The sequence below is a fragment of the Micromys minutus genome (assembly GCF_963924665.1).
Source record: "Micromys minutus genome assembly, chromosome: 32".
Taxonomy (NCBI): Eukaryota; Metazoa; Chordata; class Mammalia; order Rodentia; family Muridae; genus Micromys; species Micromys minutus.
Window position 1 is genome coordinate 26,006,259 of NC_137967.1, and position 72,089 is coordinate 26,078,347.

Genomic DNA, 72,089 nt, shown 5'->3' on the forward strand with positions numbered 1-72,089 from the left:
GAAATGTGTAAAAAAAAAAAAAAAATGTCGTGAAAAGCTTGAAAATACAATGTTTAATAGTTAGTAATACTGTGCCAAATCCAGACATTCTGTGAAACTACAGTGGCCTTTATTCGGTGTGAACATGGAAAACCTTAAAACAACAAAATGGACTTAGATATTCTTAACCACCAGAAACCACAATAATGAGTGGATTTATACTCAAGGTTCAAACAGGAAACCCTCAGGAGTGCACAAGAGGCAAGACTAAACTTATTGAAGTACCTCAGTGTTTCTCTGCAAGTCTGACTTTTCTCCGACTTGTGCCTTGTACCAATACCACTGGAAGTAAGAAGACTTCAGAGCCTCTGGATCTTGGGACTGAAACTTCTTCCTTGGAAATCACCTTCTCTTGATGCAAGTGGTCACTGCATTATCCAACACTGGTTTCCCCTTTCTTCTTATCTGAGACTTCACATAATCCAGTGTTTGCTTTCAAAACTACCACCTTGTCAATAGATCTTTCCCTTACATGATTAAAAGAGGTGTCAACATTACCACCATGTATTAATTATCTTCTAATGTGGTGACTCCTAGATTAAAGCTACTGGACATATAAATTTGCTAGAGTATCTCAAATACAAATATAACATGTAAAATTATTAACATTCCTACAGACATGAGAGCATTGAAGGATAATGTCTTAGTCAGGGTTTCTATTCCTGCACAAACATCATGACCAAGAAGCAATTTGGGGTGGAAAAGGATTTTTTCAACTTACACTTCCACATCGCTGTTCATCATCATAGGAAGTTAGGAATGGAATTCAAGGAGGTCTGAAAGCAGTAGCTGTTGTAGAGGCCATGGAGGGGTGTTACTTACTGGCTTGCTCAGCCTGCTTTCTTATAGAACCCAGGTCTACCAGCCCAGGAATGGCACCATCCACAATGGGCTGGGCCCTCCTCCTTGATCACTAGTTGAGAAAATGTCTTACAGCTGAATCTCATTGAGGCATTTCCTCAACTGAGGCTCCTTTCTCTGTGATAACTCCAGCTTGTGTCAAGTTGACAAGCAAAACCAAGCAGTACAGATATATTTAGATGGCAAGAGAAAATAACTGTGAACCATAGTGTATTCAAAACACTGGCTGTTAAAATTCACAGAGAAGGAGATTTGAGTGTTTTGGTGTGGTGTGCTCTGAGCCCTGCTTTTGGGTGCTGCGAGGTGCACTCAGGCAAGCTCTGAAGTTGCGATATGGATGTAGCGACCTATGATGATGTGCATGTAAACTTCACTTGTGAAGAATGGGCTTTGCTGGATCCTTCACAGAAGATTCTCTATAAAGATGTGATGCTGGAGATCTACAGGAACCTCAGTGCTACAGGCACAAAAGAAGTGCTACTGGATAGAAACCCTCTGACTATACTCAAAGTGGTAAAGCCTTTGTATGTCACAGTTATCCTCAAAAGCATGGAAGAATTTATTCTGAAGAGAAAATCTATGAAGGTATTCAATATGGTGAAGCCATTGCATATCACAGTAGTCACCAAATACTTAAAAGAACACATACTAGAGAGAAACCCTACAAATGCAATCTATGTGATAAAGCTTTGACACATCATGGTCAACTTCAAAGGCATGAAAGAATTCATACCAGGGAGAAACCTTACCAACGTAATCAATGTGGTAAAGCATTTGCATATCTTAGTAGTTCCCGAATACATAAAAGAACACATACTGGAGAGAAACCTTGCAAATGTAATCAGTGTGGTAAAGCTTTTGCACATTACAGTACTCTCCGAAAACATAAAATAACACACACTGGAGAGAAACCATATAAATGCAATCAATGTGGTAAAACCTTTGCACGGCAAAGTCATCTCCAAGGGCATGAAAGAATACATACTGGAGAGAAACCCTATGAATGCAATCAATGTGGTAAAGCATTTGCACAACAAAGTCATCTCCAAGCACACAAATGAACACATACTGGAGAGAAACCCTATAAATGTAATCAATGTGGTAAAGCCTTTACAGTACAAAGTCATCTCCAAGTGCATAAAAGAACACATACTGGAGAGAAACCTTACAAATGTAATCAATGTGGTAAAGCCTTTGCATGACAAAGTTACCTCCAAGGGCATGAAAGAACACATACTGGAGAGAAACCCTATGAGTGTATTGAATATAAAAAAGCCTTTCCAAATTTCTATAGTTCTCATTATAACAAAAGTATTTACCCTTCACAGGTATCACTGAATACAGAAAACACATACTGAAGAATGTGCTCTGTATACTAAAGTTGTTTTGTATTGAAATGTCCATGATCGTCCTGAGATGCCATCCTCGGTTTGAGTTAGAATGATAGAGGTTAGGTGTCAGGAGCCATAACAGGACAAGCTAATAACGAGCGGGTGATCGTCCTGAGATGCCATCCTCAGATTGTTATATAATCTGAAACAGGTGCACTCTTATTGGGCAAGGCCGTAAGGGAATTCATTTTAAGAAAGATTTCTGCAGTTTATGTGCTTCTCCTGTTATTATAACAGTCACTAATGGCACAGCCCTTTGAAGCAGATCTCTGCAGATTCATAAGATATACTCTTGTAGTAATGCTATATAGAAAAATAGATGAATTCTTAAGTCTTAATGATGATCCTATAAGAATTCCTAAAATTATATCAGTGATTATTAAGCACTTTTATAGTAGGACTGCTATTGGGTCTTTTTCTGATAGTCAAAACTGCAGTGAGAACTGTCACTCTCCCAAGTGTCACCAATTAATTGCTTTTAGATGCTAACCAGACTTTCTACTACTCAGAGCACATTCCAAAAGTTTGTAAAACAACCATAAAAAGAAAACAAACAATTTATTATAGGTGCTAGGATGGAAGATAAAATACTGACTGGGTTTATCATATCTTAATTATGGTTTTTAACATTCAAAGAACCTGTGACAGGTAACAGATGTTCAGCCAAATAATTACTCCTAGTGAATATGAACATAAACATTCTCTGTTGTAAATTTTTGTTTCAATTTATGGTTTTATTTTTTATGTGAACTTATGATGAACTTTTAAACATACGATGATGTGTTCTAAAAACAATGAGAAGAGAGGACTTTTCTCCTTAGGAGAATATTTTCTCTTTCCCCACTTAGACTACAATTTTTTCCATTTCCCCACTAAATAATTTTTTCTCTTTTCCCTACCCCCGCTTAAGATGTTTTCACTTTTTCCCATTATATGGTATTAGGAAATTACTTACAACTAAATAATAAACTCTATTATGACAGAAAAAAAATTCATAGAGAAGGAAGTTAACTTAAAGAAAGTTATAAAATAATACAAGATGTGGAATAAAGCAGCCCTTCAGGTCATAATTAGAGGGAAAGTGTACAAAGACAAACTAGAGAGAAGTTACCCAAAAGAACACAGAAAATAAAACAGTTGGCGGAGGAGAGCACATCCATAACGCAGAACCAGCAATGCACTACTTGTAACAAGAGGCAAGAGAAATACTACTGGTAACTTTACCCACCAAAATATTAAAAACAAAAATGTCACAAATGAAAGCTCTATGAAATAAAAATCTCAGTAGAAATGGAAATGTTATGAGACAAACTTCAACAAGATCCTGTGATAAACTCCTATAGGAACTAGGAAGAAGTGGAACATGGCTCAACTCATTAAAGGGCACATGTAGCACACCTAAGCCAACAGTACAGTGCAGAGAAAAAAGGAATAATATTAACAGTAACACTATAAAAAGAAATTAATATTCCCAAAATTATTTAAGCCAGAGCTATAACAGTGAGTATACTGGCTGGTTTTGTGTCAACTTGACACAAGCTGAAGTTATCACAGAGAAAGGAGCCTCAGTAGAGGAAATGCCTCCATGAGATCCAGCTGTAAGGCATTTTCTCAACTAGTGATCAAATGGGAAGGGCCCAGCCCACTGTGGGTTGTGCCATCCCTAAGCTGGTAGACCTGTGTTCTTTAAGAAGCAGGCTGAGCAAGCCAGTAAGCTACATCCCTCCATGGCCTCTGCATTAGCTCCTGCTCCATGACCTGCTTGAGTTCCAGTCCTGACTTCCTTTGGTGATAAACAGCATGTAGAAGTGTAAGCTGAATAAATCCTTTCCTCCCCAACTTGCTTCTTGGTCATGATGTTTGTGCAGGAATAGAAACCCTGACTAAGACAGTAAGCTAGAGAAATTTGAATCAAATAAAGGATAAAATGGTGGTATATAAGAGAGGCATTAAACTCTTTTTTAATGATGATGTGAACACATACACAATTTTCCACACATCATGGGAAAATCTTAAACTTAAGCACTTTAAGTATTATTGAAATATACAACACACATAACTCCTATTTCCGTGTATATCAATAATAACAATTTGAGAAGAACATTAGAAATTGAACCCTTTTGTGTTGCTTCAGAGTTCACTTCTTGGAAGAATAATTTAAGGCACAGGGAAAACAATGAAAAATAGAAGAACACAAGAAAATGAACTACCACACACTTTGACAACAATGACATGGTGAAAATGGTTACTAACCACAATGGACAGGATCAATGCAATTCACATCAACAAAATACTGATATGAAACAGTCATGAGGACCCAGGAAAGTCAAACGTATCAACATCAACGCTAAGAAAGAGAATTTCTGGGGACTTGACCGTATACCATATATAATACAGAAGTACAAAGAGAAGGCAGCATGGTCCCGCACAAGAAGAAACATGCAGAAAATGGGACTCAGAAATAAACACACAGCAGAGCAGCAGTAAAAGCCAAATATATCAAACACAAACTCAAAAAGAGAGAATTGTTGAACCTTCTGTGCTGGAAAAGTGACTGTCCACATGCAGAAGAGTGATATCAGATCCATATCTCTTACTCCCCACAGAAATCAACACAAACCAGATTAAGGAACTTCCTAGAAAGCTTGAAATGTTAAAAGTACTAGAGGAAAACCTGATTAATAACGCTTAGTAATTCAGAAACAGACGAACACTTTCTGAAAGAGACTTCAGGAGCACAGACATTAACCAGGAAAGAAAGATGTAAAGAAATCATGAAGTACAAGCTGCAAAGACCTGAGGGTGAGAAATACGAGAGGAATGAATGGCAGCTAGGAGAGTGAAATAAATACTTAGCAGGTTTCTCTGCTCAAGCGGTTAATATGCACAACACACAAAGAGCTGCTCAATGTAAACATGTGCAGTCCAAACTAATATAAAACTAACATAATTCAAAGATGAGCCAGAGTTCACAAACAACAAGCATGAAAGAAGATAAAACTCTTAATTCTTAGGACAATTATTTCTTTTGTACACATATTGGGCCTGCAAGCATGATGGATGTGCACCATATAAGTGTCCAGAAAACGGGATAAAGAAGAGAGCATCTGATTCCCTGGACCAAGATCATGTGGGAGCTGAGAAGCAAAGCATGTCCTCCTCAAGAGCAACAAGATCTCTTAACTGCTGAACCCATTCTACAGCCAGACAAAAACATACCTTTTAAAGTAATCATCATTCTTACTCATGAAATTACAAATTCAAAACCAACTTCTCTCCCTGATCAGAATGGCTAAAATTAAGAAAACCGATGGACGAGTAAGGTATAGTGGGAAAACTTTCAATACCACTTCAGCAGAGGTGAGGACAGAGGCAGGTAAGTCTGTGACTCCATTCTAGCCTGGTCTACATAATGAGTTGTAGGCCAGCTTTAACTGCACAGTGAGGCCCAGTCTCATATAACAAGGGGAAAGCAAATGGGTTGCAACAAATACAGGTGAGGGATGGAAAAGCAGTTTCCTTATTTGTGAGGGGGTGTCAACGGGGCAAATTCATTCTGAGGTCTTATAAACCAAAATCTTAAACTACAATGTTACCCAACACAGGAAGAGTGAGTCCTTAACCTCGGGTCCTAAATTACCCCATGGCCAGCTAGCACAAAGAGTGTATCACTATTCACAAGACTGAATATGGTCATGGAAAGATTCATGGGTAAAGGAAATGGAGTACATTCCTGTGTAATTCTATTTGTCACAAAGAAATGACAATCATGAACCTTGCATTCAAATCAATAGTCATGAAAAAATCATATGGCTTATGAGAAAGAAGTATGTTTGATGTTTTTTTTTTTTCCATACAGACCTCATATTTTCAATTTTGTCAGTATGTTTATAGTTATAGTCCATGGCTTTATAGCAAGAACCATGAGACAGTATGGTGGCTTGAATATGCTTGGCCAAGGAGTTGCATTATTAGGTGGTGTGGCCTTGTTGGAGTAGCTGTAGCCTAGTTGGAGGAAGTGTGTCACTGACAGGGTGAGCAATGAAACCCTCCTCTTAATCACATGGGAGCTACTCTTCTCCCAGTGGCCTTCAGATAAAAACATAGAACTCTCAGCTCATCCTGCATCTTGCCTGCCTGGACACTGCTGTGCTCCTGCCTTGATAATGGACTGAGCCTCTTAACCTGTAAGCCAGCCCTGATTAAATGTTGTCCTTATAAGAGTTGCCTTGGTCATTATGTCTGTTGACAGCAGTAAAACCTCTAACTAAAACAGACAGAAACAGAGTTTTCAACAGAGTTAGAACTACTGAAAATGATGGGTAATGGAAGACTGGCAGTGGTTGTATCATAGGTGCCCCTTGGGAACGGGGTATAAAGGAGGCAATGGAGACCAGAATATGGTCTTGAACCAGGAGAGCACCACCAATGAACTGTGTTCTTCACATGGCACCTGTAAGGCAAGAATGCAGAATTTAATGACAACATCACAACTTTCCAGCTCAGAAAAAGAACTGCTTCCATACTGGCACAATGGTGTGTTCTCAGGACACATATAGAAAACCACCTCAATATGAACATCATCACAATACCAGATCAGTCTCTTCTTAGGAAAAGGCTTGAGGGCCCTAAAATTTTCCATCATTGCACATTGTTGTCAGCATATCTAGGTGGTAGCTGGTCACATTTCACTTCATTCTTCCCAGAAGATACAGTACATGTATTTACCATCTGTGTCATGCTATATTGGAGAGCAGACACATTATACTGTTTGGCAAATATAGGTTTTTTTTTCTCAACAGGGTAAACTTACTGGATCTACATACAGCCATTCTCATCATTGTCTACAGAGGCTTTCCAATGTTCACTGAGAAGAGTGTACCTGTCCAAATTAGGCCTCTTCTCAAGGTGAACTTCTTTTCTAAGTTGTATGTACACCTTTATGTGAGAACAGTGATCAGTTACAACCCACTTGGAAGCATAGAGAATAGTGCAACTCAGCACACAAATGCTTATGGAATGTCAGTATGCTAAACATTCTAGGCAAGGTCCCGGCAGAGACATAAAGGAGGAAGCACCGTAGATACCACCTAATGGCTGCCAGAGGAAGAAGAGCGTTCAGGAGGGTACAGGGAAGAGCTGAATTGTTGCCCTTGGAATTAATCACATTTTAAGTCAGAAACATCAAACTCTTATCACCTGTGGGAACATCCTCCAGGACATGCATACAGTAGTGCCATGGAATTCTTCCCTGTATTGTCAGGTTCACAATTAGTATTAAATATGACTAAGGTGAGATCTCTCTCAGGTGACAAACATTACAGTTACACATCAAAATAAGAGTGTGTGAAAAGGAATATGGGACAAGTCTCCTGGCATGCATATATAATGTATAATATATATGTTATACAATCTATAATAATAATTCTATATAATGCATACTATGCATAATCATATAAAGTATATATATAATTCTATAATAATTATAATAAATGAATATACAATATATTTATATGTAAATTATGTTACATAAAACTAATTTGTTATACTTACATATAAATTATTATATATATCTATGAAAGTTAAATATATTATATATAATACATATTTTATATAAATATAGCAAATGAAATATATAAGGTATAGAGACTATGCATAGTATAGTATATATAACATATACTATATTATATATTATAATGTGCAATATCTATTATAAATTATATAAAATCTATATTGCTATAATTATATATATTGTAAACTGTATGATATATAAATATAATATATAATTTTATTATTACAATATATAGATTATAATATATTATAAGAAGTATAAAATGTATTATAAAATATATAATGTATAATCTCTATATTATATATGATATTATATATATATCATATATAATTTCTTTTGTTTCTCTTATTTAATTAGGTACTCTGTATTTACATTTGAGATGTTACCTCTTTACCATGCCTCTCCCCCATTCCCCTCTCCCTCCAGTAGCCTTCACAAAGGTGCACTCCCTTCTGATCCCCCTTTCCACCCCATTGCTTGTCATTTCCCTACATTGGAAAAATGTGCCCTCTCTAGAACAAAAGCCTCTTCTCACATTGATGCCAGACACTGCTATCTTCAACTACATACACAACTGGATCAGTCGGTCTCTCAAAGTGCGCACAAAGGTTGGTGTTTTAGTCCATGGGAGTTTCGGAGGGTTTGGTTGGTTGATGTTATCTTCCCATGAGGTTGCAACCCGTTTCAGATCCTTAGGTCCTTTCTTTAGCAACCTCATTGGGATCCTCGATTTCAGATCAGTGGTTAACTGCAAGCATGCTCGGCTGTATCTATATGACTCTAGCATAGTCCCTGAGGGGGCATCTCTGTCTGGTTCCTGTCAATAAGTACTTTTGGGACGAGCTATAGTGCTTGGGTTTAATGGTGGGTATCTGGTGGATCCACGGGTGAGGCAGCTTCTGAGTAATCTTTTCTTCAATTCCTGTTCCTCTATTTGACCTTGTATTTTCTCCCATGAGAGTTTTGTATTTTCTAAGAAGAACTGAGGCATCCACATTTTGGCCTTCCTTCTTTTTGAGCTTCATAGCGTCTGTGAATTATTTATTGAGTATTGGGTATTCAGAGCTTTCTGGGGCAACTATCTGCTTATCAGTGAATGCATACCATGTGTGTTTTTGTATGGCTGGGTTACCTTACTCAGAGGTATGATAGTCTCTAGTTCCATCCATTTGCCTACAAATTTCATGAACTCATTGTTTCTAATAGCTGAGTAGTACTCCATTGTGTAAATTTACAGCACACTTTCTGTATCCATTTGTCTGTTGATAGACATCTGAGTTCTTCCCAGATTCTAGATATTATAAATAAGGGTGCTATAAACATGGTGGAGCATGTGTCCTTGTTACGTGTTGGAGCATCTTTGGGGTATATGTCCAGCAGTGGAATAGCTATGTTTTCATTTTCAATTTTCTGATAAACTGCCAAGTTTATTTCCGGAGGGTTGTACCAGCTTACAACCACACCAACAGTCTTCACATCCTTGCCAGCATCTGCTGTCACCTGAGTTTTTTATCTTAGCCATTCTAACTAGTGTAAGGTGGAATCTCAGTGTTGTTTTGATTTGCATTTCCCTCATGACTAGGGATGTTGAGTATTTCTTTAGGTACTTCTCAGTCATTCGATGTTCCTCAGCTGAGAATTTTTGTTTAGATCTGTACCCCAATTTGTAATAGGATTATTTAATACTCTATAGTCTAGCTTCTGAGTTCTATGTATATATTGAATACTAGCCCTCTATCAGATGTAGAATTGGTAAAGATCCTTTCCCAACCTGTAGGCTGCCATTTTGTCTTCTTAACAGTGTCCTTAGCCTTACAGATGCTTTGCAATTTCATGAGGTCCCATTTGTCGATTCTTGATCTTAGAGCACAAGTCATTGGTGTTCTGTTCAGGAAAATTTCCCCTGTGCCTATGTGTTCTAAGCTTTTTCCCAATTTCTCTTCTAATAGTTTCAGTGTACCTGGTTTTATGTGGAGATCTTTGATCCACTTGGAATTGAGCTGTGTACAAGGGGATAAAAAGAAGGATAGAATTTCATTCTTCTACATGCTGGCTGCCAGTTGAGCCAACACCGTTTGAAGACGTTGTCCTTTTTCCATTGAATGTTTTCAGCTCCTTTGTCAAAGATCATGTGACCATATATGTGAGGGTTTATTCTGGGTCTTAAATTCTGTTCTGTTGGTCTTCCTGCCTGTATCTGTACCAGTATCAGACAGTTTTTTTTTTTTTTTTTTATCACAATTGCTTAATAATATAGCTTGATATCAGCGATGGCGATTCCCCCAGAAGTGTTTTTATTCTTCAGAATAGATTTTGCTATTCTAGGTTCTTTGTTATTCCAGATGAATTTACAAGTTGCTTTTTCCAACCCTATGAAGAATTGAGTTGGTATTTGATGGGGATTTCACTGAATCTGTAGATTACTTTTGGCAAGATGGCCATTTTTACAATGTTGATCCTTCCAATCCATGAGCATTGGAGATCTTTTTATCTTCTGAGATCTTCTTCAATTTCCTTCTTCAGAGTCTTGAAGTTCTTGTCATACAGATCGTTAACTTGCTTGGTTAGGGTCACCCTACTATATTTTATAGTCTTTGTGACTATTATGAAAGGTGTTGATTCCTTAATTTCTTTTTCAGCCTGTTTATCCATTGTATAGAAGAAGGCAGTTGATTTGTTTGAGTTAATTTTATATCCAGCCACTTTGCTGAAGTTGTTTATTAGTTGTAAAAGTTTGGGGTCACTTTGAAAGAGTTAAGATTTTAAGTTAGCCCCACTAACCCTGCCTTGAGGACAAGCATGTCTCAAGGCTCAGAACAAAAACTGCAGACCACCTGGTCTCAATAAGGTCTGGCTCTGCAGTCCTGAGAAAAACTAGTATGAAGGTCAGTGTGCCCCAAAACAGGGTGACCTGGAGTTGAATCATATCCAAAAGCAGACAGAGTGTGCCAATTTGAATAAACCAATGAAATTGCTATGTGCCTGTTGCTAACTGCTAATGTAATTTTCCCTATAAATATGTCCCCCTAATTGAGTTTGGAGTCGATTCCTCTATCTCCTGCGTGAGATATGTGTTGCCCCCAGAGCTATGGCCTACCCGCCCCCAAAATAAACCCCTTGCCAGATTGCAGCAAGATTGGCTCTCTGTGAGTTCTTGAGTTTGTGTTCTCCTGGTACTAGAGTGAGGGGCTTCCCCAATTCGGGGGTCTTTCAACTTAAGTATACTATCATATCATCTGAAAATAGTGATATTTTTACTTCTTTCTTTCCAATTTGTATCCCTTTGCTATCTGATTTTTTGACTACTTCCTTTCTGTTGTGAATCCCTTTGATTTCTTTTTGTTGTCTAATTGCTCTGGCCAGGACTTCCAGTACTATATTGAATAGGTAGGGAGACAGTGGATAGCCTTGTCTAGTCCCTGATTTTAATGGGATTGCTTCAAGTTGCTCTCCATTTAGTTTGACGTTAGCTACAGGTTAGCTGTATACTGCTGTTACTATGTTAAGATATGGGCCTTGGATTCCTGATCTTTCCAAGACTTTTATTGTGAAGGGGTGTTGAATTTTGTCAAATGTTTTCTCAGCATATAGTGAGAGGATGATGTAATTTTTTTTTCTTTGAGTTTGTTTATAAGGTGGATTTCCATATGTTGAACCATCCCTGCATTCCTGGGATAAAGGCTACTTACTTGGTCATGGTGAATGGCTGTTTTGATGTGTTCTTGGATTTGGTTTGCAAGAATTTTATTCAGTATTTTTGCATCAATGTTCGTGACAGAAATTATTCTGAAGTTCTTTCTTTGTAGTGCCTTTTTGTGGTTTAGGTATCAGTATAATTATGGCTTCAAAGAACAAATTGGGTAGTGTTCCTTCTGTTTCTATTTTGTGGAATAATTTTGAGAGTATAGGTATTAGGTTTTCTATAAATGTCTGATAGAATCCTCTACTAAACCCATATGGTCCTGGGCTTTTTTGGGGAGGAAGGCTTTTGATGACTGCTTCCATTTCTTTAGGTGTTATGGGACTGTTAGATGATTTATCTGATCATCATTTAACTTTGGTATCTGGTATCTGTCTAGAAAATTTTCCATTTCCTCCAGATATTCCAGTTTTGTTGAGTATAGGCTTTTGTAGTAGGATTTGATGATTTCTTGAATTTCCTCAGTTTCTGACTCCCCTTTCATTTCTGATTTTGTTAATTTGGATACTCTCTCTTTGCCCTCTAGTTAGTCTGGCTAAGGGCTTATCAATCTTTTTGATTTTCTCAAAAATACAGCTCTTGGATTTGTTGATACAGTTCTTTTTGTCTCTGTTTGGTTGATTTCTGCTCTGAGTTTGATTATTTCCTGCTGTCTAGTTCTCTTGGGTGTATCTGCTTCATTTAGTTCTAGGGTTTTCAGCTGTGCTGTCAAGTTGCTAGTGTGTGTCCTCTCCAATTTTATTTTGGAGGCACTCAGAGCTATGAGTTTTCCTCTTAGTACTGCTTTCATTGTATCCCATAAGTTGGGGTATGTTGTAGTGTCATTTTCATGAAATTCTAAAACATCTGTGAATTCTTTCTTTATTTCTTCCTTGACCATGTTATCATTGAGCATAAGATTGTTAAGCTTCTATGTGTATGTGGGCTTTTTATTGTTTTTGTTGTTATTAAAGACAGGCCTTAGTCTATGGTAATCTGATAGGATGCATGGGAGGATTTCGATCTTCTTTTATCTGTTGAGGCCTGTTTTGTGACCAACTATATGTTCAATTTTGGAGACGTGCTGAATGAAGAAAAGTGTATTCTTTTGTTTTTGGATGAAATGTCCTGTAGATGTCTGTTAATTCCAGTTGGTTCATAACCTCTGCTAGATTCACTGCGCCTCTGTTCAGTTTATGTCTCCATGATCTGTCCATTGACGAGAGTGGGGTGTGGAAATATCCCACTATTATTGTGTGTGGTGTAAAATATGCTTTGAACTTTAGTAGGATTTCTTATATAAATGGGAGTGCCCTTGTACTTGGAACATGGATGTTCAAGATTGAGAGTTCATCTTGATAGATTTTTCTGTGATGAGTAAAAAGTGTCCTTCCTTATCTTTTTTGATAACTTTTGGTTGAAAATTTATTTTATTTGATATTAGAATGGCTACTTCAGTTTTGTTTCCAGGGCCCATTTGCTTGGAATGTTTTTTCCCAGCTTTTTACTCTGAGGTAGTGTCTGTCTTTGTCTCTGAGATGAGTTTCCTGTATGTAGCAAAATGTTGGATCCTATTTACATATCCAGTCTGATAGTCTATGATTTTTATTGGGGAACTGAGTCCACTGATGTTAAGAGAAATTATGGAATAGTGATTTTTGTTTCCTGTTATTTTTGTTGTTAGAGATAGACTTATGTTTGTGTGCTTTTCTTCTTTTGGTTTTCTTGTGTGATTATGATTTTTTTTTTATTTTCCTTGGGTGTAGTTTCCTTCCTTGTGTTGTAATTTTTCTATTTATCATTCTTTGTAGGGCTGGATTTGTGGACAGATATTGTATAAATTTGGTTTTATCCTGGAATATCTTGGTTTCTCCATCTATGGTGATTGAGAGTTTTGCTGGATATAGTAACTTGGGCTGGCATTTGTGTTCTCTTAGTGTCTGTATGATTTCTGTACAGGATCTTTTAGCTTTCATAGTCTCTGTTGAGAAGTCTGGTGTAGTTATGATTGGTTTGCCTTTATATGTTACGTCTCCTTTTTCCCTTACTGCTTTTAGGATTCTTTCTTTGTTTTGAATATTCGGTGTTTTGACTATTATGTGTCAGGAAGAATTTCTTTTCTGGTCCAATTCATTTGGAGTTCTGTAAGCTTCCTATATGTTCATGGCCATCTTGTTCTTAAGAGCAGGGAAGTTTTCTTCTATGATTTTGCTGAAAATATTCACTGTGCCTTTTAGTTGATATTCTTCACCCTCTTCTACACCTATTATCCTTAGGTTTGGTCTTCTCATTGTGTCCTGGATCTTCTGGACATTTTGGCTTAGGAGGTTTTTTTTTTGTTTTTTATTGTTTCGAGTTCTGTTTTCAATTCCTTTATGTGTTTGCTTGTGTTTTCCTGTCATTCTTGAGTGATTTTACCTGGTTCTCCTGTAATTGTTTAAGGGAGTATTCATGTGCTTCACCAAGATCTTCGTCATCATCATGAAGTATGATTTCAAGTCTAAGTCTTGTTTTTCTGGTGTGTTTGGCATTCCACTACTTGCTGTGGTGGGAGAGCTGGGTTCTAATGTTGCCAGGTTGTCTTGGTTACCATTGTTTAGGTTCGTTTGCTTTCCTCTTGCGATCTTGTTATCTGTGATTATAGGTGATCTTGTTGTCTCTGAGTGGAGTCTGTCTCTTCTGTGGATCTGAGGGCCCACTGGCTCGGGAAGAAAATTGCTTCTGGGTGTTTTGCTCTTTGTAGGCTTGTAGTGAGTTCTGATTTTAGTGACTCTCTTCTGTCTCTGTGGGCTCAGGTGGGAGAGCTCTTGTGAGGCTAATCTGGGAGCTCAGCCATGTGCAGGCGGGTCTTGAGTCTTGATGGAGGTCACTCTGCCTTCTTGCTGGGCTGCAAAGAACTCAATCCAGGAGTGTGACATGCTAGTTGGCCTCTAGGGGATCCATTCTATCCGTTCTGAGACAGCCTGAAGGGTGTGGGGCAAGCTCTCTGTGGGCTCAGTAGGAAGAGCACTTGCAAGGCTATTCCAGGGGTCTCAATAGTCTGTGGGCAGGTACCAAGTCTTGATGGCAGTCACTGGGCTTTCTCTCGTGTGGGCTCAGGTGAGAGAGCGCTTCCAAGCCTTCTCTGCAGGCTCAGCCTTATACAGTTGGGTATAGGTATTCAGTCTTCCTTAAGCTTAGGATGGAAAGTGTTCCTGCTGTTCTTCTGAGCTCCCAGGGCCGCCCATCCTGGTGCAACTTGGGCCCGAAGTGTGCACCCCGGTTCAGTGAGTTCTGTGCAGCCTTTCCTGGGGTAGAACATGGCCAAAAGTAGTTTGCTCACCCTTCCCCTTAGGATGGAAAGCATTCCTGGTGCACTTCTGAGCTCCCAAGGACCTGTTCATATATAATTTCTCTTCTATATAATCTGTATATATATATAACATATAATCTCTATATTATACAATCCATATATAACATACAATATATAAAATATATAATATATATTACATAATCCATATATGTTATATTTTATATATATAATATTTAATCTCTATATTATATATATTATATATATGAAAAATCTTATGCACAAATAGTTTTATACACTCATATATATGTCTTATGTCTTATGTCTTATGTCTGTCCATGTGTCAAAAGATAGCGAGTCATTCTGAATATCTGGATACCACTTCTAAACAATGTTATTATAGCCATGTCACCATTATATATGTCAATAGGCATCTATATCACATTGAACATATAACATCTCAAATAGTTCTCTTGATTAGTAATGGACATTTTGATGCTTTTTTACCTAGCAAATGCTCAAGTCTTTTGGAGAAACTATGGAAGAGGAAATGAAAATTAAAACTAACAGACCAAAACTACATTTATTTCTCATGATTTGGGGTATCTCCTCTACTCTTATTGAAATAGCAGACAGTGGCAAATTTCTTCGAAGAAGAAAAAGAAGATGAAGAAGAAGAACAACAACAAGTTTGTCTGTAGCCTTGGTTGTCCTGGAACTCACTCTGAACACCAGGTTGGCCTTGAACAGTCTTGGAGGAGTCCAACCTACTGCATTCTCAAGTCAGTGTGCAACTTCTTCAACAACTACACAAGCAACAATTCATGTGAGATTCAACACACGTGGATCTATATGAAATGAATAATTATAGAACATTCTATGCACATGAACAGAAACACTAGGTGGAAAATAGAAGAATCCATAGCTGTCATGCGAACACTGACACACCATTAGCATGTTCCCACTGAAACACAGGAACACAATTGCCAACGAAGTTTCTCTTCTGTAAGAATTTAAAGGAATTCATTTCAACAAGAATGGGGGATATTTAAGCAAAATAGGTAAAGGTAATGATATCATGGTATGAAATTAAGAAAGCACAGACTTTAAGCTGCTTCAGAAAATGAAACCAAGATTTCAAATTCTACTAAAATGATAGCAGTTAAAAATCATTGAATATCAGTGTGAAGACAAAAGACAATACAGACACTGTTTAAAACTATGCAGAGACACTAAGTAATGCTTATCTTGACAGCATCATTTTAGGAAATAGGAAATTTCACTATGAAAGAAACAGAATCTAAAGAACTTTCAAAAACATCAAAGTTAAAAGATCAGGAAACAAACCTAAAGCACGATTTTTCCTATTTTTACAGGATGCTAAATTTACAGTAAGGAAAATCATCTAATACTGAAATGAAGATACAAAAGAGAGAAAAATCGAATGGGGCCTTCATTATCGCTGACCTGCAGTCATATAAATTATGTTTTCTCCAAGTACTCATTCTTACATATAAAGTCAGTGACATGTGAAATGGGATAATAACAGTTTCACAGTAGATTATTTCAGAATCATTTCTAGATAAACAGATGGTAGCAAAACCCATCTCATGTCTCACTTGCATTTTTTTAAGAATTTTTTCCCTCAGAGTTTGTATTTTAGCTGTTGGGTATCGGTATCCTGTAGAATATATGTACCTGCTCTGTGTCTGTGCCTGGTGCTCGCTAAGGTCAGAAAAAGACATCCTGTTTCCTGACCTGAAGTTATACATGGCATGCTGGGAACTGAACCCATGTCCTCTTCAGAGCAGCAAGGACTATTAACTGCTGACTCATTAAACAGTGTTCACTCTCCCCATCCTCCGAATTCCATGTTCAATATCACTTGAACTTCTCACCGCAGCTAACTCAGTCCCTCCAAAATACCTGGTACATTTGCTTCTGTCTCCTCCCTTTCCAGTTTTTAGGGTTCTTTGTTCTGTTTCACAGGTGAGCAGGTCTGGGTGACCAGTGAGCCCTGCACATGAGAAAAAGTTCAGTCAGAAAGACCCTCTATTTCTAAGACAGTACTGTGCTCAGGAGATAGAGACAAACTAACTGAAGACTATAGTGACCCTGCACATGAGAAAGAGTTCAGTCAGAGAGACCCTCTATTTCTAAGACAGTACTGTGCTCAGGAGATAGAGACAAACTAACTGAAGACTATAGTGACCCTGCACATGAGAAAGAGTTCAGTCAGAAAGACCCTCTATTTCTAAGACAGTACTGTGCTCAGTCAATAGAGACAAACTAACTGACGACTATAGTGACCCTGCACATGAGAAAGAAATTCTTCCCAAAGCACCACAGTTCTCTGTGCAGTAGAGAAAGAGAATACATAATAAGAGGATTCTCTAAATGATTCCCCAAATGACATGCGGTTTCCAAATATTAAACTTAGAGACCATTTTCAGTTAGTCTAACTTGAGTCCCACCACTGCTAATCAAAGTTCAAACAAAATACAAGGGTAGACATAATTTGGATGACAGCTCCACTGTGTTTTAGAATTTACCATGGAATAAAAATGGAAGACTAACACCTCCACAAGGACACACATAAAGAACATAGTATCATGTGATGCATTTTCCATTCCTCCCCCTTTGAGGATTTCACTTTCCTCTGTGAGATGACACTTATACGATTGCAGAGTTTTCCCATGAACCCTGACAAGGAGCAAGGGAAACTGCAAGAAAACTATTCTCATCTATAGAATTCAGACTGCTGCACTTCTGCAATATCCAATCTCTATACAAAGCCAGCTGAGCAGGGTCCAACCATTGTCCCACCTTCTGAGAGCATCCAGAGTCACAGCTCTGACTCCTAACAAATCCTGAAATTAAAAATCAAGAGGAGTTTAGCCATCTGTGTTCCTGCACTGCTTTACTGAGCCCTCGGAAGGCAGAGGCAGGCAGATCCTGTGAGGCCAGCTTGGTCTGCCTGGTGAAATCTGAGACAGACTGGGACAGAGTGAAACTCTCACTCTATAAAACAAAGGCAAGGCTAAACCATGCCAAGGCAGTTTAGTCATGTATCCATGGGTAGAGTGCTTTCGTTGGACTAAAGAGACAAAAGACAAAGACAACTTTCTCATATACTTTAGTAATCAAAATTACTTAAAAGATGCTTTCCAATTTCATCCTAATCTATAGTGAGTTTTCTAACTATAAAGATTGTTTGACTTGATATTCTGCACAGAGGTGTGTGAGGAATATACTCTGTCTTTCTGGACTTTAATTGTAGTATTATGAAGTCAGCACACAGACACATTTCTAGATGTTATTTTTAATCACAGAGTTTGTATAGCTCAGATGGAAAACTAATGGAAGCAAAACTTTTTAAATAAATGTTAATGTTTGCAATCAAATCTTCCCTAGTCCTGTAAGAGATTAATACCTTAAAAGCTCCCTGGGGATGCCTAGTCTCCAGATGCAAAGACCACTCTTTGAATGGGAAAGTGGTAGAGCAGGGGAGGTAGAAAACATGGATAAATTTAAATTTCAAGAGCTTTGTCATTGCCACCACAATAGCAAAGAGCATAGTGTTGGCTAAGAAGAGACTCTGACAAGCTGGATCATGGCTTTGGCAGGCCTTGGACTTCCCTCTGCCTTGCTTAAAACCATGAGACCACATTTCTAAAGGTAGCTGCCAAGGTCTGTTATTTATTTGTCCATTTCCTCCTCCTGAGGCTGACTGCTAAGGTCAAGCTATCAATGTATTATAATCCAGAGATCAAAAGCACCCCCCTTGGATCGCCTAATTAACATGCCCAATCAAAATATCCCTGCCTCTTTATCCTAGCCCTTTCTTACAACCTGCAAGGTTATTTGTGGATGTTTTTCTGCTTCAGTCAGAAAGCAACCACTTTACCTTTTCTTCTCTGCTTATTAAAGGATCTCTCATGAACACTGGTGTTTGGCGGTAGTTTTTGCCTAATCTGGGGTCTGAGGGAAATCCCTGCTCTGCAGTCTCTCCTAACAAGGGCTCTACCCGATTATTCTGTGAATATCCAGGCAACCATAAACTGAGGGGGGGGGGGGATTAGACTAAGTCCCAGTTCATATGATCGGATATACACTAACCCATTTACGATCCGCAGCAAAATTTTGAGATCTGGCGTCCTTATTCGCAGCAGAAGAGCCTGATCAAGTCCTGCTCCCAGCTCTGCAGCTTCCCTGACTTGGGAGGTTCCAGAGCCACCAAGCTGCGGTTCCCACCGCTGCGCTGCTGACTCTCCAGGCCTGAAGCCAGGAAACTGCGTCTGTGGAGAGTTTTAGGAGTTCAGGAGAGAACAAAGCTCTAGTGTTCCACAATCTATCTGGAGTCCTAAGAATCCCAGAGCTCCCTCTGGAATGGTGGGTTTTCCCCTTTCTCTCCTTAAGGTCCTAAGTGAGTCCTCTGGCCCCACCTCCTACACAGTGTCTGTTCCAGATGTTCATGGCTCCTCCTACCTCCTTCAGCTGTCCGTTAGTTTGACCACCCCGTTATTTGGCTCCTCATTATCTTGTGTCTACCACTCTTCCGACTCTCCTATGAAACTCATTCTCTCCCCCTTGCCACTCTGGATTAGAAATGGCTTGTAGGCAAAGATTTCTCTTGGGAGGGGACTGTTCAGCAAGCTTAACAAAGTCAATAAAAAATATATCCCTCTCACTTGTGATGCAGAAGACAAGAAAGCAACAGAGGATATGATAAGCTGTTTAACTCCACTAGATTCAGGCTCAGCTTTGGAGTCAACTGATTGATGTGCAGTGAGGGGGGAGTCCTTCGACTGCACCGCTGTGCTCCTCAGAGTGAGCAAGGCCTGTCTGACTCTGAATTCAAGTCCAAGTTTGCTCTTTATAAGATCCTGGATACAGTTCACAAATCCTGTCTGGGAAGTGTCCTTGTAGGGAAGAATGGGGGCAAAGATGCTATTAATATAGAAGCAGGAGCTACATAAACATCCTGTATTCTTTCATGAGTTCCTTGAATGTGCCCTGATTTTGCTATCAGACTTAATAAAACTAATATTCTGAAGCCACTGAGTGCTTCATTAGACTTTCTTTGGACCTGTGCTGGCATTGTTCTGCCGACAAGCACAGTCACATGAGTAAAACAAGTAACTTACTTAGATGATCAAGTGTAGCTTTTGCAGTGTGTGTTTCACTAAAGGGAGAACCCTTCTTCAGAGTGGCTGTGACATTCAAACAGCAGCGAAGCCAAAGAGATGTGGGAGTGGGAGAGGGAGAGGATTTAAAATTTGGCTATTACAACATAAAAGGGTGAACACATCCCCCATGCTTTTGAGCCCTTTTTCTGTTGTTTTGGTTTTGCATTCAGGAGAGACAGGTTTTCTCTGTACAGCCCTGGCTGTCCTGGAACTGACACTGTATACCAGGTTGTCCTCGAACTTAGAGACCTGCCTCCCTCTGCTGCCTGAGTGCAAGGAATAAAGGCACGCACCACCACTGTCTAGCATGGATGTCTATCTTAAAAGGTTTTATTCAGGGTGACAAAGCACCTTCGAGACAGAAGGAAGAGGATATCTGCAAATTCAAAGCCAGATTTGTCTACATAGGATGTTCTAGGATGTCAGACATAAATGGTGAGACTCTGTCTCAAAATTTAAAAATAAATAAATAAAACCCCTAAACAAATGTTGTTTTCCAAAATGTTTTCTATAGGATAATTTCTATATCAAATTTCAATGCTAAGTACCATTGAATAACATAAAACTGTTGCTTAAAATCCTTGAGATGGATCTGAGAGTTGGCTCAGTGGCTCTTGTGCAGAATGAGAGTTCGATTCCCACCACTCACATTTGGACAGTAAAAGTTTGTAGCTCCAGTTTCAGAGATCAAAGCTGTCTTCTGACCTTTGCAGATAAAGGTAAACACATGGGATACATAGCCAAATGCAGGCATGACACATCTACATATAAACTAATAAAATAGATCAATCTAAAACTTATTGTCACCTACAAATGATTTGTGTTGGCTTCTCATAACTATATGGAGTTTCTGAGTGCAAGGCCAATCTGGTCTATATAGGGAGTTTCAGGATAGCCAGGGATAGATCCTGTCTCAAAAAAAAAAAAAAAAAAAAAAAGAAAAAAAAATTAATAATGCTGGCAGGAATCTACAATACTGAAAGTTGCATGCACAGGAGATTTATGCTCCATATGCATTTATAATATTTGAAGTTGTACGCATAGAAGATGTATGCTTGTTATTACGACATTTAAGAAAAACTATCATAGATATGCCAGAACTTTTAAGAGAAAAATCAGGATATTTTCATATAGTACACCTGTGACTACATTCAGAAAATATGTTACCTTTATTGTCACCACTGAGTAGGAACATAAAATTTTCCCATCCAAATGAAAAATGCTATATTCTAATCTACTTAAAAGTCTCAAAGGAGACCTGGCATTAGGCAGTCCCTGCAGAGGAAAAACTGCAGACTAACAGGGGCACTTGTGTATCTTGTGGCCCCTTCACTGCTTTAAACTTGCTGATTTCCCCACTAAATTGTCTCCTACAGATATTATAGCACAAGAGCATTTAGCTTTAGACTGTACCCATTTACACCATACAGGCCATAAAATCTTTACTCCTATTGCTCAATGAGTAAAGGAGGGGAGAATCAAATGTCAACAAACACTTGTAATTGATCCTTGCTCTATCATATTCTCCTTAACTAGCAATCAGTTTTTAAGAGTGCATTTTCTCTGCATTTTCAACTTTCACTTGCAGATTACTGTGGAAGGGTAAGGAATCATTAAGCAGCTGGCAAACTACAGGAATTTTTTTTCATATGAGCTGAATTTGTGATTACAAAAATGGTTCAACCTTCTCCCATTTCACAGGCAGAAACTTATTTTATTGGTAGCTTATCTATTGGTGCAGGGGAAGAATTCATGGTCCAGATATTCATCAACCTACTAATGCCTCTTTTTCTCACTCCAACAAGTGGAATTAGATGTTTTGATTCATCTATTACAATTAGTTCATAAGCCCCTAAATATTGTTTCAGATTCTGCTAATGTTGTAGGATTATTTCCAGCAATTTACCTTGATTTTGCCTTCAGATCATACTGTGCTCACATTACTACAGTGTCCTGTTTGTGTTATGCCTATACATTTCTTTGGGCTGTACCTCAATCTTCAGATAATGCTTCTGCTGCATGCCCTTCTCATAGAAACTTTTGTTCTTATGGGACCACATACTTTTATAAAAACTAGCAACAGCAGTAAAAATTACTACAGTCGTAATATAGTACTAGAAACTTTAAAAACTCCTGTAAAGAATACAATATTAATTCCTTGTATTTTTCAAGATCGGAGCACATATATTTAAAAAATAAATAAAAGGGGGGAGTACCAGGGATATTTTTATGTTTCTTATTTACTCTTAATCTTTAAATTTTGCCTCAAAGTGATCTATACTCAAGAGCTTAAAAGCATTTCTCTACAGAACATTATAAACTGCTTCTAGAGTGTAGATTCTAGACAGACCCATGTGGTTTAGACAGTTGGAGACTTGGAAGCCCAGTTATCTGAGGGGGACTGGGCAGGGATATATATCCATATATATATGGGTCACTGCAGACGGAGCCACTGAAGCATTATAGGCTTTTTCTTATGCTTCTCTGGCTCCAGGTCATCAAGGATGATAGCAGAGGTTAAGAGAGACAGGAAAAGTCACCAGAAAGATAACAACCCTCTAGCTGAAGGTTACAAGGTTTGGCCATATCATCAGAAGTCAAGTCTGCCTACCTGGACCCACATTAAGGCACAAAAGGTAAGATATTCTATAATGCACACCCTATGTCACCATACAATCTTTTTCTAGTGATGTTATATGCTTTGACCTGTGAATCTGTAGTGCATGCCTCTAAATGTATCTATACAGCTGCTGTTACCTTTACTAATGACTCTGTGTTTATGACTGGACCATGTCACCATAACAGATGCATTCACATATCTGAAAAAAAAAAAAGACTGTGTTAATTTTTCCTTAGGATCTGAATCACTTCCTGTTTTTATAGGACATAACATTTGTATTCCTCTTTGAAGGCAAATATGGTCTGATATATTACCAGGCACCCGAACTCCTGATCATATATGTTTTCAAGCTATGTGCTGAACTTTTCTGGCCAATGTAATAAATAATGTAACCAGCAGTACTGGACATAGATTAAATCCTGTTTATATTACTTTTTATAAAAATTATAAATGTCCCTGTTCTTTCATCCAGATGCTGAAGTAGAAAGAAAGAAAGAAAGAAAGAAAGGAAGGAAGGAAGGAAGGAAGGAAGGAAGGAAGGAAGGAAGACCATACATCATGGTGATCCTGTTAACTGACTGGGGCCCTCATGAGATTTGTTTCTAACTGTTGGATAACAGTCAATGGTGTAATTAAAATCTGTTGGTCCTATGCCATGTTCATAATTACACTTTTTAAAAATTCTGAACCCACAAGGCTAATAGCTTGGTATGATGGAGATTGAGCTCCCCCTAGGCCTAGGATTTGGTTTAATAATTAACTGGAACTCAACGATAGCATGCTTGAAAAACCTTGGCAGCATTAGCTTCAAATCAGGTCCAGAAATTTTAGACACACCTGTTCCAGTAATTACTCTACTATTGTAACCCCTTTCATATAATTTCTTGTGAAAAGGTGCTCTATGTTTTTGCTATAGGTAACCTTAACATTAATCCTAATCTGAATAGTGGTTATTTTTATTGTAAATTATAGTATTATGACTACCTGTAACTGACCAGGGCATAGAAAGAAGGGCCTGTTGTAGCTACTATGATAAAAGTCCTTGATAGATTTCTAAAAAGAACAAACTGTTTTATTAAATGGCTTATTGTTACCATCATTGGAATAATCACCATTGCAACAGTTTGACTCTCATAGTTTATGAGTAAGACAATCATTGATGAACAAATAGAATCAGATCTAGAAGAGTTAGAACAGATGGTTAATTTGTAGGAGAATCAGATCATAAATATGAAAAAAAACCAAATGTCTATGAAATGTGATTGGAATTCCACTTACTTTTGTATCACCCCCAAAGAATCAAACCAACAAAATTACATGTGGAACACATCAAATACCACTTACAAGATTTCCAAGGGAATTTAAGTTTTGATGTTTTTAACATTTTCAGATAGCTTGTCAACTATTTATTACAAGGATATGGCTGGTAGAATAGTTAAATCATTAGGAATCCCATTCCTAGTAACAGATTATAACAAATAATGCTTTCACTGGCTTAATACTATTGTGTTGATAAATTTGCTTATTTATAGAATACTCATGCCTGAAATGACTAGATTTATCTACATCTTAAATGAAAATCACATACTGAGTTCAATAGTAAAAAGGGGAAGATGTCATAATATGGTCCATGAGTGAACTTATGAAAGGAGAGTTCTGAGTGCTTATGGGAAAACTCCAAGACACAGTTTTTCCATAATATGGTGTTGTTTCCAGAATGTACTTACATGCCTCTTCCACATGTAGTCAACAAAAGTGGATTTGCTTCCAACCAGTATTACAAATAAAAAAAGTGGGGTGTTTCCAAGGATTCTGCTCAAGTAGAATGGGTGTGTGTGTTCTGTTTATCTTAGAGACAGGATACCTCTGTGTAGCCTTGGCGGTCCTGGAACTCATTCTGTAGACAAGGCTAGCCTCAAATTCATCAAGATCCTCCCTCGTTTACCCTCCCCCACACAAGTGCTTGGATTAAAATTCTATCCCACTACTTCCTGGCTAAGAATTGTTTGTAAGCAATAAGGAATAAAGAAAACGACTGAAAGATCACCAAAGGGGCTTTGATCTGTACAGAATCCATGTGCAAAGGAGCTTTGACCTATGGAGTGCCTAAAATTGGCATTACATCTATGCAGACAATTGAGGTACCCTAATGGTTATGGTCAGTCCCTACTAAATTTGTGACTACTATCTGGAGCAGATCAGCTCTGAAGCAACAGCAATTGATACCAACTGTCATATGACCATTTGTTAATGTAGTACACTGGCTTGTCTAATGCCTATAAACCTTTGTGTTTTCGTGTCTGTGTATGAAACTTCTATTACTATGCTTTGTGGTTTTACTAATACTTCGCCAACTTTGAGTACTGAAAAATATTTTTCCTGCACATTCTTGGGGATTTTCTCGCTGTGCATGAGCATACATGTTGTCATAACCACAAATCACTGTAAAGTTCTCACCATCTCGCTATTGATAGGTTTTCACTCCAGAACAAATATTTTGAAGGTGAAAAGGGGGGGTGGTGGTTATCTTTATTAAAGCACTTTCTTGGGTTTTCTTTTAGAAAGAATTTCCAGATGTCTGGTGGAGAAAGGTTTTGACAAATCCAATATTATTTCTTCGGAGTCTCCAGAAAGAAATTTTTATTGTGTAGTGAGGCATGAATATAGCACATTGGCAAACATATTTCTCTTAAATATACATTTTCTGCTGTTTGTCATTTCATAGAATAACTAAAGGCTTGGTGACACTCTTCAGATTAACACATATTATTTCTATTATGAAATTCTTAGGTTGAATGAGTAAAATATTTTAATGAAAGGCTTTTAACAGTGTTAGCATTTCAGTTTTTTTTCTAACTATAAACTTTTGAAGTTGTCCAAGATTTAAATATGCCATAAAGGCCTTACCAGGGTTTTCAGGTTCACAATGTTCCTCTGCAGTGGAACCTACAGTGGTCTCTAAGGACAGGTCTCTAAAAGCATACACCACATTATTTACTATAGAAAGTTTTCTCCTTAGTATGAATTTTGTGATGTCTTCTAAGATTTGCCAATGTGGTAAAAGATTTGTCACATTCACTGCATTTGTAAGGTTTCTCTCCTGTATGAATCCTGTAATGGATGTTAAGGTGTGATAAGTGATAGAAGGCCTTGCCACATTCTTTACAAGCATGCGGTTTTTCTCCTGCATGAATTTTCTGATGTGTTCTGAGAGATGAACATTTTGTAAACGATTTCTCACATTCATCACATTTGTAAGGTTTCTCTCCAGTATGGATTCTGTAATGAACTTTCAGATGTGATAGTTGATAGAAGGCCTTACCACATTCTTTACACACATGAGTTTTCTCTCCCGAATGGATTTTCTGATGTGTTCTGAGAGATGAATGTTTGGCAAAGGATTTGTCACATTCTTCACATTTGTAGAGCTTTGTAGCATGAGTGCTCTGATGTCTCCTACAAGTTGAGCAGTGTGTAAAAGATTTTTCACATTTACTGCATTTGTAAGGTTTCTCTCCAGTATGGATTCTTTCATGGCTTTTAAGACAGGACAACTGGGAAAAGCCCTTACCACATTCTTTACATTGGTAAGGCTTCTCTCCAGTATGGATTCTGTAATGGACTTTAAGGTATGACAACTTATAAAAGCACTTACCACATTTTTTACATTTGTAAGGTTTCTCTCCAGCATGAATTTTCTGATGTGTCCTAAGGGTTGAACACTGGGTAAAGGATTTCTCACACTCCTTACATTTGTATGGTTTCTCTCCAGTATGAGTTCTGGCATGTTTTTTAAGTTGTGACAACATATAAAAGGACTTTCCACATTCCTTACATTTGAAAGGTTTCTCTCCTGTATGAATCTTCTCATGTGCTCTAAGAGATGAGCACCGGGTAAAAGATTTGTCACATTCCTGACATTTATATAGTTTTCCAGCATGCATGTTCTGATGTTCTCTAAGAGATGAGGAATAGGTAAAAGATTTATCACATTCCTTACATTTATATGGTTTCTCTCCAGTATGTATTCTGGCATGTTTTCTAAGTTGGGACACCATATAAAAGGACTTAATACATTCCTTACATTTGAAAGGTTTCTCTCCTGTATGAATCTTCTCATGTGCTCTAAGAGATGAGCACCGGGTAAAGAATTTGTCACATTTCCAACATTTGTACAAATTTCCCTCATGGATGTTCTGATGTTCTCTAAGAGAGAAGCAGTAGGTAATAGATCTGTCACATTCCTCACATTTGAAAGGCTTTTCTCCGGGATGGATTCTGTAATGGCTTTTAAGATCTGGTAACCACCTAAAAGCCTTATCACATTGTGTGCATATCCATGGCTTCTCTCCAGTATAAATCCTCTGATGTGTACTGAGGCTCGAGTCGATCCCAAATCCTGTTCTATATTTCTGACACATCCATGGCTTCTCTCCAGTGTAGATCCTCTGATGTGCACTGAGGCTCGAGTCGATCCTAAATCCTGTTCTATATTTCTGACACTTCCATGGGTTCTCTCCACTATGGTTTCTTAGCTGGACAAGTTTTGGGGTAGCGCCAAAAGTTTTATTAGATACTTTATATTCTTTCCCTCCTTTGTAGATTCCATGACAATGATTTATGTTTGAAAATAAACTTAAATATTTGCCATAGTCATTATATTTGAAAGGTTCTTCTCCAGTGTGCATACTTTCATGTCTACTGAGGTTTGCTGATTCAATACAAGAATCCCTGTGGTTACCAAATCTGTATTTGTTGCAGATTTCTGGAATATTATTTGTTTTGCAAAGTATCCATCCAGAAAATTCCTGAAGCATTTTGCTAAGTTCATTATATTCACTGGACTTCCACTGCATATCCACATGCTCATAGATGATACTCTTTGAGTCTTGATCCAAGACCTCACATTCACTGCACATTCGATGATTCTCTGCAGAATGAGTATAATGAGGAAAAAGAGGATTTGAGGAATGATTAAATAGATTCAATATCTGAGTTCTCTGAGATAAGTAAATACAATTCTTTAGAATAGCACTTTCTGCAGAGGCTTTTCTACCATTCCTTATTACTGTGTGGAAACCAGTGTATGAATGCTTAATACCTGTAATCTGATCTCCATCACTGATAAGTCTTTCCATTCTTATCTAAACTGCATACTTTACAAAAAGTAGAACAAATAGTTGAAGATACAAGAGTGAAATTGGGAACAGAGCTCTGACGGATTGTTTTTGAAATATATTACTCTGTCTAATTGTTTTTCCCAGAAATATTGAAGAAACATTTAACATTAAATTCAAACGATCTCCGCTTAATAAGTGTACTGCTATGCAATCCATGCTTAGAATATTCAAATTTCTTTTAACTTTAAAAACTTTTATATAAACTTGATTGAGCTAGGTATGATACGGCACAATGTTAATCCCAGCATTTATCAGATACTAACAGATCTTTGTGAATTCCAGGTCAGCCTGGACTACATAGTAAATCAAGGACAGCCAGAACTTCATAGAGAGATCCTGTCTCAAAAGCATACAAATAAGCAAAAACACACTGATAGAAATTTTTTTAATGATTCATTAAAATTCACCAAAAACAGTAGATTTGAAGAAGATATTTTTACTAAGTATCCAAGGCTATAGCTGAAGCAGGGCAAGGATGTCACGGGTAGTTGTTATGTATACTGCCTGATAGCTACAAACTCAGCCCTGTGTTTCCTGTCTTTCCTTAAATAGAAATTGCCAAGTTTGCTCCCTTTATTGATTTCTAAGATTATATTCTGGAAGAATCTTTGTGTGTTCTCCCATGAAGACATAAAGATACAGCTGTAAGAGAGTAAATTATAGAGTTGTTCTACCTCATGGACTCATATTAGATGTACAGTGTACAACATTACTCAAGCCTGAGGATATCAGTAAGGTGGTGGTATAGAACATTTCATATCCTCATGCTACCACGTAGTGCATAACAAAAACATTCACTAACGGCATTGTCCAGTGAGCTCTCGAAACAGTCCGGAGCTGGCCACTAGACAGTAGAGCAGGATACTAAATGTATAAGAAACAAGAATGACTACTTCTTAGATATACATGTAACTTTTTTTTTCCAATTAGAATACTAAAACTAGAGAGACCAAGACAGAAAGCCCAGCTATTGAAAAGTAACGAATTCTGTGTGAGATGGATAAGCAAAGAGAACTGGAACAGAGCAGATGTTCAAGTCAACAGCAAAAACAGGGCTCAGAAAACTGAACATGGGACTATGAGAGATTCACCAGAGAAAATAACTTCTTTGCCATTGTCTTGGTCCTACACAGGACTTAATTGAAAGTATAGTGTATTAAGAGTGAAATTCTAATTCTCTGTTGTTGGTGGTTTTTTGTTTTTACTGGGGTTTTTTTGTTGTTGTTGTTGTTCTGTTTTGTTTTGTTTTTCCTGAGACAGAGTTTTTTTTATACTCTTCACTGTTCTGGAACTTGCTCTATAGACCAGGCTGATCTTGAACTCACAGAGATCTGCCTCTCTCTGTCATTAAAGTGCGCACCACCACTGCAAAATTCCAATTTTTCTTGATCAGAATATCAGTACCAAAGACACTAGAGACCAGAAAGTGTTTAGGATTTGAATGTGTTTCTATATGAAATCACTTTAAAACCAGTTGAAATATTTTCAGGTGCTGGCTTTAGCGAGCCCTGTGGTATGCAAATGTAGAAGAATAATAGAACATCATGACTGAAATTTATAACAGAATGCAAACAATAAACTGAATACAAAGAATAAAGAAGTTACTAAGATAGAGGGAGTTATGAAGAATACAGAACACTTCGTAAAAACTGTTAGTATGTTCTTTATTTATAATGATTTTCTTTAAATATTCCCAAAGTAAAAAGATGCAAAAATGTTTCAAGAATGAAACAGAGCACATGGTGCCAATATAGTCCTTAAGTCCCAGCAGTTGGAAGAGGCAGCAGATCTCTATGAGTTCAAGGATGGCCTGGTCTACAAAGTGATTCCAGGACAGCCAAGGCTACACAGAAAAACCTTGTCTCAAAATGCAAACACATAAACAAAACACTTGAGGCAGAGTGGCTGCAGAGATGGTTCAGTGGATAAGAGCACTGGATCATATGTCTTATATCCAGGCTGAATATGCAACATTCACATGACAGCTCACAACCCTGTGAAACTCTAGTTCCAGGGCATCCAAAGGCATCAGGTGCACTAGTGGTGCACAGACATACATTTAGACAAAGCCTCTATACACAGAAAATTGAAATTAAAATAAAAACAAATTGAAACAAAACAAGTTTAATATATGTATATTATATGAAACTTATAATACATGTATATTACAATACACACATACACACATATTAGCTATGAGTCCATTTCAAACCTAAGGATACAAAATACTGAATAGAGAAATTGGCAATGCCCAGTGTAGGCTCATATATTTGCATGCTTAGTCCTCAACAGAAAAGTGTGACTCTGCCTGCTGTCTGGATGAAAATATAAGGAGTTCTGCTATTTGGCACCATGCTGTCCTTTCTGCCTGCCACCCATGCTCCCCCATGATCATAATGGACAGAACCTTTGAAACCATTTGAAAACCTCCAATTAAATACTTTCTTTCATTCCCTTGGTCATGATGTCTTTCCAGAACAATAGTGGCCTGTCTCATAAAAACAAAAGACAAAAATCAAATAAATAGACAAACAAAAGCAGAAAAGAACAAAGCAAAACAACACACACACACACACACACACACACACACACACACTCCCGATGAAAGTTTACATAGTCTTCTTCTGACCATATGGGAAGACAGGTGTAACAGCAGAGAGAAAACAGCTCCGCATGTGAAGACAATATGGAAGGATGATCACATTCCATAAGACCCTAAGCAATTCCTACCTAGTACCAAACACTATACAATTTGTGTAAGAAACACAGCAAATATTTCTAGAAATATACAGAATCTCAGGGAATTAAATGAAGTTGAGATGTCCTCATAGCAGAAAGAGTAACCATATAGAGAAGTTCAGAGAAACACACACACACACACACACACACACACACACACACACACACACACATTTTCTTTTTTTTTTTAAGACAGGGGTATACTATACCCAGCCAGCAAGAATTCACTCTGTAGACGGGTCTACCTGTTAACTCATGAATATCTGCCACCTACAGGCCAGTCTTTCACTGAGATTCACCCAGGGCTAGAATAAAAGGTATGCACAACCACACCCAGTTAAAGACACCATGATTAATAAGATAATGAAGTTATAGCAATGAAAACTACTTACTATTGGCCTAAAGACATGAATGGTTACTGAAAATCACTCTCCATTATCAAATAAAATTGCATTTGCATATTAGTAGTACTTCCAATAAGAACAAGAATGTCTTCTAACATTTACAGTAGAATGCATCTTGAGGACATTGTACTAAGTAAATTTATCAAGATTCATCATACCAGGCAGTGGTGGCCCACATCTTTAAACCCAGCACTGGGCAAAGGCAGAGGGCAGAGGCAGGTGGATACCTGTGAGTTCGAGGTCAGCCTGGTCTACAGAGCCAGTTCCAGGATAGACACATAGAGAAACCCTGTCTGGAAAAAAACAACACAAACAAACAAGTCTCTCAGTAGACAGAACACGGTAGACTGTTTTATGTGTCCCTCTCTCTTTACCTTCCAGGGCATAGAGATTTGCTGCAGACATGTGACCAGGTCTGCCTTGCACACGGTAACACATGCACATTAGAAAGTGGCACAACACAAACAGTTAGCACATTATTCTGTTGGGTCCTACAGGACTTACCAGATGTCTGAGAGATGACATAACAGAAGGCTCTAGATGTTATTTGCTATTCGTTATTTCACGTAAGATGTTTTCACATATTTATGGAAGTCTTAAATAGATACCCCTGGAGCACTGCCAGGCCCTGACCCCAGCATGTACTGATGATTGCTATTGTCCTGAAACTGATCTGCTATCTCTTCTGTTTTATTTTCAATCTCTCTTTCTTGGAAATATACTTCCCCCATTACTCAGAGCTAATAAATGAAACAGATGCAGTTCTCAGGAATGAGGAATGGAGGTGGTCATGAGGCTGTGGGTAACAAGGAATGGGCTTTCCATTTGGCCTTTAGGGCCATGGGATGGGATCTAGACAATATAGTCAGAGAGGCCATAAAAACCTACAAAGTTCTTTGTAGAAATAGCTCATTGTAGACTTGGTCAAACTTGGAGTTAGGAGACATATATGCCTTCTGGTTCACTAGGTGCTGCATTAAGTAGCCAGGAAAAACTTGGGGACATCAAGGATAGAGATATGGCCTCAAGAAGAAAAGGCATGAATAGAAAAAGAACAAGAAATCTATATTTAAAAAAACCCAAGCAAATGATAGCTGGGTCTATGTTATAGGAGGAAGACTTGTATGTGATTTAAAACAGTATTAGAAGGAGAGTAAAGAGGATTGGGGATGACAATATCTAGAGAGATATTACAGAGCATAGCTGCTTCACCTGCAGAAATTTTAATACTTTCTAAGAAATTATTTTAACCTTAGAAGTCTGTCACCTTTCTGTTCTTAAATGAAAAGTTATGAAAGACTGCTGACTGCTGTATTAGGAAACTGCAAGAGTTGTGCCCAGCTACCGGTGAAGAACAGGCTGTGTAAACTTACGTAAATTTAGGATTTCTTAAAAACTTATTAACAATGGTCAAAGCCTTGATGATATTACTTTAGTAAAGAAAATACTAAGTATAGGCTCTCTGGTTGGAAGAAGGAAAATGAGTGAGAAGATTAAGGAAGGAAAAGGCATGAGAAAAACAAAGAAGGTAAGAAAAAAGGAAAGAGAAAGCACTTGAACTGACAGTCTGCATCCAGTACTAACTTCAAGTCATGATTGAATCAGGGCAGCTCCCATTTCTCCCTTTCCCTCCTCATGCTGAGACCAGACCTCCAAAAGGGAAAACATCAGATAACAGAAAGAAGTATCATTAACATAATTTACCTAGTTTCCTATAGTTTCTATAACAGCTACTCAGAGTCTACACACCTATAAAGTAGGTATATATCAAGGATGAGTTAGGAATTCTGCACGAATAATGTTCTCACCGACAGAGACCAGGTTGCTGTAAGTCTCCAACATCACATCAATGTACAAAGCCCTCTGAGAAGAGTCCAGGTGTTCCCACTCCTCCTGGGAGAAATCCACAGCCACATCACGGAATGTCAACAGATCCTGTAATGAAAATGTTTACCATGTGCAGAGACCTTGCCTGGATACAGGGGCATAAGGAAAGCAGGGATTTTTTTTTTTCTCTGTAAATGAAAAAGCACAGTTATTCAGTAAAATGCTTTCTGGAATCAAAAACACATTTTCCAACTCTGGAAAACCAGGATGACACCATATTTTCAGAAACAATATTCTTTTAGGGTATATAAGACATAAATTTAAGGTCTGGACAGAGAAATATACTTTCTATAAAGGCAGTGTTAATTTTAAACATAAAATTTGTGATGAGTAAAATTGTGCCTCTAAGTATCAAAATAGTAGATGTCACTAAAACAGTGACATTGGGTCAGTGTTCTCTGCAGCTGGGCTTTATTGGATTATACTCAGTTATAGGATTGAGCTCAGTTTGGGATGCTAATGCTTTAGGATCCATGCTTCAGTGCCACAATTTTTTTAATAGCAAAGAGGCAGAACTTGGGAAGCAGAATCTATGGATGAATTTAAAGTCAAAGGGTTTTAAATGCCGGGTATGGCAGAACATACCTTAAATCCCAGCACTCAGTAGTTAGAGGTAGGCAGATAGATCTCTTTGCATTCCAGGCTTATATAGTGAGTTGCAAACCAAGGCTGCAAAGTAAGACTCTGTCTCAAAATAATAAATAAATAATGTAAATAAGTCTGTCAGAGAGTCTTGGTTTTCTCATAGTAAGAAGGGAATAACAATATAAATCATCGATTCCCCAAACATTCATAAATGAGATTATTTTATGAGGCCAGGTACATGCCTTTGATCTCAGCACTCGGGAGGCAGAGACAGGCAGACCTCGAGGTCTACATCAAGTCCAGGACAGCCAGGGCTGTTACACAGAAAACTTCTGCCTTGAAAAACAAACAAAAAATTATTTTATGAAATTTTGGCAACTATGAATTACATATAAAAATCAGCAATAGTCACGATGAGATAATATAATTATTTTTTTCTAAAAATATACATAACCTAAGAAAGATAGATAACAATTTCACAAATTTCAGAAATGTTTCATCCCTGAAGAGTTACCAAGGATGCAGGGGGAGAGGGAGTGGTCTAAGACCTTAATTCCTCAACTTGGCAGAGGCAGAGGCAGAGGAGGCAGAGGAGGCAGAGGAGGCAGAGGCAGAGGCAGAGGCAGAGGCAGAGGCAGGCAGATCTCTATGGTTCTAGGACAACTTGGAGCTTGGACTAAAGAGGAAGTTCCAGGCCAGAGAAACCCTGTCTTAAAAACAAGAGAGAGAGAGAGAGAGAGAGAGAGAGAGGGAGGGAGGGAGGGAGGGAGGGAGGGAGGGAGGAGGAGGGGGGAGGGAGGGAGGGAATATAAGAGAGGAAGAGAGGGAGGGAGGGAGGGAGGAAGGAAGGAAGGAAGGAAGGAAGGAAGGAAGGAAGGAAGGAAGGAGAGAAGCAAAGAATCTACAGCCTGAATCTACTGACAAGAGTATCACTTTAGCCCAGTGGCTTTCAATCTTCCTAATGATGTGACTCTTTAATATAGCTCTTCATGCTGTAGTGAGCCTCAACCATAAAATTAATTTTGTTATTCCTACATAACTGTTCTTTGTTACTTTTTTGAATTGTAATGTAAACACTTTTGGAGACAGAGGTTTGTCAGAGGGGTCATCGCACAGATTAAGAACCACTGCTTGAAGTCAACACACACAGAACTAAGTGTTCCACATTCTCTAGAGAGCTTCAATACTCTGTATTAGACAGGGTGTGGTCTTGTCAGGATCAAGCTGACCACATACCCTGTTTATGTACTGAGGCTTATTAATCTTAAGAAATTCTATAACCACATGTTCCACTTAGGACCAATCAGAATAAAGGTCGGTTAGAACTGTTACTGTTTAGCTAACCAAAATAGCTTGAGTCAGGGCTGACCACTGGCCAGCACTTCCTGACTCTGCACATAAGCTCATGGTGGGTTTTGCCTATATACACAGGTTCTGGGAAACATTTGTGGTTGCAATTTAGCTTCAGACTCTATACTGTGTGTGTCCCTGATCAATTAGTCTTGGGGTATGCTTTCAATGAACTAGCCTGTTTAACTGAGATAAGTGTCTGAATGTTTTATCTGACAATTTTGAGACCTCAACAATATATAAGGATATATATATATACAAACACACACACACATACATAAACATATACACACATTCTCTGCAGCAACTGGGGATCAATACATTTCTTTGATCATTAGTCACAGAGGAATACACTTTCAGAACACAGGTCTTAAATTAATTTGCCTTCACAAACTTAAGTCTGGGGAGGACAGATGAAGGGAAGGCTGTGATTCACTGGAGATGTATGTTTACATGGTTAATTTTATCTACCAGAAGAAAAAAACCAAACACTTCAGATAACATAAACACAGAATTAAAGGCCTGCAGTGAACCTGGTGAGGGTGCAGTGGTGTATGCCTTTAGCCCCAGCACTTAGAAGGCAGAGGCAGATAGATCGTGAGTTTGAGGCCAGTCAGAAGAACCAGACACATAGCTGTTGTACAGATGAGGACTGGGCATGACACTGACCTGGAAGGTCTTTACTGGAGAACCAGCCATTTCTCCTGTTGCCCTTCTTCAGCCTCCTGTCCTTGCACTTCTGTACCTAAAATTAATATTAAAAGCTGTTAGGAAGCCAGACAATGGTGGTGCTTGCCTTTAATGGCAGCACTTAGGAGGCAGAGCCAGGGGATCTCTGTGAATCTGGTCTACAGAGCTAGCTCCAGGACAGACAAGGCTATACACAGAGAAACGGCCTCTAAAACAAATAAACAAAAGTTGTGATCTCAGGTCATAGCATGGCAGTGGCCGAAGAGCAAAAGCTGCCCACAGCAAAGGAATATCAGATACAGAACAACAAAGCAGCAGAGACCATCTGTAATGTTACCAAAACACCAAAATCTCAAGCTAAAGAGTAGAACAGTTTCCTCAACCAAGTATCAACCCACCCAGAAAATATAAACCTGGGCCTACTCTCTCCCACTGTGCAGTGACTCACAAGCCTTTATGTTCTGGAAGAGTGAACTAGCTACGTAACAATGGGAAAACATGTTCATAAATGAAACTACAGATCTGCCCAGTCAGCATGCACACGCATGGTCCTAAACAACGACAAACATGAGATACAAAGCAGGAGGAAGAATATGGAGATATACTGTCAGTCAGAATCTGAACTCACTGCAACCCTATGCAAGTAAGTATGTAGCTTCCTAAACAACCAAAGAAAAAAATTTCATTAGATCTATCTATATTACATATGTGGTTTTGTTTAGAATTACTTCTAACCAAAACATATACTTACAATGAGATGACTTTTAAAATCACTTCATACTGGAAAAAAGAAGATGCCAAAATTAAATTTATAAAGGACTAAGCTGTAAGAATATCAATGAAAGGCAAAAGAGCTCAGAAAAAAAGAATAAGACATGGAAGACATAGAGATAAAAAGATCAAACTGTCTGTCCTTTCCTCTCAGTGATTTCTTCAACTATAAATTAATAATGCCCAAAGAAAGCATGCAAATAGAAACATCCCTCCAGACAATCAGAAAAACAAACAAACAAAAAAACAAAAACGAAAACTAAATGAAAACATTTCTATACAGGAATTCACTTAAGACCTAAGAACAGAGAAATGCTGAGTGGAGGAATTGTGTAAAAGCATTTCATTAATGTAGACAGCAGTAAAGAAGAAGACTTGAGAGGCAAAGGTGGCTCAGTGGTTTGAGCACTGACTGCTCCTCCAGAAGTCCTGAGTTCAATTCCTAGCAACCACATGGTGGCTCACAACCATTTATAATGGGATCCAATGCCCTCTTCTGGTGTCTGAAGACAACAACACTGTACTCACATAAAATAAATAAATCTTTAAAAAAATTTTTTAAAAGGAAAGAAAGAAGATTGGATATAATTATTGTAGGTCACAGAAAAAGTCAAATCCATCAAAAATACATATCAATAGTGATAAAATATTCCATTTATTAGAAAGTTTTGTGGTCAATATGAGTGTATTTCACATAACCATTCCCAAATACCTGAAGCAACCACTTACAGAAGGGTAGGAAAAAACCAGACTGTGATACTAGGGAACTTAAGCATCCATACACCATTAAGTGACATAATAACATCAGAGCACTGCTAAGAAAAGACCAGCATCAATAGCACAGGAAAAGACTATACCTAGCAGCCTTCCAGAAAGCCATCCACAAAAAACAGATGTCTCACTATCTTCTCAAACTTCATGGAGCATGTATGCTGTGGTCAAATCTTAGAAACAGAACAAGACTCCAGAAGGTGGTAGTGCATGCCCTTAATCAATCCCAGTGCTAGGGAAGCAGAAGCAGGTGGATCTCTTGAGTTCAAAGTCAGCTTGGTCTACAGATCCAATTGCTGGAAATCAGATATCAACAGCAGAAGGAAAACAGAAGAACACAAAAAAAAATGAAAACCAACAGATCGTATGTGCTTATTCAAACATGTAAAGACAATGTAGAAGGAGGTTTGTCTTCTGTATATTTTCCAAGAAATTCCTACCAAGATCTCTGCATTTTTGTTGGAACAGAGAAAGTGATATTACATTGTGGGAAACAACAAATAGTTCAAACATCTTCAAAGGAAGATCAAACCCAGAGGAAATTTGAAAATCTGTTAAAATTACAGCAATAAACCCACTGAATGTTGACCTAATGACAGTCAGGAGGCATCATCAGGAGAACAATGAACATGGAGCTTAATAGTTTAGAAACATACTAGGCAATGCTTTATCAAAATACTGCTGGCATTGTTTTAGGAAATGGAGAAACTGACCATAAAATATATAGAATCTGAGGGAGCTCCAAAAAGCTCCAAAATTCAGAGAACAGAGGAAAAACTGAGAGGCACCAATTTTCCTAAATCTATATTAAAATTATAATAACAAAAACTATTTAATGTTGGTCTCAAGATATGATCAATGAAATGAATTCAAGATGGATACCACCCATTTCATGCAGAGTCAAATAAAATTACACTTGCTTCTTACTATTAATTCTTACACAGGAAGTCTTTCAACACCAACAATAGAATAATCCCAAGGAGACTATTCTCAGTGGAAGTCTCTAGAATCATTCTTAGTAAAACAGAATGTGACAAAATGAATTGCATGTCCTGTTTCTACTGTCACGTAAGCTTCCTCACCAATCCTGCCTCAATTTTCCTCAACATACCTGGATCCTTTGCTACTGTCTTCTCTCTGTTCACCATCCAGGGTTCCCTGTTCCACGTCATCAGTGAGTCCTGGATATGAGAAAGAGATTCATCAGTCAGTACCAGGATTTCTAACACAGTACTATGCTCAATTAGATAAAGAGAAAACTAAATAGAGAATTTCACAAGTGATTCACCATCTGTCAGGCAGTGTCAGAATACTGAAAATATTCAGGGAGTGTTTTCAGTTTGCATAACTTAAATCCTATCTCTTATCACAGCTCAGCCAAAACTAAGGGGCAGGAAAGATGGTTCAGTAACCATCTTTAGAGCACCAGGGACCAGCAGTCACACTGTGACTCACCACCAATCCCAAGGCATATTGGACCTCCTCTTCCAGCCTTTACAGCACAATGCATGAAAGTGGTATAGACATACATGTAAGCAAAAACATATGAGCAAATAAAAATTAAAAAATTAAAACCCTCAGGAGTACAAATGAAGCTTCATGATTGAGATGCCAATATACATTACTGAGTTTCTGAGTTTATCATGGAGCAAAGATGAAAGAAACCGAACACTTCCCTAGACGAGAAACATGAGGAATAAAGAACACTTCATATTAATGCTCTTTCCTGCTTTGAGCATCTTTCACTGTAATGAGATGTGATGTGAGGTCCATTCACATGAAGGTCACAAACATGCAGCCCAATTTAAGAAGGAACCTAAGGATAAGAAAATAAGAGTTCAAGAAAACTATCCTCACACACAGTCACCAAAGGGCTGTGCTTCTTATTGTATAGTCTCTCTAGAATAAGCACTCTGAGACACCAAGGTCAGCCAAAGAACAGATGTCACAGATGGACTGAGGGACAGCTCTGAAAGGCCAGTTCCTATTTGCATTCTATAGTCCACAAGTACAGGGCAGGACCTCCCAGAAGCATAAAGGCTTTTCAAATGCAGGTTACAGCAGACAGATGTAAGCTTTGTGGGTAAGGTTGCTAAGGGCAAGACTTTTGTTTCAGACACAATGCTCCAGTCATTCTGTTCCAACTTATAAGATGAAGTTGTAGAACACCGTTTTAAGTAAATCATTAAATAAATCAGTAATTCTGTATCAAATGAATGGTCTTTTCTACCTTATTCTATTTTCATTCTAACATGAAGTCTCTATGCAAAAAGCCCCCTGAGCAGAGTGTAGGCATCCCCCTTTTCCTGGGAGAAGTCCACAACCATATCACAGAAAATCAACAAATCCTGAAATAAAAAGCAACAGTTTGGCTACGTGCCCAAGAGTAAAGTGCAGTTTACGAACCAAGGAGACATTGGATTAGACACTCTTTTCTGATATAAGTAAGCAGCCACAATTATTCAGGTCCTTTCTACTGTGGCTTTGTAACTGGACATACTGATATCCTCACACTCAGCATGCATAGGTTGCCTTTCTGGACTTTAAGATGTAACATTAAAACCCTCACACCCGAATACAAGATTTTAACTACTGTACTTACATCACAGAATGGCAAGTTAGTGATAAAGTTCTACATAGTAAATATTAAGTGTTATAGCCTTAACTGTGGAGTTTGCGAAAATATATTTGTGATTCTTCTGTCGATCCTTATTAACACTTTTTTTTTTTTTAGGTTGACAATCCACCGGCTCTAAATGCTACTCTTTTGAGAAGCTTGGGTAATTTAGAGTGCTTTGTTTCCGAACTTACAAAGAGAATTGTGAGGTTATTTTTAAGAGAATATGTTGAAAACCTTAAAAAAAAAAAAAAAATCGAGATTAGTCCAGTTCATTCGAGGCCGTGAGAGCAGGGTCGTAATGAGTAGGTCAGAAACCGACCGCGCCCTGCTCCGCTCTGACCTGGGAGGCTCCAGGGCCTCGGGGCAGCGCTCCCCCGTGCGCCGCGACTGCGGACTCTCCCAGGACGTCCCGCGCAGCACCCGCGGCCTAAGGGAGCTTTCACGTCTCCGCAAGGCCCCGGACAGTGTCGGCCCAAGTTCCGCACTAGGTGTCCCCCGAAATTCCTTAGGGAAACGGCGAGTTTTGCTGAGGCCTTTCCCTGCTTTTGGGATAAATTGCCTACCCTGGTCCCGCCCACTATGAAGTTTCCGCTCACGCGGACCAAATCCCGCCCACCTACTTCCTTTTCCGTTTACTTCTCCGAGGGTCCGAGCTGTGGCTTGGCCTGAAAGCTCCAAATGTCCACCGCTCACAGGGTGGCAGCGACCCTGAAGACATGTCAGTTGCCATGAGAAAGGGTGAAAAGGGGCAGTGTTCTCTAAGGACAGCAAGTTAGAGGCAGACTACAAAGCAGTTTTAGAAATTGTTCTGTGGAGTAAAAGCACAAAGAAAGGGAGTAGAAGACTGAATGAACTTTAAAAGGACAGGAGCAAAGTAACTGGAGATCGAGGAATCACAAGCAAAGAGAAGAAGGAAAAAAAGGACTAAGAAGATTGATTAATTCAATAAGGCGAAATGCTAAGGAAAACTCAATATAAAATAACGGGGGGGATTCACTGGGCGGTCGTATCCCATGTTCTCTCTCCAGCCACTGGGAACCAGCATTTATTTTCCCCATCTACCATCTGTTTTCTATCCTAACTTTCTTATAACTGAGGTCACTCATGGTTTGTATTTCATCTGTCTTTATATAATAGTTCTTATTATATTACCATGGATGAGACGGTTCTATGCATTTCTATGGTGGAATGGTATTTTATTCAGAAGGATCACATTTTATTGAGTTATACATTTGTTGATGGACATTAAGACTGATCCCATGTTCTATGATTTAACAGGGACTATGTGCATCTCTAGCCCACATTGAATCATTTCCTTTGAGTGTGTCCAGGATTTGAACTTCATTTTCATAAGGTTAATCGAGCTCCCCACTAGCTCTTCATAATGTCCTGTGATCCTGTCCATTGACACTTGAATGCTGTATTGTCCAACATGATCATCGGCCCTAGCGATGTTTGCTTTAAGATTGCACCCATTGTTACTTCTCACAGTACTGACTCGTTCATTTCATCTTCCTAATCATTATATATGTAATTTATCTGGTGAGCATTTGTATATGTTTTGAAAAATGTCTAGAAAGTAATTTATTTTAATTGGGTGGTTCATAATATATCACTTTTTTAGTTGTACACATATATACTTGCCTACTGTAACTGCATCTTTGTAGATGGACGATAACCAGATTATGTTTTTCCTTCTGGGAATAGTATTGAAATATCGCATATAACAAATAGGATGTGAGAGGATGGGAAGCTAAAGATGAAAGATCCCAGGTCAAACCAAATGACTCTTAGAAAGGCACCAACAGTTTCATGGTACACTGCTATGCATTACTGTTTACATTGGTGGGAGAAGCACTCAAAACTGTTAAAAGAAACAGTGTGCTTTTAGAAGTTAGAGCATCAGTCTGCCCCAGAGGCTGAGAAAATATATGAATCTTAAATTGTATTTTCTTATTGGTGGGTAGACTATATTTAGCTATCCTGGGAATATTAGAAGGTATTCATTTCATTAAATTGTGCAACTTTACCTGTTAACCATCTTCTCATCCCCTTTCCAATATTCTTCATTACCTGTACAGAACACTACTCGGGGCTCTAAAATCCACATTAAATCCTTCTGCAGGAAGGTGAGATGAGTATTTCCTTGTGCATCTACACTTAAGTATCTGGACCCATGGCTCCAGCCACATATGTAGCAGAGGATGGCATTGTGTAGCATCAATAGGAGAAGCCCTTGGTCCTGTGAAGGCTCGTTTTCCCAGCATAGGGGAATGCCGGGGCGATGAGGTGGGAGCGGCTGGGTGGGAGTGGGAGCATCTTCACAGATGCAGGGAGAGGGGAGGGGGCATGATAGAGTGGGAAAGGGGGGATAACATTTAAAATGTAAATACATAAAATATCCAATTAAAAATAACCAATATAAAAGAATCTGCTCTAAATGTTACTATTAATTCCCATGAATGGCAGGGTTTTGTCTACATTGCACTTAGGAATCTGCCCTAAGTGTTACTATGAATTCTGATGAATGTCAGTGTTCTTACATTTTTCACAGTTTATTCATGGATGGATTACACAGTGGCCCTAATATTGTCTAGGTACGCCTTGTACATATACATGCAGAAAGAAATACAGATTCCATAATTATCAGCCTCTGTTGACACTTTAGCTATAAAAGAGATTTTTGATGATAATGAGGAATGTTTCTCAGGTGACCAAACAGCCACCTTAGACAAGTACAGCTCTGAGAGAAAGTGACGTTGTAGATTTACAAAACTATAACTAGGAGCTTGTCCTCTACACTCTTACATTGCCTGTCAGTACAGGTGTTCTGAGCTCACCATCTACAGCACGAAAGTCAGGTAACTGTTTATATTTCACTTCAGTGGCTAGAATCTGTAAGAGAGATGCAAAGACTGTGGGGAAGTGATCTTGTGGGTAAGTGGCTTCATGGTTTTGAACCTAATGCTGGAAAATGCCAGATTTGGGAAGGTGTGATTACTAAGAAAAGAGCTGAGACAACAAAGTGAGTGAGTGTCAACAGACACTTCCTTAGTCCATGTAGAGACCCGCCTGATCTCACACTTATAATAAACACCAATTACATCAAGAAGGACTTCATAGAAATGTGTAGAAACAGTGTATCTAAATTTCAAGAACAAAAACATCTTTGACTCTGCTGTATAAAGTAGCAAATTGTGGGTATAAACAAGGTCCCTGTAAAGATTTGAGTTGCTTTTAAACAAGACTCTTAACATTCATGAGTTTCCCAGACAGATGGCATGTAAGAGAGTCATATATTTTAGGAGTTAAGCTTAAACAGTATCTATTTATTTATTTATTAAACCCTTCTTTTCAAGACAGGGTTTATTTGGGTAACCTTGGCTGGAACTCACCATGTATGGCAAGCTGACCTTCAACTCTAGAGAGTCAGTTGCTCCTGCCTCCTGTGTGATGGGATTAAAAGCACAAGCCACCACCAACCTGTTCAGTATTTTTCATTCTACAAAGAATCTGTTTTCTCCCTCCACCATCAGGACTCAGAGCCTGCAAACTCCTGAACACCCAGAAGAGCTTCACAAGCGCTCTTCCACCTGAGCCCACAGGAGGGCCCCCTACTCTCCCTCCACTGACTATCCTGGGAGAGGCCTCTAGGAACTCTTGGGGCACAAGTAGTGTGGTGCTGCCTGGAAAGGGGTCTGTGCCCACACAGAGACAAAGCCTGGTCACCACCACCAGAACTCACTGTCTGCACACAAAGAGCTGAACACCCAGAAGCAATCTCCCTCCCTTTTTATTCATATAGGAAAAATCTATGAAGACAAACTCTGAATTCTGAATATCTACGCTCCCAATACAAGGGCACCCACATTCATAAAACAAAAAACTCTACTAAAGCTCAAAGATTATATTGCACCACACACAATAATAGTGAAAGACTTCAACAGTGTCTCATCAATGGACAGATCATGGAAACAGAAACTGAACAGAGACAGAGTGAAACTAGTAGAGGTTATGAATTTGGATTTAACGGATATCTATAGAACATTTTATTCTAAAATAAAAGAATATAACTTCTTCTCAGCACCTGACGGCACCTTCTCCAAAGTGACTATATGTCACTTGACCATATAGTCAGTGACAAAACAGGCCTCAAAAGATATAAGAAGATTGAAATACTCCCATGCATCCTATCAGATCACCATGGACTAAGGCTGGTTTTTAATAACAACAAAAACAACAAAAGGCCCACATACACAGGAAGAAATAAAGAAAGAAATTTAGGATTTGTTTAGAATTTAACGAAAATGAAGGCACAATATACTCAAAGTTATGAAATGCTATGGAAGCAGTACAAAGAGGAAAACTCAGGTCTCAGTGCCTCCAAAAAGAACCTGGAGAAAGCATATACTACCAGCTTCACAGGAAACCTAAAATCTCTTGAACAAACAGAAGCAGATACACCCAAAAGGAATAGATGGCAGGAAATAATCAAACTCAGAACTGAAATCAGCTAAGTATAAACAAAAAGAACTATACAAAGCATCAACAAAACCAGAAACTGGTTCTTTGAGAAAATCAACAAGATCGATAAACCCTTAGCCAGACTAACTAGAGAGCACAGAGAGAGAGTATCCAAATTAACAAAATCAGAAATGAAAGGGGAGACATAACAACAGAAACAGGAAATTTAAAAAAATCATCAGATCCTACAACGAAAGTATATACTCAAGAAAATTGGAAAATCTAGAAGAAATAGACAACTTTCTAGACAGATACCAGGTACTGAAGTTAAATCAAGTTCTGGTAAACTATCTAAACACTCCATAACACATAAAGAAATAGAAGCAGTCATCAAAAGCCTCCCAAAAATATAAAGCCTAAGACTAGATGGGTTCAATACAGAATTCTATCAGATTTTCATAAAACCTAATACTAACTAAAACTAATACTCTAAACTATTCCACAAATAGAAACAGAAGGAACACTACACAACTTATTCTTTGAAGACACAATTACACTCAGACCTAAACCACACAAAGACCATACAAAGAAAGAGAACTTCAGACCAATTTCCCTCATGAACATCAATTCTTGCAAACAGAATCCAAGAACACATCAAAACAATCATTCACATGAACAAGTAGGCTTCATCGCAGGGATGCAGGAATGGTAGAAATTCATCACCGTAATCCACTATCTAAATAAACTAAATAAAATCACATGATCATCATACTAGATGCTGAGAAGCATTTGACAAAATTCAACACCCCTTCATGTTAAAAAAGTCTTGCACGATCAGGAATCCAAGGCCCAAACTTAAACATAGTAAAAGCAATATACAGCAAACCATAGCTAACATCAAACTAAATGATGAGAAGCTTGAAGCAATCCCACTAAAATCAGGGACTCGACAAGGCTGCCCACTCGCCCCCAACCTATTCCATATAGTACTTGAAGTCCTGGCTGAAGCAATTAGACAGCTAAGGGAAGTCAAATAGATAAAAATTGGAAAGGAATGAGTCAAAATATCACTATTTGCAGATGATATGATAATATACTTAAGTGACCCCAAAAATTTCACTAGAGAACTTTTACAACTGATAAACAACTTCAGCAACGTGGCTTGATATAATATTAGCTCAAACAAATTAATAGCTGTCCTCCACTCAAAGGATAAGCAGGCTGAGAAAGAAATTAGGGAAAAGACCCTTCATAATAGTCACAAACAATATGAAATACCTTGGTGTGACACTAACTAAGCAAGTGAAAGATCTGTATGACAAGAACTTCAAATCTCTGAGAAGGAAATTGAAGAAGATTTCAGAAGATGAAAATATCTCGCATGCTCATGGATTAGAAAGATCAACACTGTAAAAGATTCAATGCAATCCCCATCAAAATTCCAACTCAATTCTTCATAGAGTTAGAAAGAGCAATTTGCAAATTCATTTGGAATAACAAAAAAACCTAGGATTTTGAAAACTATTCTCAGCAATAAAAAACACTTCAGATAAAAATCACTATCCCTAAACTCAAGCTATATTACAGATCAATCGTGATAACAACTGCATGGTTTTGGTACAGAGATAGAAAGGTAGATCAATGGAACAGAACTGAAGCCCCAGGAATGAACCCACATACCTATGGTCAGTTGATACTTGTCAAAGGAGCTAAAAATATTCAATGGAAAAAGCACAGCCTCTTCAACAATGGTGCTGGTTCAACTGACAGTCAGCATGCACAAGAACGCAAATCTATCCTTATCTTTTTATACACAGCTCAAGTCCAAGTGGATCAACGAACTCTGCATAAAACCAGGTACACTGAAAGTATTAAAATAGAAAGTGGGGAAGAGCATTGAACACATAGGCACAGGGGGAAATTTCCTGAACAGAACACCAATGGCTTATGTTCTAAGATCAAGAATCGACAAATGGGATGTCATGAAATTGCAAAGTTTCTGTAAGGCTAAGGACACTGTTAAGAAGACAAAATGGCAGCCAGCAGATTAGGAAAAGATCTTTACCAATCCTACATCTGACAGAGGGCTAATATCCAATATATACAAAGAACTCAAGAAGTTAGACCCCAGAGAAACAAATAATCCTATTTAAAAATAGAGTACAGAGCTAAACAAAGAATTCTCAACTGAATGGCCAAGAAGCACCTTAACAAATGTTCAACATCCCTAGTCATCATAGAAATGCAAATCAAAACAACCCTGAGATTCCACCTCACACTAGTTAGAATGGCTAAGATCAAAAACTCAGATGACAGCAGATGCTGGCAAGTATGTGGAGAAAGAGGAACACTCCTTTTCTGTTGATGGGGTTGTAAGCTGGTACAACGACTCTGGAAATCAGTCTGGCGGTTCCTCAGAAAATTGGACATAGTACTACCTAAAGACCCAGCTATTCCACTCCTGGGCATATACCCAAAAAATCCTTCCAACATATAACAAGGAAACATGCTCCACCATGTTCAGAGCAGCCTTATTTATAATAGCCAGAAGCTGGAAAGAATCCAGATGTCCTTCAACAGAGGAATGAATACAGAAAGTGTGGTACATTTACACAATGGAGTACTACTCAGCTATTAGAAAACAATGAGTTTATGAAATTTCTAGGTAAATGGATGGAACTAGAGACTGTTATACTGAGTGAGGCAACCCAGTCACAAAAGAACACACTTAGCATGATAAGGGGATATTAGTCCCGATCTCTGAACACCCAAGAAACAAATCACAGACCTTACAAAGCTCAGAAAAAGGAAGGCCAGAATGTGGATGCCTCAGTCCTTCTTAGAAGGGAGAACAAAACACTCATGGGAGGAAACACAAAGTCAAATAGAGGAGCAGGGATTGAAGAAAAATCAATCTGAAGAAGCTGAAGAAGCTGAAAGGGGTTGCAGCGTCATGGGAGAAACATTATCAACTAACCAAATCCTCCACAACTCCCAGGGACTAATTGAACACACATTTTGAGACCCTTAGCCCCAGCTGCATGTGTAGCAGGAGATTGTATTGTCTGGCATCAATGTGAGAAGAGGCCTTTGGTCCAGAAAAGGGGAGCAGTGTAGGGGAATGCCAAGGCACTGAGGTGGAGAGAGTGATTGGGAGAGGGAGCACCTTCATGAAAACAAGTGGAAGGGGAGGGGGGGATGGGAGTGAGGGTGACAGTGATAACATTTGAAATGTAAGTACAGAGAATATCCAATATAATAATTTTTAAAAGAATCTATTTTCTCTTGTTTAGAAAGTTTAAATCACAACTGTTTTATAAGGTGTCAGTTGTGCTAATTGAATGAATGATTTTAAAAGTGTATCTAGAGAACCTGAAGACATGCCTCTATGCTTCAGAACACTTGAGGGTGTCCCAAAGGATTGGGCTTTCATACCCTGCTCTCACAATCACTGAATAGCTCCAGTTCAGAGGACCTGCTGTTCTCTTCGGAACTCTATGGGCAGCAGGCACACAGGTGGAGTGCATACTACACGTAGATTAGTGCATTAGAATATTATATACATTCGTATACATCATCACAGCAGGGAGAGAGAGGTGGATGCAGGAGACAGACAGGCTGTGACATAGTGACAGACACTGGTCCTGGTGTGGGCTTGATATCTCAAAGGTCCAGTGACATACCTCCTCCATCAAGGCCACATGGCAGCACAGCTGCCTGACACAGTTCCAGCGAGTGGATCGCTACTGCTGTCCTTCCTTCTCTAATTTTGGGTTTGGGTTTCTGTGTGTTGCGTTCTTGGGGACTTTCTGCATTATGATTCATTTTATATCCTTTCCTGAGAAAAATTATGTGAGTCCTTTTAGGAAAAATCCTAAAATTATCTTTATTTGGCCACTATTCGGAAGTCTTCCTTACACCTTGGAAATTATTAAGCCCAGTTAAGCACATAACGAGACGAGGCTATTACTCAGGGAACCTTCTTGGAGTATCTGCCCAGAGCAAACTCAAACAGTATAATTGGTGTAGGGCAAAGAGAAAACTGACAAACTCTGACTGGCCAGGGGAACAGGTTACAGATTCAAGGTTTCTTTTTATTATAGGTCTAGAGCTCTCTGAGAATGTAGTTTAAAGATGGGGTCGTTATATAGGGTACACATTTGGAGGAACTACGTAAACAAGATCGACTGACTGAAGTAAACTTTTCCAATTTTATAGCATAGCTGGTGAAACAATTAATAAAAGAAGTTAGGTATTAGTATTTGCTACTCATAAAAAGACCAGCTCAGACACCTTCTGTTTATCCGAAGTGATTTAAAACAGCAAAGACTGCTAGCCTAAAGGCAGGATGTAAAATTGAATGTGTTCACTTTGGAGTAGACTCTTTGGATTCTTTAAATTGGAGTTATAGGGCTGATAACAAGAATAAAATCCATTCTGTTTGTATTTTCTAGTTGTAACTGAATGTGCAACCCTGGACATATAATTAAAAAATCAACACATAACCTATACCAGTTGGATAATCATTAGTTTGTCCTTGTTCTGTGAAACCTGAGTGAATAAAGAAGCACCTAGTTGCTAGTCAGTCAGGGCAGCATAAATGGTCTGACTGCTAGGAAGTCAGCCACAGAGGCAGCCTTACTGCTAACCAGTCAGAGCTGTTAAATTTCCTTGACCATTGCCTGAATCCTTCCTTCCCCTTGTTGAACCTTTTATCCCCACTGTAGGCTGCCCTGTCAGCAAGGACCCTTGGCTGAGAAACTGGCCTACCCAGAAGCTCCCTGTCCACTGACTCCCTGATGACTGAGCATTTAAATACTTGTGCCTATAGGGGCCATTTTTATTCCAGCCATTCAGGAAAGACTCATACTCATAAAATATATTTTAGTAGTTTAGCATATAAATAAAACTACCACACAGTGCTCTGTAAATACATTTTTCTTATTCATTAAAAACTAACTTAACCAAGCATGGTGGTGCATGATCTCTGAGTTCTAAGACAGCTAGAGCTATACAGTGAGATTCTGTCTAAAAACAAAACAAAACAACAAAAACATTCTCCCCAAAACAGTAACAGTCTTATATTGTTTTAATTTATACTGGCAGCATGCCTCCCAAATGTAATTTCTAATAACTGATACTAACTTGTTTTCCCCATTAACAGGATGTGTAGGGCCACATGCATCAGGACCTGATTCCTGGTTGTTTGATGATGTCACCAATAGCCCCAGGGCTCTGGGTGGTCACAGGTGAGTAGAAAGACTACCAAGTGTACAGCACCTTTGCCTTCCCATGCTTGGTGGTTCATGCTCTGATAAATTCGACTATCCCAATGCATGTAACAGTATCAGAAAGTTAACAGAGTTAGGACACTGTTCTGTGGGGCAGTGATGTTATCAGTTCCTGATATTGTGATTGGATTCATGCTCTAGAGCTGTGCTTTTCTGTCTGCTGTGGTATAAGCAGCAGGCTGAGCTATGGGAACTATGCTGCTTCTATGTAACACCTTTACAAGTAACACATTGCCTCTCTGCATTTATGTCTGTGACTCTGTCATATTAATTTTATCTGAGTGTTTGGCCAACATGTTTTTATTTGCACAATGTTCTTGTCTGGTAGCCCAGGTCTCAGAAGTTGTCTGACCCCTTAGAACTTCAGTTGTAAGCTACCAAGAGAGAGTTAGAACTCAAACTCCTGTCCTCTGGAAGAACAGTAGCGTTTTTAGCTAATAAACTATATCTCCAGACCCAGAAACCTCATTCTCATGACAGATGGAATCTCTGCATTATCCAACATTGATTCGCCAGCTAAGAGTGCACTTTCTTCTATTCAGCAGAGATTTCTGAATATCCAGTTTGCTTTCAATGGGGATGGAATAGAACACTCCACAATTCTTTTCATTAGTCAGTTACATGGACTTTCAAAAAGATCATATGGTTACTTACTCATTTCAGATCTTATAGTCTTGACATTAAAAGCAAATATCAACACACACACACACACACACACACACACACACACACACACACACACACACACACACACGAGAACACTGGCCTGTTTAGCCATAAAGAGTGCCTAAAATTAGAAAGGGCTAAGAAAAAGTCTAATTATTTTGGTAGGCCCATTAAAAATATCACAAATTTCACATTACTAATTTTAACAGGTCAGGCTACAGGTATGGTGAGATAATCCACATTTGCAATTGTTTTTCTTGGCAAGTCCCAATATTATGACTTCTACCTTAAAATTTTGGAAGGTATCTTGGCCCAGCAACACATCTGTCTGTTCACATTCTTCTGCACCTTTGTCATTTGTACTCACAGGAGAACCACAATATCCACAAGCAGATGGGATGGGCAGAAGAGAGAAGTACTTGTCATCTGTGGATCATCCTTGACCATGATGATCTAGCTATACCAGATAAAAGGTAAGTTAAACAAACTATGTGTAAGAGGGTGCTGGATCACCTTGAACAGAGGGTTGTGAGCTGCTATGAGGGTGGTGGGAACTGAACCCAGGTCACTCAGCATCTCACCAGTCCTAATACTTACACATGTACTTAAATATAAAGGAAAAGCCAAATCTCTGTGTTCAGGTGTGGCTGACAGGGAAAGTATGGCTTGGAGGTTTGTACTTAAAGCTTCCATAACTGTGAATTCCAATCTCACTGCCAGGCAATTTCTGTTACATTCATTATAATGCCTCAAACATGAAATATAAACTTTAACAAGACTATGCAAATCATATAAAGTTTAAGTATTGTGGGAAGATTTTGAATGAAAGTATTCTAGTTCTTGATCAAGCCTTGCAAATTATCCTGCATTTCTGATATGTTAATATAAAGTGAGAGGCTCAAGTTGGAGGCTAGATCACTTTTACTCACTGATTTCCACACCCAAAAAAAAAAAAAAAAAAAAAAAACATTAAACACAACTGCTTTATTTATTTATTTAAAAAATCATCTTACATAGAGTTGTAGAACATTTCAAAAATACATATGGTTTTATGAAATTAGAGGTAACGATAGGAGGGATGTTACTTTACTAAAATATGGAAACCTACAGTTATTATTGACCATTTTCAAAGAAAGCAAAGGTGAGTTCCATGGTTTACACTGTTCATCACAACTATATTCTCAAATATTAGATTTTACTTTCCTGATTTTTTTCCACATACATTTCATTGAGGACAACTAGACAGAGATCTATGGATTTATCTTTTTTTTTTCAGATATTTCAGATTTCTAAAATATGTTATTGAGATCTCCCTGCCTCTCCCTATTGAAGGCTAGGATAGCTCTTTTCTCTTCCTATTGCTTAGCATACTTACCTCATGTGTGCTTCTCCTGCAAAATAAAGTTCATCTCCACTTGTGTTATAGTGTTGAAGCTCGCTTAGACTACTAATTCTTCATGGCCCAAGTGATACAAATTTCAGGAGGTTGCTGGAGCAGCAGGCATGTAAGCGGCCATGATTTCAGAATCCTGCCCACACTAAGAAAACTGAACTCCAACAGATTAGGGCACTTCAACCACCATGTGTTACAAAGGCAAAAAGTGACTCCTGAAATCAAAGGATTCCAAGGCAGGATTCTGCTCAGGTTGTGAAAGCTATGTTCAGGATTCTGCTCAGGTTGTGAAAGCTATGTTTTACATAGTGAATCGAAGAAGAAAACAATCAGGGTTAAGTGGTTAAAAAAAAAAAAGTGGTCTTCATGGGCACACACTGACAGAATTCTCTCTGGGACTGGAACACAGTCATGAACTAGTGTAGATCTCAAGAGGTCATCAAGCAGAAGGGCCTCAGTCTTGTAGCATCTGTATGAAGATCTGACCCCGGGAAAATCTGGATTTGCCATAATGAGTCTGTCTAGATGTAATCACCAGATGGTTAGCAGCTAGTCATTAGGTACCTAACTTCATCACTCCTGTCTCAGATTCATCAGTTCTGAAGCAGCAACAATTGATACACATTATCATAAAATCATCTGTAAGCAAGACAGCACAGTATCTGGGTATATAAAGAAACCCTACTGTGTTTATATTTCATCAAATTCTAACACTAGCATTACTCAAATGTTAATATAAATTTTTTATTTACTCAAATAGAAATATCCTCCTCCAAATCTCCTTATGCATCTGGTTTCCTTCTTTGCAGTAATATACTTGTTTGTGTAATGTCTGTTGTGTCTTAGTGTTTCTAAGTGAATCACTGGCTTTTCAGTTGGAATACTTTTCCAATCTTCTTGAGTACTAAAAAACAATTCTCCTGAACACTCTGGAATTTTCTGGCTATGCATGTACATGTATCACAAGTTATTTCTTTAATGTTTCTCATACTCTTACTCTATGTATGGTTTGACTCCTGAGTGATTATATTGAAGCTAAGAAAAAGAGGGGTCATTAAAGGAGTCTCTTGGGTTTTCCTTCAGGATAACTTTTCAGATGTATCTACAATTTTAACACTAGGTAAAGGCTTTGAAAAAAATCAATGCATATCATGGATTCTCTAGCATGGAATTTCTAATGCACAAGACATGAGGATTTCACAACAGTGAACATTCTTATGGTTTCTTTCTGGTTTGAATTTTCTGTGTTTTATCCTCAGGAATTCACATAAACTCTTGGTGTTTTCTATGATTTAATCATTAATAAAAGCTCTCAAGTGGTTTTTTATGTTCGTGTTTTTCTCCAGTGTGGATCCTCTTGTGCTTTGTAAGAAGAGAACGCTGGGTAAAGGATTTCTCGCATTCTCCACACTTGTAAGGTTTCTCTCCAGTGTGGATTCTGGAATGGGTTTTAAGGTTTGACAGCCAATAAAAGGACTTGCCACACTCCTCACATTTGTAGGGTTTCACCCCAGCATGAATTTTCTGATGAGCTTTAAGACTTGAGCAGTGGGTAAAGGATTTGTCACATTCTCCACATGTGTAAGGTTTCTCTCCAGTGTGGATTCTGGAATGTCTTTTAAGGTTTGACAGCCAATGGAAGAACTTACCACATTCCTTGCAATTGTACGGTTTCTCTCCAGTGTGGACTCTGAAATGTTCTTTAAGTCTTGACAATAGATAAAAGGATTTACCACAGTCTTTGCATTTGTGGGGTTTCTCCCCAGTATGGATTTTCTGATGTGTACTAAGAGCCGTGCAGTGGGTAAAGGATTTGTCGCATTCCTTACACTTGTAAGGTTTCTCTCCTGTATGGATTCTATAATGGTTTTTAAGTTTTGACAACTGAGAAAAGCACTTACCACACTCCTCACATTTGTGAGGTTTTTCTCCAGTGTGCGTTCTGCAATGGCTTTTTAGGTGAGACAACACATAAAAACATTTGCTGCACTTTTCACATTTGTAGGGTTTTTCATCAGTATGAATTTTCTGATGTCTTTTAAGAGCTGTGCAGCGGGTAAAGTACTTGTCACATTCTAAACATTTGCAAGGTTTCTCTCCAGTATGTGTTCTATAATGGCTTTTAAGTCTTGACAACTGAGAAAATGACTTGTCACATTCCCTACATTTGTAAGGTGTCTCTCCAGTGTGGATTCTGTAGTGGCTTTTAAGGCCTGACAGCCAATGGAAGAACTTACCACAGTCCTTGCACTTGTACGGTTTCTCTCCAGTGTGGACTCTGAAATGTTCTTTAAGTGCTGACAATAGATAAAAGGATTTACCACAGTCTTTGCATTTGTGGGGTTTCTCCCCAGTATGGATTTTCTGATGTGTACTAAGAGCCGTGCAGTGGGTAAAGGATTTGTCGCATTCCTTACACTTGTAAGGTTTCTCTCCTGTATGGATTCTATAATGGTTTTTAAGTCTTGACAACCGAGAAAAGCACTTATCACACTCCTCACATTTGTGAGGTTTCTCTCCAGTGTGCGTTCTGCAATGGCTTCTAAGTCTAGACAACCGGGAAAAGCCCTTATCACACTCCTCACATTTGTAAGGTTTCTCTCCAGTGTGGATTCTGCAATGGGTTTTAAGGTGAGACAACCACTTAAAGGACTTACCACATTCTTTACATCTCCATGGCTTCTCTCCAGTGTGAAGTCTCTGATATGCACTGAGGCTTGAGCAACTCCTACAGCATCTCCCACAATTGTGTGTTTTCTCTCCACTATGAGCTCTTTGCTGTACAAGTGTGTGTGTAGAACCCCAAAGCATATCACTTTCTGTATACTTGTGCTCCATTGTTAGAGCACAGATACTCTGATTTGAACTACTGTTGGAACATGCACATTTGCCACACTCTTTATACTTAAGCAGTTCTTCTCCAGTGTGCATACTTTCATGTCTGTGTAGGTTTGATGATTCAGTGGAAGCATCCTGGTGGTGACCACATCTGCACTTGTTGCAGTTTTCTGCAGTACTACTTGTGTTAGAAGGTATACATGGAGAGGACTCGTGAACCATTTTGCCCACCTCCTTATATCTGTAAGACTTTTCTTGGACATTCACATGTTGACGGACTATATGCTCTGAGTGCTGATCCAAGACCTTCTCATCTTTACCACACATGTGATGCTTCTCTGGGAAATGAGCACAATTAGGAATAATAGGGAATGTCTCGTGAGTAACAGATTGAAGAGATGAACCAGCGTCAGTTCTCTAAGACAAGCAATAGTTATTTACAACACAACTCTTAGTGGACTTTTCATTTTCACCACTGCTATGTGGATGTTCAGAACTTCCATTTTGATCTTCATCACACTGTGGGATTGATACTAGAATTCGTATTTTTATCTAAACTGCACTACTTGCAGAAGGTAGGAGAATCAGATGAGGAAGCAATAAATAACATTGGAAAAAGAGCTATAAGAAGGATTATATTTAAAATATTTTTGTCTTTGTAAATCTCCTTCCCCCAAAATCGCTGAAGAATAGCTTAATGCAAAACTAAAGTGAAAACATTCCACTTACTGAGTGTATTGCAATGCATATCTTTGCTCCATACATTTAAATAAAACTTGTGTGGGAAGGGACAGCCAGTCCTTGGTGGTACACCTTTAATTTTAGCACCAGAGGCAGAGGGAGGTGGACCTCTTTCAGTTTAAGGACAGTCTAGTCTATAAATTGAGTTCAGAGCTTCACTGAGAAACTCTGTGTTGGAAAAAACAAAACAACAAAAGAAAGAAAAGGGAGAAAGGAAGGAAGGAAGAAAAACCAACTTGGTAAGAGAACTGGAGAGATAGGTTAGTAGTTAAGACCAATTGTTGGTTTTTTCAGATGACTTAAGAAAATGAAAAGGAAATTTCATGAAAAATTTGTGTTTTGTTTTGTTACTAGAATTTTCCGAATTCCCTGTAATTTCTAGACAATATCAGAAAATTTATAAACCTATATACCAGGTAAATAAAAAGGATGGAATTCTGCAAGAAGAATGTTCTCACCCACAGAGACCAGGTTGCTGTAATTCTCCAACATCACATCAATGTACAAAGCCCTCTGAGAAGAGTCCAGGCATTCCCACTCCTCCTGGGAGAAATCCAAAGCCACATCCCCGAATGTCACCAGATCCTGTAATAGAAATGTAAGAGTTTTACCATGGGCAAAAATTGTCATAAGAATTTGTGGATATTTTTGGGATACAGATGAGACAAGGAACTTATTCTTTCAGATGTTTAGAAGGGCTGGAGATACAGCTTAGCAGTCAAAAGTATTGCTTGTTCTTCCAGATGTCTTTGGTTTCATTCTCAAGACCTAGATAACATCTAACATCCACCTGTAGCTCCAGTTTCCCATAATGCATTGCCCTCATCTGGCGTCTGAGGACAACAAGCATGCAAGTAGTACATAGACTTACATGTAGGCAAAACCACCCATACATATAAAAGAAAAATAAAATTTAATTGCATATTCAAACTTTGTATGCTATATAGCAGTTTGGTCAGAATTTGAAACGTTCTTTCCTATAGAAAAAAGTTAAAACATTTTAAAAGAAAAAAAACGCTAATCTGAGCCAGACAGTTGGGAGTATATATCTTTAATTCTACCACTTAGGAGAGAAGCAGATATCTGTGAGACTGGCTTGATCTACTAGAACAGCCAGGTACACAGTGAAACCCTGTTTTGAAACAATATCCATCCATCCCTAAATTAAAAAGTAAATCTGTCCATCACAGTCTTTTCCCCATAATCTCCACCCATGAAAAGCAGCAGCTTCAACAAAAGAAAAAAGGAAGTGATGTGACAACCTTCTACTCTGAAGATAGAGACCAGAGCAAAGCAGTTAAGAGGAATCTTCATATCTTCATGAAATTCAATGACTTTGTACATTACTCATTCAACACACTCATGAAAATTCGTACTAGCATATTCCACATGATGTCATAAGACTAACCACCAGGAGACGCTACACAATAGGTCACTGTCTGAAACCACAGACAAAAGACAAAGAGAAAATACTCAACTCTCTAGTTTGGGAAGTTACCACTGAACACTGGAATCAAGTAGATGATCTGAGCAGGAATTCTCCGAGACAAATAGATCCCAGGTGTCAACAAACACAGAGACATCATCACCACTGTGTGATACCAAGTGCTGAAGAAAGAGACCAAAGACCACATACAATTTGCATCTCATCACAGAAGTGTCAGTTTCATGGCATGGTCAAGGCACATATTCCTGACATCTTCAACACTCTCTAGAGTGTTTCAATGTTTAGCATTATAATCCAATTGAAGATCCAAAGAGTATGTCTTTGTCCTTTTCCAAAAACATTATTAGGGATTCTAGCAAGAAGTTCAAGGTGTTTGAATGTGTACTTCCATAAGCCTAGTTGAAGGGAACCTAAGTACAATCCTCAGATGGAATTACATTGCACACGAGGCCTTGATAACTAATTTATAAGTACACAAACCCATCCTCTGTAGCAACTGAACAACATATCTAACTGACCACAGTGGAAACACAGGTCTTATTTTCATTGTGAATAGTTACCCACACACAAAGAGAGGGCTGAATAGGGAAAAGGCTGTGATACACAGTAGACATGTATCTTAAAAGTTAATGTTCAGTACTGGATGAAATAGGAATTTATGGGGACCAAACACTTCAGATCACATTATCAGAAACAGAGGATTGCAAAGTTTTTTTTTTTTTTTTTTTTTTTTTTAAAGATTTATTCATTTTATTTCTATGAGTACACTGTGGCTGTCCTCAGACACACTAGAAGAGGGCATCAGATCCCATTACAGATGGTTGTGAGCCACCATGTGGTTACTGGGAATTGAACTCAGGACCTCTGGAAGAGCAGTCAGTGCTCTTAACCACTGAGCCATCTCTCCAGCCCGCAAAGTTTTAATATATAACAATTCTCATTTAAAAAAAAAAAAGGCAACATGACATCGACCTGGGATGTACTTACTGGAGAAGCAGCCATTTCTTCCTGTTGCTCTGCGCTGAGTTTCTGTTTCAAAAACAATAACTGGACCCCTTCTTGCCTTTCGCATCAGGCATCAAAAATGCAAAATAAAAATTAATACTAACGTCTCTTAAAGAAGAATATTAAACAAACCACATAAAGACAGAAACATCAGAATAATTCTAAAGCAAGGGGAAAAGAGAAAAATATATTTAAATTCTTAAAAGTAATTGTCAATCATATTATTGCAGCCAGAAAAACTATGTCTTAAAATTGACAGAGAGGTACATTTGAAGATGCTCACGAATTAACACATGACATTCTACTCAAGTCATTACAGATATAATTAAAAGCAAATACATAGATCAGTTAAAAAATTATCAACAAAAATACAAGAAATAAAATATTAGAGGAGAGCTGGGGAGTAACTACCTACGTCTGTATAACTTTAAAATAAAGTTAATAAATATTTGTTTAAAAAGGCAGTCAGTAACAGAAAAAGTAAAATAAAAAGTATTTCTATTATATATATATATGAATATTTGCCCTAAATATATGAATGTGTATCATGCCAGTGTTGGTGCTCAGAGAAATCACACTGCACTGGATGCACTGGAACCAGAATTACAGACAGTTATGGGCTACCATGTAGATTTTGGGAAACAAATCCAGGTCCTCTGAAAGAGCAACACGTGTTTTTTTTTTTTTTTTTGGTTTGGTTTTGGGACACAGTGACACATTTCCTCCAACAAGGCCATACCTATTCCATAAGACCACACCTCCTAGTTGTGCCACTCTCTGTGGGCCAGGCATTCAAGCATGAGCTTACGGGGATCATACCAAATTTTGGTATTTTACTGAAAACAGTTTTTCCTACCATTGTCTTAGTTAGATTTTTTTTATTGCTGTGACCATGACCATGACAACTCTTAAAAAGGTAAACATTTATTTGGGGCTAGCTTCCAGTTTCATAAGTTTAGTTCATTAACATCATGAAGAGAAGCATGGCAGTTGTCATCATCCTGGAGAAGGAGCTGTAGGAGACTGTGTGCCATACTGGGTAAAGCGTTAGCATACGAGACCTCAAAGCTCACCCCACAATGCCACACTTCCTCCAACAAGGCCACACCTTTGAATAATGCTGTTCCCTATGGGCCAAGCATTCGAACACAGGAGCCCATAGGGACCATTCCAATTCAAAGCAGCACACACATAATATATCCTGAGTGCAGTTTCCTCTCCCTCTTCTCCACCAGGTCCTCCCCAGGACTCCTCCTATCCAGATCCACGCACTTTCCTGTCTCTCATTAGAAAACAAAGAAGCTTCTAAGAGATAGTAATAAAAGTAATGTAATAAGATAAAACAAAAGCTAACACCTCAGAACTGTACAAAACAAACAAGGAGGAGAGAAGGCACAAGAAACAGATCCACTAGTCTGCATATCATACTCAGCAATTTCATAAAAATACTAACCTTTAAGCCATAATATATACACAAAGGATCCAGAGAGTAAAAAGACAGAAGAATATATACATATGAAATAAAAATTAGTATACAATGATGAAAAAAAAACTAACATGATGTTTGATTAAAAAAAAAAAAAAAAAAGAGAGAGAACCCTTCAAAAATGCCATCAAGTTCATTTTTTGTTGGCCATCCACCTTCAGGCATGTGCCACTATCCCTTGGCTCAAAAAAAAAAAAAAAAAAAAAAAAAAAACCTGTTCTTAACTGTTCAGCTATCTCTCTTGACAGCCTCACTTTGTGGACCAGGCTGACCTCAAACTCAGAGATTTACCTGATTCCAGAGCCTTGTGATTAAAGGCATGTACCGCCAACATTAGGCTGCCAGCCATTTAAAAGAAGTGTTTATCATCCTTAGCCACAAGGTAATTACAAATTTAAAACCAACTGGTCCTCCTCCTTACCCTATTCAGGGTATAGTGGGTCTCATTTCCTCCTGTCCCACCAGAGGAAACAGCAGCAGCTCAGTACCAGCCGGGTATAAATAGTGAGTTCCAAGCCAGATAGAACTACACCACATGGCTGCCTCAAAACAAACAAACAAAAAATAAAGAAAAAGGAAAAAAACCTCAGCAAATGCCATCAAGGAAATAGAAAAGTAGGGCACAATCACTTCTCAGAGGCTATGAACCAGTAAAAATCATAGAAATCATTTTGGAGTTTACAAAACCCAAAATCTTAACCACATTACCTACTACAGTAAAAAATAGCCCCTAAGTTTTACCAAAGACAGACATACAAGTTTATTGCCACACTATTCAAAGAAGATAAGAAATGAACCATCCTAGATGCCCAACAACAGAAAAGAAATGGAATGAACTTACATGGTGGAATTTTATTTTGCTACCAAAAAAATTACAATCATGAATTTTGCATTAAAACCAATAGAAGTGTAAATTATCTGAATTTTACTTTCAACACGGAAAGACAAAGTCTGTAGGTTTTCTCCCATTTATTAAGTCCATTTTTATATACATGAGTATGAGTGTGAGTCTAGGGCAAGGTGAGTAGTTCTCAACGTCTTTTTAGATATCTTTGAGGAGGTCACATATCAGACATACACTATTATTTATAACAGTAGTAAAACTGCAGTTATGAAGTAACAACAAAATAACTCTATGGTTGGGGTTCATGGAAACACAAGGAACTGTATTCCATGGCATTAGAAGAGCTGAGATCCACTGCTCTAGACAGAGCATCATCTAGACAGAGACGGGAACGAGAGCTCTGAATGGATGTAGAAAATGAAGACAAAATTAGGAGTGGAGTGGCGGTAGTTGGACTGGGAAAGGAAGCTGACACACAGCTGCCCTTTAGGAATGAGGTGTATAGAAGGAAGGGCCTGGAAACCATGATAGGGCCTTGAGGGAGGAAAGCATCACAAAAGAAGCACTCAGCACTGTGTTCCTTAGATGGCATCCGTAAGGCAAGAGTGCAGTGTTGAATGACAGCATCACAAGATCATAGCTCAGGAAAAGGAATGCTTCCATAATGACATGGGCGGGGACAATGGTGTGTTCCTAGCACAAATATAGAAAATCATGTCCAATATGAAAACAATCACCATCCCAGATACATTATTTTCTGAGAAAAGGTTTGAGGGGTTCTAAAACTTCCCAACACTGCATATTTCTGTCAGTTTTTCTATATAGTGGAAAATACCTGGAATACAATATCTTACTCTTTGATCACATTATTTGCCACGTGTGTCATCATATCATGTATATACATGTATGTATGTATATAGTTACAGTCAACCTCAGCTTCGCCTAAGCAGACCATACATTGCTCACTGAGGTAAAGTGTCCCTTTCCAACTTAATTCTCTTCTCAAGCTGGACCTGCTGATGTATTACTTGCATTCGCAACACTGTGTGAGAAGATCTGTCACCTGCAACCCTTCTGAAGCCACCTTTGGGTGTCCTGAAACTAGCTCTGTAGACTAGCCTGGCCTTGAACTCACAGAGATGCACCTGCCTTCACCCTGTAGCTGTAGGGATTAAAGGTGTATGCCACCACCACCCAGTGGGAAGGCCCACTTTTAATATGGAGCTTTTGAAGCAGGAAGATGAACCTTTAATCTGGGCCACACCTTCTGCTAGCAGCCTGTATAAGTGACGTGAAAAAAGAAGCTTGTTCTGTTTTCCTGCTTGCCTTTTCTGTCTTTGCCAAGTCCATTAGCACCCGCTTCTCAAAGACTTCAGTGTATACTGAGGACCAGCTGAGACACACGGACTTATGAACTGAACAATTACTGAATGTGCGGCTTTCTATTGGCTGAACAAGCTATACAATAACCTGTAACCCACTCCAATAAAACCCCTTCTGTGTCTATATATAGATTCACACTATCAGCTCTTTTGCTCTTGAGAATCCTTACTACACATTGATGTGACTGCTCTACAGGTAGTTACATGTGATCAGTGAAATTCACAGCAGCAACTAACATAACAACAAACCATATTCCCAAAAGGTATTGTGCAGGCTGCCGTGGTAAGAGCTCATATCCAGAAGTGAACCCCGGATGCTAAAAATCCCTACCTGCTAGACACCAGTGTAATAGTGCCAAGATGATTTTGTAGTTAATGAAGACTTTCTCGTTGGATTTGTGACTGGCTCCACTGGACGGATATCACTGGAAAGCTGCCCAAAAGCCAATGACTGGGAAGAGCCAGGCCTTAGGAAAGAATACGTTCTTGACTTTTTGTTACAAGTACAAATACTCTCACTGGCCTTTAATTCAGTTTGTCTGTAGTCATAGTTTGGTGCTTCTTTTAGCCTCAATCAGAGAAACTTTGTTTACAGATGAAACAGCTATTTCAGAGATCTCTGATTACACAGCCTTGTCATGGGAAATTTACATCACAGAATCGAAATCTCAGGGAATACTACAGAGGAAAGGGAAAAAGACTGTAAGAGACAGAGGATAGGGAGGTGATATATGGAAAACTATACTGTCATAATACATGACAGTTGGAATTATGCTCACAAATGTCAGCCTGGCTGCTCGTCCAAGATTGGCACAAAAGATACATGAAATAAAAGGGGCAGTAATTGGGAAGTAAATATGAGTGATCAGAAATGGTAGGAAAGGTGACAAAAGAATGGATAATGGTGAAGATCACACTACACTCAATATGCAATGATCAAATATCACAATTAATCACTATAAAATCTGTAAAAGATGTAAAGAAATACCGATACCTATTTGTCAGCAAAATTTAATCATTTATACAGTCACCTAATTATAAAACCCATGTGCTATTATTACTGCTATTTACACAATTAGTACTAAAGAGAACCCCTACCCCCAAACCCAACAGGATTTCTCTGGGTAACAGTCTGGCTGTCCTGGATCTCTCAGGCTGGCCTCGAACTCACAGAAACCCACCTGCCTCTGCCTCCTGATGCTGGGATTAAAAGTATACACCGCTATTCCTGACTCAAAAATACATTTCTCTAATGGGGAAAAAAACCTCAAAAACTTAAACAAACACAATAAAGTCCTCTAAAATGAACTCTAATTTGTTATGGGAGTGGCAGATGGGTAGACACACAGTCATGAAACAGAGCAGCAGATTGAGAACCAGACCAAGGGCAATGACCATGCGAGTCACCGAAACACCACATAAGTGCTGCATAGTACGCGCTTTGACAATTAATGATGATGGGAAAGTCTCTACCCACACAGAAATATGAACCTGAGTGCAATTCTCTCCCAGTGTCCATGGATCACAGACCTCCATGTGTATTTACTATGAATGCATTTCACAGAAGCACCCACATACAAGAAGCAATCAGTGGAGAACTGTAGGGAGAAAACAGACAGACAGTGACGCAGCAAAACTTCAACACCCACCAGTCTCTGAGGCACAACGAAATCAGACAGAGAACCAACTGTCTAGCAGGAATCCACAAGAATAAACCGTATAATGGTAAAAGAGTCCCAGGCAGAATTCTCTAACTTCATGATAACTCGTCAGTGTGGCCGTGTCCTAGATATACCAGAATTAAAAAACTAACAAATATCAATGTTTTAAAAACTCTCTTTCCTGAATCTGAAACACAGACACCATCAGCAGATAGGAAACAGAATACATTAGAAGATACAGTGCTAGAATCTGCCAATTCAAACATAGGACAATGTAGAGGAGGTCTGTATACTATAAATATTCTAAGCAATCTATACCAAAATATTAGTTATTTTTGCAGAAAATGAGAAAATAATCCTAAAATGCACAAACTTATGAGAAACCATAGACTTCAAAAATTATGAGAGAAGGATCAGAAGCAATTTCAAAATACATTAAAGAACAGCAATGGAAACTGTCAAGTACTGTCATAACAACTCACAACAGGCATGAGCAATCGGAAGACAATGAAGATGGAGTTTGATACTGCAGATACATACTAAGTAATGCTTGTCAGATGCCCACTGGCATTACTTTATGGAATAGAGAAATTAACTTGAAAGGACTTAAAACCAAAGAAAATGCAATAAGCCCCAAAAATTTGAAGCGGGAAAAACCTAAAGGCATCACCAACCAGAATGGCTAAGATCAAAAATTCAGATGACAGCAGATGCTGGTGAGGATGTGGAGAAAGAGAAACACTTCTCCACTGTTGGTGAGGTTGTAAACTGGTACAACCACTCTGGAAATCAGTTTGGCAATTCCTCAGAAAATTGGACATAGTACTACCTGAAGACCCAGCTATTCCACTTCTGGGCATTTGCCCCAGAGATGCTCCAACATACAACAAAGACACATGCACCACAATATTCATAGCAGCCCTATTTATAATAGCCAGAAGTTGGAAAGAACCCAGATGTCCTTCAGAAGATGAATGGATACAAAAATTGTGGTATATTTACACAGTGCAGTACTACTCAGCTATCAGAAACAATGACTTTATGAAATTCTTAAGAAAATGGATGTATCTAGAGAGTTTCATCCTGAGTGAGGTAACCCAATCACAAAAGAACAGACATAATATGCAGTCACTGATAGTTAGTTAGTTAGATACTAACCCCAGAAAGCTCTGAACACCCCAGAAACAACTAACTCACAGACTATATGAAGTTCAAGAAAAACAAAGGCCAAAAAAAAAAAAAAGAAAAGAAAAAGAAACTGAAAAACCATTATGCTTAATCTTTACACACTAAGAAAACTTTGACTATTTCTAGGTTACATCTTGTTTTACACGTACTTTCTGTTCATTGTAACTAGTAAGATTTTAATGCATACTATCAAACCTTTAAAAAAAATCAAGTACTGACAAAAATTTATTCGCACACTTTTATGTAAAAATGCTTAAAATCTGTACATTTATCTTTGTTTTTTTAAATAAAGTTGTTCAATTTAAAAAAAAAAAAAAACCTAAAGGCATCAAGTATCTTGGTGAAGCATTACATTAAAATTATAGAAAGGAAAACCATTTAATATTGGTATGACTACATGATCAGCAATATGAATGGAAGAGGAATAGACTCACTTCAATCAAAATCAAATCAAATTGTAATTGTTCCTAGTACTTAGTCTTATACAGAGAATCTTCTAAAGTTTACAATGGGATAATCCTGAGAAGATCATTCTCAGTGGAATTCTGCAGAATCATTTCTGCAACAGATGTGGCAATACTCCATGTCCCATTTGCACTGCTGCTTGAACCCCTTTCCACCCCGTCCATCCTCCAACATACCTGGAGCCTTTGCTACTGTTGCTTCTGTCTCCTCCTTCCAGAGGGCCCTTTGTCCTGCCACAGGACAAGCAGACAAGACTGAAAAGTGCAGGCCCTGCATAATGAGAAAGATTTCTAACACAGCACTGTGCTCAGTAGAAATACAGAAAAGGGAATAGACGGTCCTACAAATGATCTCCCATCTTTATACAGGCTCAGCACAGCACAAATATTTAGGGAACATTTTCAGCTTCTATAACTTGAATCCTACTTCTAATCACAGCTCGATCATAACTCAAGGGAAGAAATAATCTGTATTACTGGAGTGATATACACTACTGAGTATCCGATTTCACCGTGGAACAAAAAGAAAAGAAGCCTTTACACCTCCCAAAATAAGAAACAAGAAAAACAGATAAAATTTCACGAAAATTTTGTCTTTTTCTGAGGCTTTCATTTTCTTCTGTGAGTTGTGAGGCTCATTCCCACACAGCTCACACATTTGCAGAGTAAGTTCCCCAGGAACCCTGAGAAGGAGCAAGGAAGACTGCAAAAACTTTTGTCGCCCGCAGAAACAGGGCTGCTGTAATTCTGCAATACTCAATCTCAGTACAAAAGCCTATGAGCAGGGTCTAGATATTTCCCCCTCTTCCTAAGTTCCGTCACATCGCTGCAGGTCGCCAACCCTGACACTGGGAAGCAACAGTTTGGCCATTTGTCCATCGTCAATGTGCTTCTGGCGCCAGAAAAAATGCTTCCTAACTTTGTCCTAATATCTATTGTTTTCCAATGAAAACAGTGTGGCTTGATATTCTCACATTCAACATGCATACTGGACTTTTCTGGACTCTTGAGGTGTGCTTTAAAACCTCAGCACAAGAACACACATTTGTTATATTTACATCAGAGTGTAGGCATCTTAAATGCAAAATTAGTGGTGAGTAAAAACTTTACTTAATAATTGTTAAAATTTACAACCATAACTGTGTAGTTTGACAAAAAAAATTCCCAAATTGATCAAAATTTGCAGTTACTTCTTATGAAGCTGAGAAGTAACAAGTTCTCTGGGACCTTAAAGTCTCCATGTTAAATGCCACTCTCCTCGGTAGGAAAGGGGTAGAAAGCGTTAAAAGTATGTTTAAATTTAAATGCCAGCAGTTTTAGCTTTTGCACAACAGCAAAAAGAACCGTGCTTGCAAACACCAACACATGAATTCAATAAGTCATTGAGAATATTCTGGAAATCATAGATAAATGACAAAATCAGCATGTGCCCATTTCATACGTTCTCAGACTTATCTTCGAGGGTATCTTTAACAGAATTGGGAAAGCGGTATCGGTACGCGGTTCAGAAAACTGAACAAGCCCCCGGTTCAGTTCTCACCTGTTTCCCCGCAGCTCCTCCGACCCGGGAGGCTGCAGGACCGCCAGGCGGCGTTTCCCGCTCCTGTGGTGCAGACTGGCGACTCTCCCACCCGAGACTCTGGCCTGCGTCGGCCACCCAACGCGCACACAAAGATTTCCCCGCGGTCCCTCGGCGGGTTTTCCGGCCCCTCCCTCCTGTGGTCTTTGGGTCCGCCTATTAAAGACAGGTTCCGGTTACGTAGGCTCTCTGACCCAGCCCACCGGTTCAAATCCCTGTCCAATTGAGTTTTCCAGGCCTCCCGAGCTGGCTTTTTCCTCATCGCTCCTTTTATCTAGGAGACCAGTTTCCCTGCCGGGTGGAGACTTTGTCCCAGGCTGCCTTCCTCTGGAGCAGCTCTGCACAGCCTCCCCATGACCACTGACGTCCTGGACCAGAACCGGATCTAGTAGGGCGCTGCACAGCAGTAACTGCCCCCAACCCCTGGGTTCAGAACCTTTCAGATGCAAGACAGACAGCCTAACACCTCGACTTTACTACTAGCCTACAGGCTACATACATCAAGCAATAACAGATTAAATTCAGATGCCAGAGTCCCATCCCCAACACACACACACACACACACACGCACACACACACACACACACACACACACACACACACGACAAGCCAAAACCAAACACTACAATTGTGACAGATATTTCCGAAACCTGGATTTTGAAAAGAAATAGATGTATCAAAAATTCATACTGTTCGCTAAGAGTCAGGGCTGGGTTTATGCTGCGGTGTACTGCTTTAACCACTAGATGGTGGTCTTGTCATTTCGGTAACTCAGAGGGAGTTGGTCTGTGACTCAGGTTAAAAGTGCTTTAAAACAGAAATTTTCATTGAAAAATAATGCAGTAATGTATGCAGAGACTTTTGGCTATCGGTACCTAAAATGAGTAAGGTATGGGGGTCCAGCCCTAAAAATGTCAGTTACACCATTCCATCTCTTGCTCTGGAACACTGAGGAAGAACTATTCTGGAAGTAAGAAGGGAAAGAGGCACAGACACACCGTTCTCTAAACTCCATACAACTACTGTAAGCAGTACCCAGCAGCAAGTGTACTTTTGTGCACCGGTTTCACAGAAGACCACAATCAGTCCAGGAAAGGGAGGGGCTCACCTTACCTCTCAGACGTCAGCTATGGATAGATTGTAGAAGAATCACAGCCTTTACTTGTTATCCTCGGATGAGCACGTCGGGCTCCAGCGCATAGCGCCAAAGCCACAGTCTATGAATAGAGATGAACGCAGTACAGTGATTGCTGGAATTGAGGACCAGAATAGCAGAGGTAGGTGAGATTGGGCAGTATGTGAGTGTGTGTATACATGTGTGTATGTATACATACTTATTTTATACATATTTGAGGCACATATATGCATGTGCATACAGTATATATATATATATATATATATATATACATATATACATATATATATATATATATGCACACACACGGTGTCTGTATATATTCATATGCATGTATAAATTAGCTAATAATAACAAACTTTCTAAATGGCCACATCAGTCTACTTTTTTTTTTTTTTGGTTGTATCATTATCTGGTTTAATACCAGGTACTAACTACTAAGAGTCAGGAGATTTCCATTTTTGTGGCAAGAAGTATTTAAGTGTTAAGTAGCTTTGCTGTTGAGTTCTTTGCAGTTCTGATAGAATCCTGTCAATCTGGTGCTGGGATTGGCCTTAGGGAGAATTTTTTTCCTGCTCCAGTCTCATTGCTACTAGCATAATCTTTAATAAGAATCTAAACACTTTTCCTTACACATACAGATAAGCATAGTCTTCACCGATCATTAAGAAAACTCTTTGGAACAGAAACCCACAGCTAATCAAAATGCAGAGTAGTGGAGGCCAGCCCCCCTACAAAACGTTCCTGAAAGTAAGCTGAAGGAATCGTTTTGAACAGGGGATACAAAGACTGTAAGAGCCAGAGGGCCAGGGAGCGTGTTGGGCGATTGTGTTTCCTAGTAATGCCAGAAGCTATATCCATAAATCTCGCCAACACAGCCTCCCCAACAGGAGCTTCACATAGACAATGGACTTGCCAAAGTGGTTGGGGAAATACTCACAAAGCCTCAAGCTGACAGGCAACTGGGAAATGCTGGGAACAGAACAATCTCCTCCAAGGAAGAGCACCTCACTGGTTATTCAATACCAAATGGTCATCCTTGAAAACAAACATACAAGTAACAGTGTATGGTTCGTGTAGATTAAATTGAGAAATATCTCCATGCACACATATATGTGATAATAATTAATAGAAGAAGAGGCTATGAGTTGGAAAGAGATCAGAAAGGTGTTTGTGGGAGGAAAAGTAAATGAGAAACAATGTACTTATATAATAATCTCAAGATTAAAAGAGTAAAAATGAAAGGAAAGCAACAACAAACTAAACAAACCCATATTAAAACTGAAATGAACGTGGTTCTCAGAAAAATGCAGACTAGGCCTTCTTTAAGCTTTCATGCTACCCTAGCTACAATGAATCATCATCAGGCATAGAAATGATACCTAGCGTTGTCATTGATGTGGGAGAGGAGGTCGTACACATGTGCAGGAGAACCAGAGAATCGACTTTTGAAATCAGTGTAGATGCTCTTTTAAGAAAAGGTATAAGAAGGAAAACTACCTTGTGACCCAATTTTAGCACTAATATATGATGCTATTTCTGTGGAGAATGTGACAAACATCTACTTATTGCAGATAAGGAACCAATGAAAACTAAAGCTGGGAACCAACAAAGTCTAACTTGGAGAACCAATGAGGCTTCCACTTGCTTTCTTTTAGCGACGTTTCTCTGCATGGATGTCTATGCACCGAGTATGTTCCTGGAGCACGTAGCGACCAGAGGAGAGCCATGGAATCCCTGAAGTCAAGACTACAGATTGAGTGCTTATTCAAAGGTGTTGGGAATTCTAGGTGAGTCTCTGGAAACTGCAGACAGTGCTTTTAACCAATGACTCATTTCTAAAGTCAAGTGTGATTTATTGGAGTGCCTTACAGGAATGAGCAGTTCCTGATAGAAGCACAAAAGGTGTCCTGACAGCTGTATCACCCTGTGAAGGGGATGGCTAAGGAAACTGCAAACCTGGGGGTCACTGTACAGCTTGCAGGGAGCTCACCTGACTGCAGTGGGATGTTTGTTTGTCATGCTACTCACTGACTCCTCCAGGCAGCTGGTCTTATCTGGTCCAAGCTGCTTGACTGGTGTCTGCTTCATGACTGGTCTAAGCATCTTTGTGCACCTCTTATCTAACAGTGTCTGCAGTCCTTGGAGATTATATATGCCTGAGGTAGGAGGGCACTAGTGAATCATGCCAATTTCTGAGACTTCCTGAAGTTATTAAGTTGGCTATTTCTGATCTTTGGGGCCTTCTCTACAGGACTGAATATTTCACCTCCTTCCTGTTCTTTTACCTCTTTTTAAATATCCTGTGTTGAAAGAGCATCATCCAGCACGATAGGACTTAGTATCAGAGGAAGCTGATGTGCAATATCCAGTTCTTGGCATAAACTCCAAGAACTTTCCATATTACTCACAAGTAATTGGAATTGCCCATAACTGCCCGTTATGTTTATAGCTGCTTTGTTCACAGTATCTAGGGTATGAAATCAACCTAGATGCCCATCAACTGAAGCATGCATGCTTGAATATGTGGACTCTAGTTTCAAACTTTTTGTTTTGTGTGTTCACGTAAGACTGCATGTAGAAGCCAGGAATCTAGAAATGGATCATTAGTTGAGTGATGTATACTGGGACAGAAGAGTTCAAATATGTAGTGGATTGGCAGGGAAGAGAAGGAGTGAGTGGGTGAAAGGTCAACGCAAATGAGATGTCCATAAAGATCATGCATTGGAACTCTATCATTTTGCAACACAAGTAAACAATATAGTAGCGTATAGTAGAACACATGCGATGGAAAAGAATTGGAGCTCTTCTAATGATTAACTAGGGATAGGGCAGGAAGAAAGGAGGAAGAGTGGATGGATTAAACAAAACGGAAGTATAAAGGTATGAAAAATCATGAAATCCCATTATATTACATATTAATAACAAGTATAATTTGAAGCAAATTGAGCAGATATATCTCACATGGGTAAATAAGCTACTCCCAGGCACCAAGGCTATTAAATGAAACTCTCTCTAGCCAGTATTAGATCTGCCTAGGAATTACAGACTATGGCAGCCCCGGGGCACTCCATACCTAACAGATCATTGCCAGTGCTCTCGCTTGGCCACCATAAGCACGTGGTGATGCTTACAACACCAAGCACTTTGGCTGGAATCTGAATATCGGAGAGCAGTGTTGACTTACTAGGAAACTTTCACTCTGGCTAGCTTTTGTAGCACTTAAAGGGTTTCTACAGGCTGCTGGCAGAGAAAAGATGTCGATGGTCATACTTATGACCTGCATCCCACAACACCAGTCTCCAAGCCAGGCTGTGTTTACTGGTGCAATACTGACACGGCTGTTAATGGGCACAATCAATCTGTTTCCTGATAGGAGTCGAGATCTGCTCCATAGAGGTACATTCATGTCTGATATTGTAAACATGGTTAAAAAACAAAAGGAGCTAGGAGATAGCTAAGTGGATAAAAGGCAAATCACTGGATGCTCTCCTAGAGGACAAAGGTTCAATTCTGGACACACACACACAGGAGGTTACAGCTGTCTTTAACTCCAACTTCAGGGGATCTGATGTCTCTTCAGCCAGAGGCACCAGGCATCATGTTGTGCAAAACACCCATAGCTGTTTAAAGCACAAAACCCAAACCAGCTTTTTATGCAATTACATTTGCAAAATTGTATTTTAACATAAATTCTCTGATATTTTCTAAGATTAAATCTTCCTTAAAGACTTTCCTAAGTTTTTGGTTTTTTGGTATTTTTTGAGACAAAGTTTTTCTGTGTAGCCCTGGCTTTCCTGGAACTTGCTCTGTGGACCATGCTGACCTCAGACTAAAAACTCAGATCCAACTGGCAGTGTCTCCCAAGTGCTGGGATTAAAGTTGTATACCACCATGCCTAGATACTTATGTTTATATTATGTATGCTGTTATGATTTGTAAGTAAAGACTGCTAGATAAATGCTCTGTCCCATAACTTAGATGGGTATTTATTTCTTCAGTATGAATTTTCTGAAGTGCTGTTAGAGTTGAACACCGAGAAAAAATTTGTTACATTCTTCACACATGTAGGGTCTCTTTAATTTGAACTCTCAGATGTCTTCTCAGATATGAATGCTTGATAAGGGCAGGTCAGTCATTCCATTGATTTGGTTTTCTCTCCAGTATGAACTCTCTGATGTCTTCTAAGATGTGAGTCCTGGATAAAGGATTTGTTTCATACCTCACATTTTTAAGGCTTCTTACCATTATGGATTATGGAATGTGTTTTAAAATGTGATAATTCAAGAAAGAACTTGCCACATTTTTGTATTTGCATAATTTCTCTAGAGAACGAGTTTTCTGATGCCTTCTGTATGGCATAGTGGTAAAGATCTGTCACATTCATTGCATTTGGTTTTTTTGTTTGTTTTGTTTTTTTTGTTTTTATTGGATATTCTGTGTATTTACATTTCAAATGTTATGCCCTTTCCCCCATCCTCATTCCCCCTCCACCTCCCCTTGCTTCCATTAAGGAAGCAACCACCCTCTCCACCTCAATGCCTTGGTGTTCTCCTACAGTGAAAAAATGAGCTATCACTGGACCAAAGGCCTCTTCTCCCATTGATGCCAGAGAATGCCATTCTCTGCTGCACATGTACCTGGAGCCATGGGTACCCATTGGTTAGTGTTTTAGTCCCTGGGAGCTCTAGAGGGCTTGGTTGGTTGATAATGTTCTTCCTATGGGTTTGAAAATCCTTTCAGCTTCTTCAGTCCTTTCTCTAGCTCTTTCACTGGGGTCCCGTGCTCACTCCGATGTTTAGTTGCAAGCATCCCCATCTATATCAGTATGGCTCTGGCAGAGCCTCTGAGGAGGCATCCATATCAGG

General features: G+C 38.8%; 1 protein-coding gene across 1 annotated transcript; it reads right to left on the reverse strand.

The window, feature by feature from the left end:
- Positions 1 to 17,895: 17,895 nt before the first annotated feature.
- LOC308413702 (uncharacterized protein) lies at positions 17,896 to 40,158 on the reverse strand (the record flags this gene model as incomplete). The annotated part of the gene is made up of 9 exons (XM_080908724.1): positions 39,978 to 40,158; positions 38,129 to 38,198; positions 35,455 to 35,530; positions 32,772 to 32,898; positions 25,807 to 27,570; positions 22,012 to 22,115; positions 19,523 to 19,753; positions 18,959 to 19,129; positions 17,896 to 17,928 (listed from the first exon to the last, which is right to left on the reverse strand). The coding sequence occupies exons 3-9, from the start codon at positions 35,482 to 35,484 to the stop codon at positions 17,896 to 17,898; spliced, it is 2,460 nt and encodes an 819-aa protein (XP_080764850.1). The 5' UTR covers positions 35,485 to 35,530; positions 38,129 to 38,198; positions 39,978 to 40,158.
- Between the last annotated feature and the right edge of the window lie 31,931 nt (positions 40,159 to 72,089).